Source organism: Phoca vitulina, unplaced genomic scaffold, assembly GCF_004348235.1.
Source record: "Phoca vitulina isolate PV1807 unplaced genomic scaffold, GSC_HSeal_1.0 scaffold55, whole genome shotgun sequence".
Taxonomy (NCBI): Eukaryota; Metazoa; Chordata; class Mammalia; order Carnivora; family Phocidae; genus Phoca; species Phoca vitulina.
Genome location: NW_022589758.1, coordinates 3,017,204 through 3,083,080, shown reverse-complemented (window position 1 = coordinate 3,083,080; position 65,877 = coordinate 3,017,204). Strand labels below are relative to the sequence as shown.

At 43.3% G+C, this 65,877-nt stretch overlaps 2 protein-coding genes, 1 non-coding gene and 1 pseudogene across 3 annotated transcripts in view; 1 reads left to right on the top strand and 3 right to left on the bottom strand.

The window, feature by feature from the left end:
• Positions 1-5,221: 5,221 nt before the first annotated feature.
• Positions 5,222-35,387, bottom strand: SYAP1 (synapse associated protein 1). The gene is made up of 9 exons (XM_032389620.1): positions 35,067-35,387; positions 28,508-28,626; positions 27,457-27,523; positions 22,910-22,983; positions 18,907-19,046; positions 11,055-11,203; positions 9,602-9,660; positions 9,042-9,189; positions 5,222-6,360 (listed from the first exon to the last, which is right to left on the bottom strand). The coding sequence occupies exons 1-9, from the start codon at positions 35,257-35,259 to the stop codon at positions 6,233-6,235; spliced, it is 1,077 nt and encodes a 358-aa protein (XP_032245511.1). The 5' UTR covers positions 35,260-35,387; the 3' UTR covers positions 5,222-6,232.
• A 4,617-nt stretch (positions 35,388-40,004) lies between these two features.
• CTPS2 (CTP synthase 2) overlaps positions 40,005-65,877 on the top strand; it is a 98,630-nt gene continuing 72,757 nt past the window's right edge. The window contains exons 1-6 of the mRNA XM_032389660.1: positions 40,005-40,335; positions 45,552-45,757; positions 50,482-50,652; positions 52,563-52,663; positions 64,576-64,692; positions 65,169-65,252. Of these exons, the coding sequence (XP_032245551.1) occupies positions 45,592-45,757; positions 50,482-50,652; positions 52,563-52,663; positions 64,576-64,692; positions 65,169-65,252 (639 nt within the window). The 5' untranslated portion in view covers positions 40,005-40,335; positions 45,552-45,591. The remainder of the gene's footprint in view (positions 40,336-45,551; positions 45,758-50,481; positions 50,653-52,562; positions 52,664-64,575; positions 64,693-65,168; positions 65,253-65,877) is intronic.
• On the bottom strand, positions 57,793-58,312 carry LOC116622905 (annotated as a pseudogene).
• LOC116622930 lies at positions 62,899-63,029 on the bottom strand. The gene has a single exon (XR_004297644.1). It is a non-coding gene; the product is annotated as a small nucleolar RNA SNORA63 (small nucleolar RNA).

The following is a 65,877-nucleotide window of genomic DNA, read 5'->3' as shown; positions in this document are numbered from 1 at the left end:
GCTTATACCACTCTTTCTTGATGATTTTTCAGTTGTAAATTGTGGGAGAGGCCTCTAGTCGCCTACCCTACCAATTTTCCCTGTTTTTAGGGGGGCACACCTTTGGAATTCCTGAGGTTTTCGGGGTTCTGAAACATCAAAATGTCTTCCTTACCACCTGGCTACTGTTGCCTGCTCTCTTTTTGTTACTACAAATTTATACCTTTTCTTTTTACTCCTTTACTGTCATTTAGTGGGGTTTGTGGATGGAGTAGAGCTAAACGCATATATTTAATCTGACATATTCAATCTGAAAGCCCAAGATATCATCTCAGAAAATTAAAAACCACTTTGAAAACATTATTAAAATAGTATCTATCTGGGCACCTGGGTGGCTCAGTCAGCTAAGCTTCCGACTCTTGATTTCAGCTCAGGTCATGATCTTAGGGTAGTGAGATCGAGCCCTGCATCCAATCCTGTGCTGGGCATGAAGCCTGCTTAAGATCCTCCCTCCCGCTCTAATTAAAAAAGAAAAAAAAAAGTATTTTATAAAGGCTTCTCTTAAGATAACATTTAGGACATGGGATGGACTTTAAAACCAGGAGTACCTGGCTGGCCCCGGTGGTAGAGCATGTGACTCTTGATCTCAGGGTTGTAAGTCCAAGCCCTACACTGGGTGTAGAGATTACTTAAAAATAACACCTTAAACAAAACGAAAAAAAAAAACAACCCAAAACCCAGGCAATTTCACCCTTTCATTTTTCTAAGGAAGCAACTGAGTGCTCCCTAGTTATCTCACCCAAACAAATCTTTTCCCCCCAGGGCTCTTTCCCCTAGGCCCAGAGCTTTGCAATTCCAGCTGCTCTTCAGAACGACTCAGGGAGTTTATAAAACAAAAACAAAAACAACCCTATGCCCAGGCTACATCCCCAACCAGTTAGCATCTCTGGGGGTGGGGCTTGGGCATCAGCATTTTTAAAGCTCCCAGGTGGTTCTCAAGTGCAGGGTCACTGCCTTCGGTCAAGAAATTCACTGGCTTAGTCTCATTCCTCAAAGTGTGGTACTAGGGACAGTAAGACATGCATCCCATGTTCTTGTTATGAAATTACTTTTGTGTGTTGTCCAGATTTGTGTCTATTTTCATGCCTTAATTTCACAAGCACTTGTTTTGTTAGTTCAATGAACAAAGAACGCTACACTAATCTTGCTGATGGCATTATTTTTTTTTTTAAGATTTTATTTATTTATTTGACAGAGAGAGACACAGCGAGGGAACACAAGCAGTGGGAGTGGGAGAGGGAGAAGCAGGCTTCCCGCGGAGCAGGGAGCCTGATGCGGGGCTCCATCCCAGGACCCTGGGATCATGACCTGAGCAGAAGGCAGACGCTTGACGACTGAGCCACCCAGGTGCCCCTGATGGCATTATTTTTTAATAGAGATTTTATTTATTTGACACAAAGAGAGGGAGAGAGCAAGCACAAGCGGGGGAGCGGCAGGCAGAGGGAGAGGCAGGCTCCCTGCTCAGCAGGGAGCCCCATCCAGGACCCCGGATCATGACCTGAGCGAAGGCAGACACTTAACCGACTGAGCCAACTAGGCGTCCCACATTTTTTTTTAAGTAAACTCCAGGCCCAGTGTGGAGCTTGAACTCATGATGCTGAGATCAAGTGCCACACACTCCACAACCTGAGCCAGTCTGGTGCTCCAATATCACATCTTGTACCACACTCTTTTGGTAGAGGGACACGATTTAGCTCAGTTCCCACATCACGTTTATACCCTGCAGTGTCTCCATGAGAGTTAATGTTGTTGAGTGATGTGGCCATTTTGCTGTATCTTGATTTTTGCACTAAGTGCAATATGGCAGAGAATATTATGTACTTACTATTTTCATGATCATAATGTGGATTCTTTAGTGGTAGTTACCCAGATCCTCTATTATGTTGAATTGATTATCTCTATTAGGTCAGTTGTGGGTTTTTTGTTTGTTTGTTTTTTAAGTAAGCTCTAGGCCCAACGTAGGGTTTGAACTCAACCCCAAGATCAAGTCACATGCTCTACCGACTGAGCCAGCCAGGTGCCCTATTAGATTACAGGCTTAAATTTTTTCCCCTCGGCTTTAGTGAGAACTGGTTAACCTTGGTGAGTTTGAGCTTTAGCCAGCAGAAAGCATCATCAGTGCTCATCATAGTTATCAGGAAAGAACAAGATAGATCAATATTACTATCACTACTGGAGGAGGGAAAAATCCTGCAGTAGCTTTAGAGTCAAAGACCTGCTGACTGGATTAGAATTATTTTTTATTATGAAGGACAACCCATTGCACTTGAGTAGTCGTCTACAGTGAAAGTAAAATGTGTTCTTAAAACTCAGTACCTTCTCAAGGCAGTTTTAATTCTAATAGAAGCCTACATACCAGGTAACTTTGCAATATTTATAGGTCCTTATTGGAAGACAATTTTTAGTTATTCAGGAAAAACCATTATAACGTATCTTATCACTAAAAATGAGGTTTATTCAGAACAAAGTGGAATATAGTTTTTTCATATTGGAAATAAATCAGAATGCACTGAATAAATGCTGTTAAAAACTAATCATAGTTTAACAACTGAAATCATAAACGGCTTCATCTGAACAAATCCCTAAGTGTGAAGACCAGATAAACAATTGATTTATAAGAAATATGTAACTGCATGTGATTAAAGCTTCATGAATATATATTTGTCATGTCATGACTCATTAGTTTTCTAAGCACCATCTTTTTTGGGTATTGTAACATGCATTTTGTAATTTTATTTTCCTATCAATATAGTCTGGAAATAATCATTAAAAAGGCCTGTTCCCCCCCCATAAAACTGATTATATAAACTGTATCAAAATTCCTACCACTTATATTTTTAAAAGCTGAAACATAAATTTGCGAAAATTAAATGCCCCTCATTTTTGCTGTTGAAAAAGGTTTTACTTTAAAATGGAGGGAAAAATCTATTACCAGAAAGAACCATATCAAATTATTTAAATTATAGAAGCACATTCACTGAAGTCATGGTTTTTATACCAAAGTGGTCAAGGAGGGAAATAAACTATTGCAAGTTGGATGTGATCGTAAGGTTTTTTTTTTTTTTTTTTGTAAACCTTTAAAATGTCCTAAAAATCCTATTTGTAATAATAGTTTGTGAAAAACCATCTTGCTTACTGTAGGGTAGCTGAAAGCACTCCGAGTTACAAGTATCATTCATTGCTGCCTTATCTACTAAAAGATAAGGTTCTCTAGTTTCTTTTCAAAACTTACCAACTGAGATTTCCCACTTCTTGTAAGAAGTTGCCACTTTTGCACATGAATCTGTGACACTGTAAGTGAGCTGGCGGTAGCAGAGCACGAGCTCCTGCTGAGACTGGCTGCATCCGTGGACTTGACTTGCCATAAACTGCTGGAACTGCAAATAGTTTCCGTTCTTGTAAAATAAGACTCCATGTACCTAAAATTGGCCTTAAAGACATAGCTTGGGTCCATACTCTATTACCTTTCCAAATATTTTTACTTGATTTCATGTGCATGAACGTGCCATACATGGTACATTCCATCCTTTATGGCCTTCGGGGGACATCAGCCCTCTGATGCCACTCAAGAACCTCAGAGAAAGTTTGTGAACATGTGAAACAATTCTCAGGGAGCCTTATCTCTGCACTTTGTGGTGTTGTCATTTTCCTCTGAAATGTGTGACATCAGAAAGATCTGACTTAGCAGGATCATTCATGGTCTTCCTGGGAGCTTGGTTCCTCTATTTGGCAGTGTGAAAAAGTGAATCGGCAGCAGGAACTAACTGCAACAGCAGAGGAGGCATCTGTAACACCAACTAGAAAGACCCCATCATCCAACGATGCTAGTGGAAGGATACAAAGTAAAAAGCACCAGCAACCTTGGTTGCCCTGAGGGCATTAGTGCGTTAGTCCAATTCGCCTCAAACTGTAAAGCCCATTCTAATCCCTGGGGGTCTCGGTAACGTGCAGGGTCTGGGCCAGCAGGTCTGTGGCATGGCCTGAAACCCTGCATTTCTAGCAAACTCCTAGGGCAGGCCATCGCTGGTTCCTGAGCCACACTGTGAGTAGTGAGGTATAATCCCCATAGTGTGAAGCTTATGTGTTTTTATGCTCAGCATAGCTTTTTGGCTATCCCCCAGGCATGTAATAAATACTTAGAAATTTTCCACCCAACATGGTTACAAATTATTTTTCCCTTTAAAGGAATACACTTCAGTTACCTGTATCACTTAAAAGAGCAGAACATTTTACTCCTATTTGAATCATAAAAATAGAGCATAACTATTTTTATGCTGTGTATTAAATCTTATTTTAGCCTTCTGTTTTCATAAAGCAATGCACAATTAGGTTGTTTTTAAATGCAATAAGAGTATCATGTAAAGTTCATAGTAACAACTATAATGTCTATTGTCATTTTAGTTTTTTTTACTTTCTCTGAAACCTTTGCTTTTTTGTATTTATCCAACAATGTGAATTTTAGCGCATATACCAAGAGCCAAGCACTGTCATATTCTGATCTGCTTACATCCAGGACTTTTAGCTACTTAAAAACATTTTACATGTTTCTTTCCCTCCAGAAAACTCTACTTTAAAAAAACCCAAACTTCTCCCTTCAATAGGATTATTTTAGAAGTTGCCAGTCACCATCTCTGAACCCAAACTCAGTAATCAGCAACTGTGGCACCACAAGTGGAGATCCCTTCATAATGGAGTCAGTGGTTTCACAGAATACGTGAGTTTATTGCTATAACCCAAGGGATCCTAGCTGGGACAGTCTGGCTCATTCACAAGTGTGTGCACCAAGCTACAAACAAGAGGAAAGCTTGGACGCACACCCAGTTCTCTCGTTGACTATACCTTTGCCAGAGGACCATGGACTAATTTTTATGGGGTGAAGAAAAGAAATATGTACGTTTTTCCTATAAAGGATTGTCTTAATTCTATTCCCTTTTATGAAATAAAGGTTCCTTGAAAAATATGAACGTTTTAGGAAGCAAATGCCTCGGAAGTGTTCTGACATTAAGCCACCTTGTTCTTTTAAAATACCATATCCTGGGGCGCCTGGGTGGTTCAGTCGTTAAGCCTCTGCCTTCGGCTCAGGTCATGATCCCAGGGTCCTGGGATCCAGCCCTGCATCGGGCTCCCTGCTCGGCAGGAAGCCTGCTTCTCCCTCTCCCACTCCCCCTGCTTGTGTTCCCTCTCTCGCTGTGTCTCTCTCTGTCAAATAAATAAATAAAATCTTAAAAAAAAAAAAAAAATACCATATCCTCTGAGCATGGGCCTGCTGGTGTAGCAGAATACAAGCAGGATTGAACAGTGAAGTTCCACAAGTTGTACTTAGAGGAACACAATTTTATAAGGACTGACAGTTTAACTAAGACAAACAAAACTGAAACATTTATATGTGATGACGATTTAAACAAAAACAAGAGACTGTAAGGTGAATGGGCTTATGAAGGTCATTAATATAAAAAGGACAAAAGACCCCGCTTTCTACAAAAACTGTGATGTGGAATTTAGGAAAGCAACGATACTAAACGTGGTATAGTTAAAAAAACAAAGAAACAAACAAACAACAACACAAGAAAGAAAAGGCCCCAGAGAAAAACAAATGTTTCTGCACAGTATTTCTCAATGTCAAATTGTGTGATGTTTACACTATGAAAATCAACATAATTATCTTACCTTTTGGCTTCTAGAGGGAATTTTAGAAAATACCTACCAAGAAAATAGTCTTGAAAGTGCTTCTTCTTAAGTTCTTTGGTACAATTTGGTCATTTTGATAGTTACCAATCCATTACGTAAGTACTTCAACAAATACATGTATCAGTGAAAATGCAACAAGAAGTACAAATGTTTAGGAAAAAAACAATTGAAGAATAAATTATAATTCTGACCTCATGGAAAACAGAACTCTAAAATTTTACTTGCATTTCTATGGCAAAGATATCCATAGTAACTACATGAATATCTCTAACTAGATTTATATTAAAGAAATATTACATAAAACATCCCTTTTTGATTATTAGAATAACTGTTCTATATACTTTTTATAAACGCAAAAAAGGCAAATTTCAGCTTGAAAAAAGAATAATCTTGAATTTCGTAGTTATACCAATCTTTTTTGCATTCTGATTCAGCGAGTGTCGTCATCTAGAATTTAATGTCAGTTACAGAATGTTAAGCATTATTCTTTTATTTCAGGAAAGAGCTAATTTTCCTCCTGCAGCATTTTCTCGATTTCCTTATCCCAGTTTTCATCTCGTTTCTCTGATTCTGTCACCACTTCATATTCCTGAAGTTCCTGTTGTAGTTCTTTTTCCCAATCTGCAGAATCTTCTGAAAGAAACAAATGAGAAGGAAAAGATTCTCTCTGAATTCACAATGCTGGTTTTAACAACTCGGTCAAGTATAATTCCCTGTGGAAGTCCTAGCCATGGTAATTTTTAACATCTCGAGCTTCCTCGCCATGTGTGCTCAGAAAAACTGACCAAATTTTAACAGTAACCGAAGGGAGATATGATTAGAAAGATAAATCGGTTAAGTGCTATATGTTTGGGTGTTATTTTGCTTTCTAAAACCTCTGCTTTTCCTTGTATTTAAATGGATAGTTGATAATTAATATTTGGTTGCAAATTAATTTTTACCACTATTAAGGATGACAGTGGTAGAAAAAAACAGCTAACATTTCTTGAGCAATCACTGAGCTGGGACTGTGCTAACTTCTTTCTACATATCACTCCCCCGCCCCCTTTTTTTTCCATCCTTAGAACAATCCAGGGACTAGATACACTGCTGCACATTTTTTAGGATGGAAAACAGAGGCTTAGCGAGGTTAAGTGCCTTGCCCAAGAACACCAAGCTTGATAGCACCAGGCATCCAGATGGAGCCAGATCTGCAGGCCCCACAGTCTGCGCGTAAGCACTTTAGCAGTAGTTTTCCTAGGATGGCAATGGATACCAGAACCTGAGGTCAGGAGGTCTCCTGATGAAGCCTGGCCCCTCACACTGGGCTCCATCTAAGCTCTCACGTTCCTCTTCTGTGCTGATTCAGAACTGCAACTTTCCACTTAGAACCTCAATGTGTGTGTGTGTGTGTGTGTGTGTGTGTGTGTGTGTGATGTGTATGTGTACATATATGTATGTAGACGGTAAGACAACTGTTACGTGGTGTTATGAAATAGAAAACAAACAAACCAGCTATTTAAAAAATAAAGCTAAAATTTATTTTCATCTTTTTTTTTTTAAGATTTTAAGTAATCTCTATGCCCAATGTGGGGCTCGAACTCACAACCCTGAGGTCAAGAGTCACACACTCCACTGACTGAGCCAGCGGGCACCTCCATTTTCTTCTTCTTTTTTTTTTTTTTTAAAGATTTTATTTATTTATGAGAGAGAGCACAAGCAGGGGATGCGGCAGGCAGAGGGAGAAGAGACTTCCTGCTGAGTAGGGAGCCTGACGCGGGACTCGATCCCAGGACCCTGGGATCATGACCTGAGCCAAAGACAGATGCTTAACGACTGAGCCACCCAGGCATCCTTCTATTTTCTTCTTTTAAAAACAAACCTTGGGACGCCTGGGTGGCTCAGTCATTAAGTGTCTGCCTTCGGCATAGGTCATGATCCCAGGGTCCTGGGATCGAGTCCCACGTCGGGCTCCCTGCTCAGCAGGGAGTCTGCTTCTCCCTCTGCCTGCTCTGACTGCTGCTCCCTCTGCTTGGGCTCCTTCTCTGACAAATAAATAAATAAAATCTTTAAAAATAAATAAATAAATACATACATACCTTAAACTTAGTAGTAAACTTAGACTCAAGGGAAAGGACACGGTGTGTTGCATGGCAAACCACCAATGTCACAAATATTTATTAGGGGCTGGGTGCCAGACCCCATGTCAGGTACTGTGGGGTAGCAAAAACAAGGTGTAACTGCCCTTGAGGAACTTACACTTTAGCTGGGGGGCCAAGACAATGAATATATAAAAGAATATTATGTGGTCCAAATTATAACTCGGGCAGGAATTCAATGAAAGAACAGCTTGCCCAGAGCATCCAGCCAGCACCTTATGACTCCTGCCTCAGGGCCACTTCCAGTTTCCTGTGGGGCCCGTGCTACTAGTCATCACCGGCAAAAAGGGAACCAGCGCACAGTCTGCTCTAGCTATCGCCTCCAACACCCGGGGCTCTTGCCCAGTGCCCTTCCGCAGTGGCCAGCAGCCATCTGCATGAGAAACTGGGGGTGGGAGGGGTCTCAGAAGGCTTCACGAAACACTCTTCATTTGATGATGATTAACCCGAGCCTTTGCTTTTCATCCAGTAAAAAGCCAGTCATTTGTCCTGATGTGCCAAAGAAAGCAGCCGACCCCAACCCCTTTACTTTGTCTCTAAATTATTATTTTTTTAAAGGCAGCATGCTCCTTCCCAGAAGCAATGCTCTTGTGGCACACAGCAGCAGGACAAAGAATCTTCTACATAGAAGTATAAAGCCGAGGGGCTCCTGGGTGGCTCAGTCGGTTAAGCGTCTGCCTTTGACTCAGATCATGACCTCAGGGTCCTGGGATCAAGCCCCATGTCGGGCTTCCTACTCATCAGGGAGCCTGCTTCTCCCTCTGCCCTTCTCCCTGCTCATGGGCACATGCTCGCTCTCTCTCTGAAATAATAAAATCTTAAAAAAAAAAAAGTATAAACCCAAGTAGAAGGCTGGAGGAGGGTGTCTCTAAGTGAAAGGGTGTGCACTCTTTGTCGCCTGTTGTTGGCCACATGTTCTTGGGGCTGAGGTGCCTTGGACCAATCACTTATCCTCTCTGGGCTCAGTTTCTCCTCTCTACACTCCTGTGCATGCTTAAGGCAGAGGGATGTAAGGTCTGGTCATGTGTGCTAGAATCTACCTTCTAATGGGGAACAGAGAAGCGATTCTGACACAAAAGTTACAGTATGTTTGTATGTCTGCTTCAGAATGACATTTTCTATAATCAACTTCGGAATCGGAAAAGAGCACATAGAGCTATTTTGTTTGTCTGGTACCTTCTAGAATGGCTGTCTCCTCCTCCTTTTTGTCAAGAACCAGTTGCTCCATTTCCTTCCTCAGATCCTCCTGATTTAAGTTACAGGCATCAAAGGCGTCACTGACAAACTCAGAAACCCCTGGGCTGGTCGAAATCTCCTCTTCATCCTGAAATGCAACAAAGGAGCTCTGGGAATGGTTTTCTAAGCGGCATTAGAAAAAGCGTCCCTTTCGTCTCCTTCCTCTGCTAGTCAGATGCTCACTGCTCTTCAGCCTTCTAACCTGCGCGGCTGCTTGGGAACCAGATGAGCTACCACCTGAATCCACCATGCTCTCTCACAGTTTGGGTCACTCCAGTCATTCAGTCTAATTCCCGGAAGCACATCTAAGATGACTGATACCAGGGAATCGCCTCATGTCTCCGCTACAGGTCCCTAACTGTGCAAGTGCTGGACCCCTCTTCTTCAAAACAGGTAAGACCCATATTCATAAGCAGTTTCAAATGGGATCTGAGATAGTTAACACAGAGTTACTTCATTTCCAGACATCAACTACTAGGTACAATGTAAAACTGTATTACCTCTTGAGTTTTAAGCTGAGATTTGATTACGACAGGTGGTGTTTTGGGCCGTACTGCCTCTAAGAAGTGAGAATAAAAGAGACAAAAATTGCTTGATTCAATTCTGAATACACATTATAGTAACAACTAAAATATCCACAAGTACGATGATACTAAATAATTTTCAGAAATGAGCTTTTATGTTATGCTTTCAAGAAATAGCTAGGTGAGACCATTTCAACTTCTTCTGGGAATTTTTTTTTTTTTATGTCATCATATTTGATGCCCTTCATATAAGATTTCCAAGCAGGAAATAAATTTTGACCTCAGTGTTAGCTGAAATCAAATTCAGGAATAGATCTGCTCCTTCTTTTAGGATACTGAGAATTCAGTTATTTATCAAATTTTCCATTTGTCATGAATGCTAGGAAGCACAAAGCAAAGTGCAACGCTCAGTCACAGCTTCCCCTCTTTCTCCTGGGCTGCATTTTCTTTCTTATGAACCTTACTAGGTGTGTAGTCTTTACTGAATCCTGTCTTAAGCCCATTTTGTAATACAGGCAGTATTTGGTAAAACGGCATTTTCTAATAAAATCAATGAAAACAAATAGTAAAGAATAATAAACAATTGGGATTCTTTTTAACATCTAGATGCAAAATGCCAATTTTTACTGTGTAGAGCACCTTCTTTACATTTCCCTGACCCTAAATGCAGTGTCAGGTTCTCTCCTGGTGGTCTGTACACCCTGTGCCTTAGGCTACATGATGCATAATTACTTAAAATTCCACGAACAGGTTAAGTCTCTAGTTGTAATCAGTACCTGCACACAGGTGTTCGTGAAACGTTAAAAATATGACACAAAATACCTTTCTTCTTATTTTTTTAATACCTTTCTGATTTTAATTACTATTACAGATCTTAAATTGTTGCTGGTATTATAAAACACTTCCCCAACAACCAGGGGTCAACTGTCACAGTAAGAGTCCAACGTGCACCATAATGGTGCCTAGGTCTGGGCTAAACACTGGTAACTTGGAGTGGAATGGAGCTCAGTTCTGCTCTACAGAGTACAGTACTAGGGGAGCATCGGCTTGAATGGAAGGCAGAGAAACAAAGAAAAGCGGTAGACTGAATTGGTAGAGAAAAGAAGGTATAAAATTGTAAAGGGCAAGGAAAGAGATGGGAAAATGACTAGTGACCGAGGGAGAAATAAAAAGGAAGTAAAAACCCTGAAGAACGAGAAAAAGAAAGCAAAGGAGAGCAAAGCTTGGGGAAGATGTGTGAGCAGGGTCAGAGAGAGGGCAATGAGAATGAATATTCTTCTGGAAAGGAAAGAGTTTTCCAGAAGATGACAGTGACATTTTTGGTACATAAAAGATGACAAGCTCATGAGAGTCTATAAGAATATTTTTAAAGTAACTCTTTTCTTTTCTTTTTTTTTTTTACACACAGTGAAATCTTCTCTGAACATACCTGCCAGTGGCAGGTCCTCCTCAGTGCCATGGCTCTTCTCCTCCTTCCCGGAGGCCTGCTGCTGGGCGGCCAGGGCTGTGAGCTGGGCTGACTGCTTAATCAGGGAGACGCGGTAAAAGTAGTTCCTCCAAAACACGTCTTCCTTCACGCTTTTCAGGACAGACAACAACACACTTGAGAATGCATGCAACACACACCCATGCATGCGGGGGGTTATTTGTTTTAGTGGAGGCGGGAAGAGATGATTTTTTTAGGGGCATTTTCAAATCTGAGTGAGGCTCAAAGGAGACTCTCACTTGCTTTTGAACTGGAAGCTGCGGGACAGGATAAAAATAATAGCTATTTTCTCCATAGCAGCAAAAGACAACTTACAGAACACCAATGAAACCTCTGCATTTCTTGGTATTTTAATGACACCAACACTGCCCTCAGCAGAGGAAAGAGGCACTGTTGTGAGACCGGCACACCAACCCGGGAGGCTGCAAACGCAGCCAGGACTGCACTGTATTTGCTGTTTACCGAATAATTAAGAGCTTTCAAGCAGTGACAAGAAAAGGACTGTGGGTGTTGTTCGTTACGAAAGGAAATGCCTGGCAGCATGCAAATAACTAGCAATCAGTAAGAGTTAGCAGGGAGGTGGGAGATGACTGATAAGAAGACTAAAGTGCAGTCCAAGCCAAGAACCCTCAGTGGTCCTCAAACTTGTCTGCATATGAGAATCACCTAGCAGGGGGTGCTGGTGACCAAGCTGGGTAAGGTGAGTGTCCACATGGGGGTGGCCTGGAATGGGGAATGACAGCCTGAGCTGGGAGAGGAGGGTGTCTGAGCAGGGGAGGGGGTGCTGGCGAAAATGGAAGACTGGTTACACGCAGGGGGTTGATCAATTAAATAGAAATATTAAGGACAGTGCAAACCCAAGTTTCTCATGGTCAGAGAAGGGAGTTACAAACATTGAAAGGGAAAATTCTAGAATGATCCGTGTGGTGAGGTAGCACCATGAATACATGGTTTTCATCCAATACAGATGCAAATGAGTGTATGTGTGAGAGCACACAAATATTCCCTAGCTCTGTCTGCTGAGCGGACCAAGGAGTAGTGATACCCCAATAGCAATGAACATGACTAGTGCTCAGATCTTGGTGTCTGTACACCATTTTCCACCAAAATGAACCAGATCTCTTTGGGTAAGTAGCCAATTCCAGGGTTACAAAGGAGAGAACAAGATGAGCCTGGACTACCCCATACCAGAAAGCAAGGAAGCACTTAAAGAATGATGAGAATGAGTCAAAAAGACACAGAAGCCAACTTAGAATGGGCTCCCACTGGCCAAGTTGGTGATATTTTGAGCATCAAAGTACATAACGATAGCAATGGATTATAACCATTGCATAAAACAGAACCATGAGTCTATACCGATACAAATAAATACATGAATACGTTCAAAGTCTGATAAGGAATGGAATATTTTTACAGAGTTCAAAGTACCTCTCCAGAAAATACTTACTAATCTCAAAGAGGAAAGAAGTAACTTTACAGTCAAGAAGTCTGGCAGAAACCATCTTCATCAAGTGAAGTGACCAAAGTGTGGACAGTAACGGGACAAAATGGCAGTGTGTACCACCTGACAGGATGCAACAGACTGAAGGAGACTGACGAGACATGAAAACTAAATGCAACATGTGAGTCTGTACTGGATCCTTTTGCTAAAGAGGACATTGGGACAAATGATAAAACTTGAATGGGGTCTGAGAATCAGACGGCAATAACGCATAAATGACCGTTTCCTGATTTGGATGGTTATGTAGGAAAAGCCTTGTTTGTAGGAAATACACACTAAAGCAGTCATGACTGATGGAGCATCAGGTCTCAAATGAGTGGAAAGGGAAGTTTTTATGCGATACCTCCAACCTTTCTATATGAAGGTGTGATTGTTTAAAAGTAAAAAACAACATTGATGACTATGCTTACCTCAGAGCAATTAAATAAAATCTTGAGGGTGGAAGGCAAAACAAAACTTAAAAAACATAAAATGTTCACCCCTGGGGTGCCTGGGTGGCTCAGTTGTTAAGCGTCTGCCTTTGGCTCGGGTCATGGTCCCAGGGTCCTGGGATCGAGCCCCGCATCAGGCTCCCTGCTCCCCGGGAAGCCTGCTTCTCCCTCTCCCCCTGCTTGTGTTCCCTCTCTCTCTGCGTCTCTCTCTGTCAAATAAATAAATAAAATCTTTAAATAAAAAAAGTTCATCCCTATCACCTAACTAGCAATGGCTTTGGTGACCTGTGCAGTATGCGCAGGGCTTTTTTTTTTTTGCCTGCAGGAGTCACTCATTTTGTGTTCCCAAAACATTTTGCTAGTAGAAGTAACAAAAGGGTAGCAGAATGCCTCTCTACCCCCTGGTTTACTTGAAGGGATGCAGGGTCTTAGAATGGTGAGAAACTTGAGGAAGAAAGCATGACTGAAAAAGATTTTGAAGGAGTAGAAGAAAATCAATGAGAACTAAAAGAAAATTCTGAGATGCAGGCTTATGGATGAAGACGGTACTTGCCTTAGGTAAGACATAAGAACACACAGTTGTCACATCTGTGAATGGTGAAGCTGGGCCAGCAGACTAGCTTTTTAAGTGACAGAGGCTAGCCTTTTTCTTCTTTTTTAAGAGAGGAAGTGGGGGAGGGAGAGAGAATCTTAAGCAGGTGTCACACCCACCGTGGAGCCCAACGTGGGACTCGATCTTACAGCCCTGAGATCATGACCCTGAGATCATGACCTGAGCCAAAATCAAGAGACGGACGCTTAACCAACTGAACCACCTAAGTGCCCCAACAGAGGCTGGCTTTTTTAAGCAACAGAGGCAAAATACAAGATTATCTACACAGGCTAGGCTAGGTAACAAGATGACATGCTGCTAGATGCAGCCTATCTTTTCTTTCATTAATTCCACCAATATTTACCGAGTGCCACATGCATCAGGACCTATCCAGGTGATTCAGGGACGAATAAACCAAGTTATCTGCCAACACAGATGGTCACAGGAATAATGACCTCTTACTTGTTAAATTCTTACTATGCCAAGTAAATGACAAGTAGCATTTCCCAAACTCATGTGGTCTCACGATTCTCTTTTCTTTGTAACATCTCTTGGAAATAGTTCAGCAGGAGGGAGGCCTGGCTTAACAGCAGTTCCTGACGTATTACAGTCAACCACAAGTTTACCTGAGCAAACAAGAGTATGCTGCGGCCACTAGAAAAGCTAACAAAATCTTAGGCAGCATTAAAAAGCAACACAAGGAGCACCTGGGTGGCTCAGTCGGTTAAGTGGCTGACTTTTGGTTTCAGCTCAGGTCATGATCTAGGGGTCGCGGGAGCGAGCCCTGTGTCAGGCTCCCCGCTCAGCAGGGAGGCTGCTTCAGGATTCTCCACCCCCCAACCCTGTCAATAAGTAAAATAAATAAATCTTTAAAAAGCAATACAATAAATACCTGTAGTGTGCTCTTCTGTAATTAGACAACACTTTATATTCACTTCGGAGAACTCACTTTTGGAGGTTAAGCACCTGGATGGTGAGGGGGTATAGAGATGAAGATACCCCAGGGAACAAAAAAAAAGAACTGGGGCTCTTTACCTGGATAAGTTCAAGAATCTTACACTGTTAACATCACAGTTAGAAGTGAGCTTAACTTCCTATGAGGTAGTGAGCTGCCTGAATGTTTTCAAGGTCACTTAATTCTGAGCTCTATGAAATATCCAAAATGAAACAGGTGTACCACCAATCTACAGCAGATTATGGGCAATGTTTGCTCTCTTAATAGAAACAAACATCTGTACTATTTCCTTTCCCAGAGTCTCTCCCTCTTGATGTAAGAGAAAGTGGTCACAGAGGCACACTAGAGAAATATTCTGTTACACTCTGGACAGAGTCACAATGTGCATGACATAATAAAGATTCTGAGAGGGGCACCTGGGTGGCTCAGTCAGCTTAAGTGCCTGCCTTTGGCTCAGGTCATGATCTCAGGGTCCTGGGATGGAGCCCCGTATCGCGCTCCCTGCTCAGTGGGGAGTCTGCTTCTCCCTCTCCCTCTGCCCCTCTCCCCTGCTTGTGCACACTCTCTCTAATAAATAAAATCTCAAAAAAAAAAAAAAAGATTCTGAGAAGCCCTATGATAAAGAAAACCATGAAACATAGCAACTCCCAAATGTCTATCTTACCACTTATGCTTTCATGGACTATTTTAAGGCATTAGAATGCTGTAAACACCCTCTGAGAAACAATGGGCATAGGTCAGTCCCAGGCTGGAAGGGACTTGCAATTTTTCTACTGTCATCAGAGTGAAGGCCTCAGAGGGTGTTTGTGATGCAAGAGTCCTGGCTCATGCCAGCACTGCTGTTGCAGGGAAGTGTTCACCACTAGAAGGTATTTTGAAATACAGAGCAAGTGTTTGTTTTGATTGATTTTCTAAATTGTTCCTGGCTAATGATGGCTTCTGTTTACAAAAAGTGTCTCAAATGATCAAAGTTGCACTTCTGCATGCCAGAAAGGAAAGTCCAGAAGTCCTGGATTTGTGTGTGATGATGGCTCATTTGGTTTTATTATGGAAGTTTCAACAAAAACAAAAGTGGAGCGACTAGGACAAAGAAGCCCCGATGTACCTGGGACCTAGCCAACAATCACCAGTATTTTGCCAATCATGTTTTATCTATGCTCCTCTCCCCTGCACGCATGCCTTTCTCTGGGTGTGGGATGGAATATTTTACGGCAATGCCAGATATTACAGCCTTTCATCCACAAATATTTCAGGATGCATTTCTAACAGATAAAGACTTATAAAAAGTGATAACCCTAATTTCTAAAATCATCCCTAACAGAATTAACAATAGGAAACTGGAATTATATTACTCAATAGACCATTTACCTAGCCAGCAACAAACTAGAAATACTCTTTATCAAATACCAACTCTCCAAATCTTTTAAAAACTCTAAAATTACTCTCAGCAGTAAGAGGGAGTCCAGAATTGTCAACAAGCAAAGCTATGGAACCAAAGCTGGCTACATGCCTGCCGTGAGTACCCCAGGCCACACACTCCAGCAGCCCCGGGCCTCTGGACAGTCCCCCAGAGTGCTGACAGGGAGCCCACTGTGTGGCCCGTGGTGATCCAAATGGTCTCCAAGTTGATGGAGACTTTAGGTGCAAAGTCCACCTGAATTCCAGAGCTTTGCTACTTTTCTCTCAGGAGGAGGCAGTTATTCAGAATAGGTATAACCTCAGATTCTGAGATGAAAGAGTGCCCAACAGATATATATACACATGAACTGTTCAAAAGGCAACTCTCAGGGTTTTGTGAGCAAAATAGTAAAGAAAAGATCAGATAATAATTTTTTTATATCCTTCACTAATAACAGCTACTTTATTTATTTAGTTTAATCTCTACCCCCAATGTGGGGCTCGAACTCATGACTCTGAGATCAAAAGTCATGCCAGCCAGGTGCCCCAAAGCTAGCTACTTTAAACACAATCTAAGAATTAGATTTGTAATGAGATTTTAGCCATATAACACATACTCTTCTTTTTAGAAAGGGAGGGGAAGGCTACAAAAATTCACCACCAACACACTGATAATTATGAAGAGTTTCACTACAAAGTAAACGTTAAGTGAAAGGTTCGATGTAACTGCTGTTCCAAGTCCACAAGAACACTTGTTCTTCTCTCACAAACAGAAGAACTTGGCTTCCATGTGAACCAAAGGGCTAGCAAATATTTGTTAAAACTCCTGTTTGGGGGCGCCTGGGTGGCTCAGTCGGTTAAGCGTCTGCCTTCGGCTCAGGTCATGGTCCCAGGGTCCTGGGATCGAGCCCCGCATCGGGCTCCCTGCTCAGTGGGGAGTCTGCTTCTCCCTCTGCCTCTGCCTGCCGCTTTGCCTACTTGTGTTCTCTCTCTCTCTGTCAAATAAATAAATAAAATCTTAACAACAAAACAAAACCCTCTTTGGCCAGCTAAACATAGCACAATGAACACGTATTTATTTGTGCTCCCTCTGAAAACACTTGTAAACTAACAGAAAAGGCATTCAGTAGATAAAATCCACATGACAAAGAGAGCTGGCGAGAAAACCACAGTAGAAGCTGGAAAGGTGACGGGCAAAGCACAATCTACCCTGCAGACCAGCGAGCGATGCATCGAGCCACACGCAGGAGGGGACAGGCCGTGAGAACAGGCCTGTCCGCCGGGCGTCTGCTCGCAAAGACCCGGGGACACGAGGCAGCAGGCGTCTCTGAAGGCTGGTGCAGGCTGGGCTCAGGACAGGAGCAGTGGTGGCAAGGCCCCCCCAGGAGCGGCCCGCTGCCGTGACTCCCGCGCTGCCCCTGCCAGCCAGGGCCTGCGCTCCCACGCAGCGGGAAGTGACAGTCCACTCCAAGCCAAGCCACTCCACACTCAGGCTTAGGCGAGAGGGGAGTCCTCCTCTCGGGAAGCCACCCAGCCCTCGGCCGCTGAGCTTCCCTGTCCAAAAGGCCCGCACGGACACACAGCTCGAAGCGCTCCTTCAGCGTGGTGCCTTCAGATTCGAAGGATGGGCAAGGAAAACCCGCACCATGAATGACAGTGCCCAAGACAAACACAAAGGTTCAGAGAAAAGCACTGGGACCAAAGAGTATTTCAAGAAAACTATAGTTCATGTTCTCAAGAACAGGAAGATACTGCACCCATCTAAAAAGAAGAGGGTGCTGGGGCACCAGGGTGGCTCAGTCGGTTGAGCAGCGGAGTCTTGATTTGGGCTCAGGTTGTGATCTCAGGGTCATGGGATCGAGCCCTGTGTCGGACTCCCTGCTCAGCATGGAGTCGGCTTGGGATTTTCTCTCTTCCTCCTCACTGAGCCCCACCCCCTGCTCGTGCTTGCTAAATAAATAAATAAATAAAATCTTTTTAAAAATTAAAAAAATAAAAAGAATAGAGTACTATAAAAAAGGAACACTCAGAGAGGACTTGTGGACCAAAAATGCAGCAGATTAAAAACAAGGAATTGGAATTTAAAAGGTGAGTAAGAGGGGTGCCTGGGTGGCTCAGTCGCTAAGCGTCTGCCTTCGGCTCAGGTCATGATCCCAGGGTCCTGGGATCAAGCCCCGCATCAGGCTCCCTGCTCGGTGGGAGGCTTGCTTCTCCCTCTCCCACTCCCCCTGCTTGTGTTCCCTCTCTAGCTGTCTCTCTCTCTGTCAAAAAAATAAATAAAATCTTTAAAAAAAAATAAAAATAAAAAAAATAAAAGGTAAGAGCCCATGGTGGCAGAGGGGAAGGGAAGGGGATCCTCGGGGGGGGGGGGAGGCCTGATGATACCTGTCAGGGTTGTATCCCTGAAGACATTATGCTTGCACTGGAGCTCAAAGGACAAGCAGGGACTTTCGGAGGAAAAGAGGGCCTTTGGGCAGAGGAAAAACCTCGGGTGGGAAAGAGAACGAGAACACTGCTGCCAGGGAGCAGAGCCTGAGTGGAAAAAGGCAGTGGGCCAGGTCCTGATGAGCCCTGGAGACCTTAATTTTATTTGGAAGACATGAGCACTTTGGTTGTTTCCGTAGGAAACTATGTTCTAGCTTCTAACTGGGGACTGGGGATAAAAGAGCGTATCTTATCTCCCCCTAAATTTCCTGTGAAGTCCACTCTCAGTTTTGATTCTATGGCTCTGTGTGTGTGTGTGTGTGAGAGAGAGAGAGAGAGAGAGAGACAGAGAGACAGCAAGAGAGCAAGTGAGCGAGTGAGCGAGCTAAAGGGCCACAGAACCTGTTCTCATGGAGAGAGAGTAGGAAACCATTCCACAACTTTTCCCTGATACTGTGCACAGCGCTACTCCGGCTCAGGAACACACTGCTTACAGTTTAGGAACAAGGGCGAATCTCATCCTGCTCAGCAGCTCGTCCTCTTGAAGCATGACCAGGGCGATGGGATACATCTGGTCAAAGTCAAAATTAAACTGCACTCCAGCTGGAGGGTCACGAAGGAAATTCCTCTTGTCCTTCGATGAAAAGGGGAAAAACATGGGGGAAACCATAGGATGCAATTAATATATAACAATGCATCACTGATTTGACAGATACTGAATTCTCCTAAAGATTTCAGCCACAAAGTCCATTGAGGTATCTACTAACCTGTCTACTTAAGAGAGTGGAGAATGACCGATCCTGTCATATATTTAACAGTCTCAACTGAAGAGAGCCTCATGGGAGGCCAGGAAATTCAGTCGTGCAATTAGTTGAAATTAGAGTTTGAAATTGTATGAACACGTTTGTTTCCGTGAGCACCTTTAGGTATATGAAAACTAGTGTAGAATAATCTTAGAAAATTGGCTACTTAAATCTTAGAAGCTGGCTACTAACGGCACCGGTCAGTTTCACCTCATCTTGCCCATGTTAGATTTTAACAGTATTTTTGGTTTTGGAGAATTCCTACATTAAGGCAAGAACAAATCTGAGCCTAAATGGATTTTAGTTATTTTACCTTCTAGCCTAAAAATTGCAAAGCCTAAAATTGCCCCATCAAGTTTCACCTGGATTGCTATAGCAGCCGCTGAAGGGGTAGCTGTCTCCAGTCCCATTTTTCTTACCCAGAGCAACCCACTTTCTACCCTGCCCAAGTGACTCCTTTGTTGCCTTTAAGATGAAACCCAAACTTATCAGAAAGGTATAAAAAGGTCTTCATGACCTGGCTTCCTATCCACACCTCCACCTGCACCCTACAGTCCAGTCATACCCAAATGCTTACAACACTCCCTATCTGAACCTCAAACCCTGCCCTGCATCCGCCAAACATCCACACACCCTCCTCCCAAGATTCAGTAACAGTTCCAATGTCATCAGTTCTGGGAAGTTTCCCTGAGATCATTCCCTCCCCTCTCCAAAACCAGTGAGATGCCCCTCTCCTCAGTGCTTCGTTACCATCCTGCATTACAGTGCTAATCACAGGGAGTGACGCTGTGTGTACTCATCTAGCAGATGTCCAGTAAGCCTTCAGGCTCTTGGAGGGCATGTCTCATCTACTTCCAGTCCTAGGACAAGGTTGGCCCAGAGGAGGTTCTAAACACAATTTGCTGAATTGAGTTCTCATAACTACTTAATGACAGCATTATGCCATAAGGGGTGCCCCAACATAAGGAGCTTAAAGGGTTACTCTGCTGTAGGCTCTGAATTGTCCCAACTAGTGCTTGGCAAGTCAGAGAATGTAAGGCAACTCTGGCAGAGACTGCTAATTATCTCCCAGTATCCCTTCCTTCCTTTTAGGATCACAACTCTTGGGGGGCACCTGGGTGGCTCAGTTGTTAAGCATCTGCCTTCGGCTCAGGTCATGACCCCAGGGTCCTGGGATCGAGCCCCGCATCGGGCTCTCTGCTCCGTGGGAAGCCTGCTTCTCCCTCTCCCACTCCCCCTGCTGTGTTCCCTCTCTCACTGTGTTTCTCTCTGTCAAATACATAAATAAAATCTTTAAAAAAAAAAAAAAGGATCTCAAAACTCTTGAGCTCCTGCTGGGCATGTGGCCACCCAGCCAGAGACTGGATTTCCCAGGCTCCCTGGCATCTAGGAGTGACCATGCATCTAGGTTGCCGAAGGGATGTAGGCCTGAGCGATAGGTACAATTTCTGAGTCTCATCTTTCAAACAGTCTGGCATGCCCACCCACCTCTTCCCCAATTCCCATGGGCTGGAACACAGCCATGGTCACAGGAGCTGCCTTCCCCACAGAGAAGGCAGATAACACCCTAGAGGGTGGCATAGGAAAGGATTAAGACAGGAAATACTTGGGTCTGTAGATGACTTCATGGGCAAAGCACACCTACGTGGACCATCTACCTCTGGAGTCTCATGTGAGGGAGGAGGGAGGGAGACAGAGTCACAGCTTATTTAACCTTCTGTATTTTTGGATTTCTCTATTAGAGCAATTTAGTCTGTCTTAACAAATTCAGGAGCCACTATAAAGGATGTACTGAAGTTCATTCAAAGCCTCTGTGCCACGCTACAATCAGCGGTGCTCTCTTGTAGGCGTGTGTGTGCATCACCCAGTCAGCACCTGTTGTGCTCCAGGCACTGTGTCACCTGCCCAGCAGGGCACAGCACAGATGGGGTCCCAGCCTTCACGGCGTTTCTATTCCAGTTATGGGGTGGGAGTGTGGGAAGAGACAGACACAGGCTTAGATTGCTAAGGCTATGAGATGGGGTAACTGGTGGAGGGCTGAAAGGATGGTTAGGGAGGAGGTGACATTTGAGATGCGATCTTATGGAATGGTGTAGGCTGGGGTTCCAGGAAGAGGGGACAGCAATCACAAGGCACTAAAGCAGGACAAAGCTCAGCTTGCTTGTACATCAGAAAGAAACAGTGGCTGGAGTGCTGGGAGGCAGGGCAGTGGGGCCCAAGGGAAGAGAGCCAAGCCAAGGGCCTTAGAAGCCAGGAGAGGGAGTTTAGATCTTTGCCTGCAGGAGATGAGATGCCATTAGAAGGCTCTATGTAGGAAAGTGACACGAAGGGATTTATACCATAAGTGGACCCCTGCGGCTACTGATGTGAGCTTGTAGGGAAAGGGCCAAGGATGGGACAGCAGCTGGGATGCTGGAGGCAGACGAGGGCATCAGGACCACGGTGGTGGCAGTGGAGAAGTGGAGTAGAGGTGTATTTTGAACACAGCATTGTCAGGATGTGGGTGGGCCCAGGTGGGGGCGGGTGTGACTGAAGGAAGACTCCTAGGCTGGTGACTAGAAAAAAACTGGTGGATAACTGGAATCTGATTTTGAGATGGAGAAGATGAGGACAGGAACAGGTCTGGGGGACAGAGGAGCTGTGGGGACTTGACTGGTGAGTATCTGATATTTGCCCTCAAACGATAGTCTCACTGTCCCACTTTGCTTCCGGAGAAAAGCATTCTGTGACAGCAGCATCAAGTGTGGCCACAACACAGTCAACAAAATACGTGGGGTTCACGCTGAACTCATAATGGGTGCTCAGGCCTTTGAAGGATTTACTAATGGAAAAGAAAAAACCTTAAAACGTCCTGAGGGAGGGCAATGGAAGGGAAGTAAAGAGCCCAGTTCTCTGTCTGTTTCCTAGGCTGAAGTTCCATTTATGACTTTGGCTAAAAAAAAGAGTGGATTAAAAACAAAGCTTGAAAGCCACTGATACAGTAAAAGCCCTACTTGCTGAGTCCTATGCCAGGCAGGCTCCTGGGTGCTAAGGACAGAGATCAAAGCCAGCTTCTGCCCGCTAAGAATGCACAGCCCAGTGGAAACACATGTTAAGTAGTGAGGGTCACATCTGGGAGTCACATCCTCATGCCTGTATATGGCGATAAAAGCTCCTATCTACCTCACAGATGTGCGTGAAGCTCAAAGGAGATAATGCGTAAGAAAGTTCTTTCTGAAACTGTCAGGTGCTATACAATTGTTAACTGGTATCACTGCGTTCCCTCTGAAGTCTTGAGAGAAATTTTTGTGGGCCAGCACAGAAAATTTTATTTTCTTTTAAATTTCAGTTTCAAATATATATAACAGTTAAAGAGAAAATTTAGAATACCATCTTTTCATTCAGACAAACTAGAATGCTATCTACAAAATTTATATGATAGCATATCTCAAAGATTATCTTAATAACAAAAGAATCCTTTTAAGGCTGAAAGAATTATTTTGTGTAATAGATTATACTTTACCATTAATAAAAAAGAACTTAAAGAGAAGCAGGTTGAAACGGGAGGGGGGAGACTTAGGGGGAAAAAACAGTGAAAGTTGATGTGTACAGTCCTAACATCTCAAAACATTTAAAAAACTGTATAGAAGAAAAACTAAGGATAAAATCACAATAGGAAGAAAGTATTTCTACACAGGGAATCACAGATACTTACAGCTGATAAGGCCAAGATTTGTTGTTGAATTGTTTCTTCATCATTACTATCAACCCATGGGGGTACTGCTGCTTCTAAAGGTTTTTAATAACAAAGAAAAGAGAAAAACAGCTTACAAGGGTTACACTGCAATCCGTGGTTTGAAAGAATGAGAAAGTTTCCACATAATCATTTTAGCAATTTACTAACAAGTTCCAAACATGAACATTCATCATAATTCCCACACGTGATGTATGACTAAAGCATGTAAGCATTTGGTAAAAAAAAATTACTTAAGTTATATGGTGGAGAAATGGACAACACCTTGACCAGGTGACCCAAATCATCATCACTAATGAGAAAGAGATGGCCACTGTAGGCCTCCAGATGTGATATCCTGAGGAGGTCACATCATCTATGTAGTATTCTGGCCAAGAATGCATAATCTGAATCTAATCATGAGGAAATATCAGCCAAAGCCCAACTGAGGAATGGTTTATTTAAAAAAAGGAGTGGGGGAGGGGCGCCTGGGTGGCTTAGTCGGTTAAGTGTCTGCCTTTGGCTCAAGTCATGATCCCAGGGTCCTGGGATAGAGCCCCACATCGGGCTCCCTGCTCGGCGGGAAGCCTCCTTCTCCCTCTCCCACTCCCCCCTGCTGGTGCTCTCTCTCTCTAATAAACAAAGTCTTAAAAAAAAAAAGGGGGGGGGAGTATCCTTCCAAAACATTAATGTCCTGGGGCGCCTGGGTGGCTCAGTTGGTTAAGCGACTGCCTTCGGCTCAGGTCATGATCCTGGAGTCCCTGGATCGAGTCCCGCATCGGGCTCCCTGCTCGGCAGGGAGTCTGCTTCTCCCTCTGACCCTCCCCCCTCTCATGTGCTTGCTCTCTCATTCTCTCTCTCTCAAATAAATAAATAAATAAATCTTTAAAAAAAAAAAAAAAAAAAAACATTAATGTCCTAAAAGACAAAGACCACGGAAATGTTGCAGATTAAAGGAGGCTAAGACACATGACAAAAGCTACAATACTGTACCCTAGACTGCATGCTGTATTGAGGGGGAAAACGTACAAAGGACATTACTGGGTCAATTGACAAAATTAGAATATGCACATTATATCAATGTTATATTTCCTAAAGCTGATAACTGGATTGTGTAAGATAATATACCTAATTCTTAGGAAACACACACTGAGTGGAACAGAAAAGACAAGACACACAGAGTGAGAAAGAGTAAAGGATAAGGCAGATGGAATAAAACCAACAATCTAGGTAGAGGGTGTCGGGGGTGTTCTCAGTACTCCTTTTATACTTGCAAATTTCTGTAAATTGAAATAAAAAGTTCTTTTTAAAACGTCACTGTACTTAATTCATGACAAAAGGTGATAAGCAATTAGGAACTGAGAAAAGGGTTGTCAGGACTGAAAGCAAATGAAGAAAGAAATGGCAAATCAGCAACAATAAACAATAGGGCCAGGATCTACAAAAGACACATTGTCTTTGGGGCTCACAAGAAAAAGGAGTACAACTCAAGCAGGCTTATAATGCCAGAAAACAAATGGCAACCACTGAGAGGTGAGTCCCAGGGGTTTTCTGCGGAGACCTGGGAGCTGATCTTGGTCTAGGAGGAATTCAGTGGTGGATGTGTGTAGGGGGTATTCAGAGGGAGCAGCAAGTGTGAAAGAGTGGAGACAAAGCCCGTGAGTATTTTGCTCATCTGAGCAGCTCTACCATCTGAACCAGGGCAGGGCAAGAGGGCAGAGCCAAGGCTGTGGAGGTGGGAGGTCAGCACGGAAGATAGACATGCAGGGGGGTCCTAATATTTTCGCCAAAACAATCTCCCTTTCTATCATGTTGCAAAAGTCCAATGGAAGAGACATCCTATTGTGTACCAGCTGATAGAAAAGTTATGTGCATGTGTGGATGGACATGTGGACAGACAGACACCTGGCTCATTCTTTGGCTCATCCTAGGCAAGCAAATGTGGCAATTATAATCCAAATTCTGTTAACTATAAGATAAAATAAACATATTTTCTTTTTTTTTTTTTTTTAAAGAATTTATTTATTTATTTGACAGAGAGAGACACAGCGAGAGAGGGAACACAAGCAGGGGGAGTGGGAGAGGGAGAAGCAGGCTTCCCGCGGAGCAGGGAGCCCGATGCCGGGCTCGATCCCAGGACCCTGGGATCATGACCTGAGCCAAAGGCAGACGCTTAATGACTGAGCCACCCAGGCACCCCTAAACATATTTTCATACTTAAAAAAAATCGGGTAAAGCCCTTTCAAAACTTTTTTTCCAGGGTGCCTCATGGCTCAGTTGGTTAAGCATCCGCCTTCGGCTCGGGTCATGATCCCGGGGTTCTGGGGTCGAGCCCCACGTTGGGCTCCCTGCTCAGCAGGGAGTCTGCTTCTCCCTCTACCTGCCACTCCCCCTGCTTGTGCTCTTGCTCTCTCTCTCTCTCCCTCCCTCCCTCTCTGGCAAATAAGTAAATGAAATCTTAAAAACAACAACTTTTTTTTCCCCTCACACTATTTACTTTAATATTCTGGCCTCCATTTTAAGTCTATTCACCTTGAACAGCCTCTCCTGGTGTTTCTTACCCTCAGGTGAGGTCCTTTCAAGGCCCAATCTACTGTTACGGATGAGACATCCCCCACCTCCCTGCTCCTCTGAAACTGCTCTTTTTAGGGTAACCAATAGCCTCCTGGTTGTCCAACCCATGGACACTTCCTAGTTCTTTTCTCTCTAGGCCGAGTTTCCTTCTCTGCAAAATGGAGAGAAAAGTACTTCAGAGAGTTACTGTGAGTGTTAAATTAACAAATGCACGTGGGATACTCACACAGTGCCTCTCGTCACGGTCCTTGTAAATGGACCTCTCAGCTGACCTCACTCTCCTTGAAATTCTCCCCTCTCTGGGCTTCCATTGCTTCTCTCTCCTAGCTGTTCTATCTCAGGTAAATGGGCAGTTTTGTGTGTGTTTGTTTGTTTTTTAAATGGCAGGTTTGTTTCATCACTTAACAGCTGAGCAACCTTCAGCAAATCACTTAACCTTGCTAATCCATCCTTTTACTAAAGAAGATACTGTATATAAAGTACCTGCCACTTAAGATACTGTATATAAAGTACCCGCCACTTAGCAGGTGTTCAGGAACTGTCAATTTCTCCCATTCCTCCCTTCCCCTCAACACTAGATCTCTGCTCAGCTCTCTTCATGTTTGACACACTTTTCACTGAGGTCACCTACTCTCATGGTTTTTACATGACTTGACTAACAATCTCTACTGGCAGATGGAATTCTCCATGCTTCAAATAGGAATCAACTGCTGCTGCTGGACCCCATTCAGTTAATTTAGAGCAGTGGTGACCAAAAGAACTTTCTGCAATGATGGAAATGTTCCAGGTGTGCATTGTCCAATATGGAAGCCGCTAGCTCCCATGCGGCTGTTGGGCCCTTGAAATGTGACTAGTGCAACTGAGCAAGGGCATTTTCCTGATATGCCACCTGCATTCCCTTCCCTGCTTCTGTACATGTTCCTCTCACCTGGGCACCTCAAAACTGAGAGTACCTTCAATCCTTTCACCCTACTCCCTCCAATTTTCTATCTCAGAGACTGCAACCAACTCCTACCCCAAGTCTCTAAGCCAGGATCACTTGCACTGCTTCCCACACTGCTTCCCATGAATCACGAAGGTATGCTAATTTGTACAGAGTATTTGTCCCAAAGATCTGCTTTATACTTTGAGTTTACCTAGGCATGACAATGCCTGACTCACCACACGACTAACTAGCTCTTTTTGAATTTGTGGCACTGCTCAAACTGATCGAATTATTTTACCCTTTTGCCAAATTCAAAGACATGAGGCCAGTTTTGTGTTTGAGTACATCCAAACAGCAAAAGTAGACATTCTGAGACCCGATAACTACCAAACATTTAAACGAGCACTTGTCAGTAAAGAAATGTATTGAGGGGCGCCTGGGTGGCTCAGTATGTTAAGCGCCTGCCTTCGGCTCAGGTCATGATGTCAGGGTCCTGGGATCGAGCCCCACGTCGGGCTCCCTGCTCTCTCTTTCTCTAAATAAATAAATAAAATCTTTTTTTAAAAAAGGAAGAAAGAAATATATTGAGTAATTTCCCACAACACGTCATGACTTTTCACAGCGCCCTGTCACTCCACTGGAAAGCTCTTTCATTTTTTCCTCCTGAAGAGAACGGGAAGGAAGCCAACTTTTGCTAAGTGCCTATTATGTGTACATCACACATTGTGCTGGACATGTTCTAAACTGAGAAATGAAAGCTCACTCTCTTTCAGAGCCAGCTCCCCAGAGGGGTTTTCATCCGCTGGTCTCACCCTCCATCCCAGCCACAGGGAACAATATCCTTCCTTCCTTTAAAGCACAAAGGTTTATGAGCTTGTCTCCCCGACTAGTCTTTGTGCTACCGAAGGATGGGGCTGTTACTTACACAGTTTTGCATTGTCAGAGCCTTAGTGTGGTGTCTGGCACATTAACAGGTGCTCAATAAAATCTGGCAGGTAAGTACGTCGTGTACAAAAAACATGTATCATACCTGACTTTTTGGTAAGCTGTTCCTCAACAAATTTCTTCTGTTCCTTCTGAAAATCTCCTATAATTGTCTGTTAAAAAATATATAAAGAGTCAAGTTACTTTGAGAACTTTATTATTAGATAAGAATTACATTTAAGATTTGTGAAGTCAGGAGACATTTTATTAATTTTCTTCATATAAAACAGTTAAAAAAGTAATACTTCCCCCTTTCGCCAACAAACAGAAATTCAACATTTCTGAATTTCAAGTATACAACTCTTTTATGATGGATTATCTTTTCAAATGCAAAGGTAAAATGAGTTAAAAACTGAATTTTTGCTTTATTCCAAAAAAACAATAAAAGCCAAGTCAAATCTCATTCTAACAAATAGTACACATAACAAAGCATCTAAATAACAAGCTATCTAAAGTTTAATTGATGACCTCCTTAGTTCAAATAATTCCCAACATAAATGAAATTCCCTGGGTCTGGACCCTACCACTGTAGGAAATGAACAAACTTACTTAAAAGTGTAATTCCTGGGGCGCCTGGGTGGCTCAGTCGTTAAGCGTCTGCCTTTGGCTCAGGCCATGATCCCAGGGTCCTGGAATCGAGTCCCACATTGGGCTCCCTGCTCAGCAGGAAACCTGCTTCTCCCTCTCCCACTCCCCCTGCTTGTGTTCCCTCTCTTGCTATCTCTCTCTCTGTCAAATAAATAAATAAAATCTTTAAAAAAAAAAAAAAGTGTAATTCCTAATGGGCTAGGACTTTAAACACTTAAATGAATGACTCAAAGGCATAAATGTTTGGAAACAGTTATAGTTTAAAATTAAATTCACAATATAAAAAGTTTAGTGTTACCCAAAAGTATCAGTGTATTTTAGAATATATTAAAATTAAAACCAAGGTTATTTAAATCATAGCTACTTCTTACACAAAAAGAAAAAAAAAACCCAAGAATCTCAAAACAATATTTTTATCAGAATATGATATCCTACTTGGGTTGATAAAGTTCATAAAAAGGGATAATTATATTAGCTGCTAATCAATTTCAAAAGATGTTTAAATGTACCTTATCAATGATGTCATCTATCTTTCCTTCTTCTACTGATTTCTTTATTGTTTGTGCGGTTTCAGCAACTGATTCAGTTATCTTTTTTGTAGCAGCAGTTGCAAAGCTAAACAGATAGTCTGTAAAGAATAAAAGACAGTCTATGCTCCATTCAAGTACAATGGTTATTATATTTGTGATTGTCCCTTAAAGAGCTCTCACGGGAATCTTAAACCACAGGGCACGATTCTTGTTAACTAGGACTTCAAACACTGACAGCACTGACAGTACTTCACTTTCTGGGGTGGACTAGCCATCCATACCAGGCCTTTAATTAATCTCTTTCAAAGAGTGCTAGCATTCTCCCACCCCTTATCCCCCAGTAGCTGTTTCAGACTTGTCTTGCCCTTCTCCAGTCTCTCATTTTAATTTATCTCAGTAGATAATCTCCCTTCCAACTTCACAAATAAGATCAAGGCTCCCTTTCACTTTCCTTCCTTTCCAGACCCTAAATATCCTATTTTATTTTCTCCTTCCCTCTTGTTCAAAGAAAACATGCCCTTCTTTCCCTAGATTAAGCTATCCCATAATAAATCTGGAGGAATTTTTAATAAATAGGAATCTTGGCAAGCCCTAATATAAACATAAATCCTTAACCTAATAATAATGAGCAAATATGCAGAATAAGATTAAAACTGGAACACATAGGGGCACCTGGGAGGCTCAGTCGTTAAGTGCCTGCCTTTCAGCTCAGGTCATGATCCCAGGGTCCTGGGATCAAGCCCTGCATCAGGTTCCCTGCTCAGCGGAAAGCCTGCTTCTCCCTCTGCTCCCCCTGCTTGTGCTCTTTCTGTGTCAAATAAATAAATAAAATCTTTAAAAATAAATAAATAAAAATAAAAACAAAACTGGAACACGCGAACTTTCATCTTTACAAAACAAAGCAAAAGCACAAATTTAACTTTCCTGAAAACTTGAAAAGACACAAGTATCACGGCTCTATTGCAACTATAACATAAAGGTCTGTACATAGACAAATACTGTTTCTAAGTCCACACTGTATACAATGTAGGCTGCAGGAAGCAACCTCAGGCAGGTTCTGAAGCTGGACTTGCTAGGGGATGCTCCTGGGCAACTGGCCTTCCAATCTCATCTAGTGGGAAATACTCTCTAAGTTAGGACAGTCTTGCCTCTGCTACTTGCACCTGCTGAGGGGCAGGTAGGTTGACTCTCTCAACACTCAGGCGGGGGAAAACCCAGATAAGAATGGCAAAGGGAGCTTGGCACACCAGATTAAACCCTCACTGGTGGCTGGTATCTCTTCCAGAGAATCAGGCAACTTGTACTGCTATCTGGAAGCAGCAGTACTATCTGCCAATCTGAATGACCCTCTCTCCCACTTTCTGTAGCCTTTACCATAAACAGTCTACTTTCTCCCATTGTGTTTGGTGGCGTTTACCTGTCGGTGATGTCAACAGCCCATTGTGACTATACCACAGGATACTACTTGCCTCTGGTTTCATTCTCACCATTCTTCCCCCTCCTATTCTACATTCATATGACCCCAAGAAATTCTTGAGTACCTCCAAGGAGGTCTCAGATACATTATTCCTTGGTTTGAAACACTTTTATCTGGCCAACTCTACATATACTGTGGGTCTCCACTTACACAGATAGCACTTCTCAGGCAATGTTCCCTGGCTCCTTGACTAGAGCAGGAGCTCCTGAGATGTGTTCCCTCAGCACCTGTGTTGCCAGACCAACAATATTCATGACACTCTACTGATTACTTGGTGGCTCAGTCTTCTCAGTTAAACTGAAGGCCCATCCTAAGTCCCACTGGGGCAGGGACCAAGGTTGTGTGATTCACCACTGTATCCGCAATGAGTGACCAGTAAGTACTTGCTAGATGGATGAATGGGGAGCAACATAATAGTGCTGAGTTTTAGGGCGGTCCCTCATTTCTCTTTGGTTATGACTAGTCTATTTACAAAGTGGTATGATAAATTGGGTAGACAGCCAGATTATTTTGTAAAAATATTCTTTGCTGACAGTCTAAGAAATCTAAAGTTTTAAAAAGAGCAGGGTTCCTTTTAAGATTTTCTCAGGAGAATGTTTTTAATTAGAATCATCATTTTTATTCTAAGGAGGACTGTCATTTAAAAACTGGTATTTTGGGGTGCCTGGCTTAGTCTGAAGAGCGTGTGACTGTGGATCTTGGGGTCATGAGTTCGAGCCCCACACTGGGTGTAGGGATTACTTAAATAAATAAATAAATAAATAAACTTTAAAAAATAAAAACTGGTTATTTTAGCATAATAATCTCAATTCTCAGATTTTAATGACTCCAAGAGTGGAGTACACTGAACACAGAGAACACTGGAGGAAATATAGTTCTTGCCCTCAAGGAATGTCCATTTCTAAACAAACAAGCCAATAAAAGGCTCAAAGACAAGAGAAGCAAGAATAATCATTCAACAGAGGCACTCAGAGAAGGGAGGGAGAAGGTCTCCCAAGAGTAATTAGAGAGTGCGATGGATTCCGAGGTCAGAGGGAGTGGGGTGTGGGAAAGCATGATAGGAGATTTTCAGGTAAGAAGCTCATAAAGATGAGAAGTGGTTTATTAATTTTGCAAATTAATATATTGGATGACACCAAGTTAAAGACAGTTTTCATTAAGTGGTTAGAAAAAATTGAGACTAAGATAAGAGTTAACAGGAAGTAATAGGAGTACAATGTCCACTTCAGGAACATAGGCACAAAGAGGTCTGAACTAAAGCAGCAACCAAAGAAGAAAGGAAGACTAAGTAAAATGGCTCTCGGTGAGTATGACGACGCAGCCTTATGGAAGGAGAGGGCAAACTGCTAACAATGAAAGTAGTCATTTTAATCTCACAATCATCCTGGGAAGAATAGGTATAATCTGCCCAGTTTACAGATAGGTAAGCCAAGGCTCACAGAGGATAAATGATTTGCCCATTAAGATAGCGGCAGACTCTGCTGACTGCCTATCCAATGCCTAGCCCCTTCCTTCTTGCCAAAACAACCCCCATTTTGGTGGGTGCTCATCAAACCTAGGGGTGGTCTTGGGAACTTCCGACATAATCAAGGTCTTCTCATTATGCCTCTGTTGGATTCTCTGTAACTTGCAGCTGAATTTTCTATAATTTGCAAATGGTATCACAATAAAGACAACAATGCAGGAAACTCAAACATAAGCTATCTGCTTCTAACTGGCAAGCTTGTGCCCCAATTCCATACTGCCTCATCTCATATGAGCAAGTGACAAGGGCTTACCGAACTGAATGGAATGATAAGGATAAAGGAAAGTGGGAAGGTTCTCAAAGGTCAGAAAAAGCATACATTTGTCAGAGTAAAAAGAATAAAGAGATTAAGGCTTGCTGCTAGAATAAGAAAATAAGGAGCAGATAGTGGTTTCTAAGGCAAAGCCTTAGAAAACCAATATTCTTAAGCCATTGCTGGCTAATTTTTCAAAAATACTGTATTTCATACAATTTGAGAATCTTCATGTTGGAAGGGGCTTTAGAGGTTACCTAATTGAACCTCTTATCCAGGTAGCCCTACTTCCAGGGATGGGGAGCACATGATTTCAAAGTGTAGCCAATTATTACTGTTATCCCCCTCTAATTAGAAAATCCTTTTCATTTTCCTTGTCATTCCTACCTCTCAGACTTAGATCTGTCCTCTTAAGTAACATAGAATGACTTTTCTACAAAAAAGCTTTCAGAATTTTGAGCAATGCCCCAAGTTTCTTCTTCAAGCTAAAATCCCCAGTTCTCTTTATTATTGTTTATAAGATGTGGGATCCAAGCTCTTGACCATTTGCACTGCCCTCCCTCATGGTAAACCTGGGTTTGTCATCAGAACTGAATCAGTTATTTTACTTCTGTATTGAAGCAGACATATATTTTCCTACATACACACTAACTTTTGGGGCCTTCTTAGTTGTAAACTAAGCAAGTTAGGCACCTAGAACTTGAAATGCACTTTCCTTACAGAAAAAGAGGATGGCCTAATTAATACAGTTCCACTGCAAATACTAAGAGCACTTTTCAAAGAAGAGGAGGTTGTCCTTCCTCCATTTCTGGGCATGGACTGGCCTTAGAGACGGTTTTGAAAAAACCAAAGCTCATTTTTGGCCATCCTCCCACTTATTTAAACTGTGCAAATGACTCGTGTATTTAACACTCTCAGAGGTATGGATTTTTTTTTTTTTAAAGGAAGAGTACAGAAAAAGCTTCAATTTGGCCGACTTTAACAAAAATCAAGCAACCAATCTGTGCTGAATTAGAAGTTACTTTGGGGCATGACGCCTTCAGGGAGGTAGGGAGGAGCTCTTCTGTGAGTTCCCTTATAAACTGCCCTCCTTCTGAAGCAGGTAATCCTAGGAGGCCAGAGTTTATCAGGAAGAAGGACCAAGGATGGGAAGGTTCGGTTTTGGGTGAGGGAGTGGAATCTAGGCCTGGGTGTCCACCATTTGTAACTGGTGAGTTGCCTAAATTTACAAATAGATCACCATGAACCAGAAGTATTTAGGTAGTATTGAGTGTAAGAGCCCACGTAGATTTTAAAAGGCTAAAGAAATGAATCTACGTAGTGGGAGTCGGGCTCAGAGGCACTTAATTTCAGTTTTTAAGAGAGGAGTCTTTTCGGGCATCTGGGTGGCTCAGTTGATTAAGCCTCTGCCTTGGGCTCAGGTCATGATCTCAGGGAGGTCCTGGGATCAAGCCCCGGGGCTTCCTGCTCAGCAGGGAGTCTGCTTCTCTCTCTCTCTGCCCCTTCCCACTGCTCGTTCTCTCTCTCTCAAATAAATAAAAACAATCTTTAAAAAAAGAGAGAGGGGAGTCTTTTTAGATAACATATAGGGCGCCTGGATGGCTCAGCTGGTTAAGCGTCTGCCTTTGGCTCAGGTCATGATCCCGGGGTCCTGGGATCGGGCCCCACGTCTCTGCTCAGCGGGGAGTCTGCTTCTCCCTCTCCCTCTGCCCCTCCCCCTGCTCTCTCAAATAAATAAATAAAATCTTTAAAAAAATAAGTAAATACAAATGTGAGGTTTCAAGTTGACGATAAAGCCCTCGCTGTTTTAATAACTGACTTCTGGGGTGCCTGGCGGGCTCAGTCACTAGAGCATGTGACTCTTGATCTCAGGGTTGTGAGTTCAAGCCCCATGTTAGGCATAGGAAATTAGTTTAAAAAAAAAAAAAGCGACTTTTGATAGTCCCCTGAAGATCAACGAAAATAGTTCTCTATGTTCTATGAAATGAAGTAAACACCCATACCCTGCTTTTCCTAACATATATCTTGTATCTATCTCAAATACCTAACATAGCCTTTCTGCTCTAGTCCAATTCATCTCACATCTTTTGAGTATTGCAAGCTCATTTCTTCTCAGTTTTCTACACACAAAACACTTGTTCGCTCTTTAGAGCTTTTGTTGCACAGCACTTAAGTTTTATTTCTCTTGTGCACTGTTTGGGGACCTTGAGCTGAGATTCTGTACTGCCATATCTTGAGATTATGTCTGTTTTCCCTGCCCCCTCCCCAAACTTCTTGAAATGTTAGAGCCTTTCTCATTCAAATATGTGTTTCTCCACTCTCAGGCTCCAGCCTCCCCTATGATCTGGCCTTTTAGTAGATTCTTAAAAAACACTTGCTAAATTTAGTATCTACCTTTGGTGCAGGTCTCTCACTTGTAGTGCAATCTGCTTTAGGCCCCACCTTCTCAAAGACGTTTTCTTTTATTATTTAAGCCCGCCAAGGTCTCCAGAATCAGAATTACCAGAGCTCTGTGTTTATTCTTCAAACCTACTACTTTTACTCTCCTCCCTAACTAGACTGTGGCTTTCAAATTAGACAGACCTAGGTTCAAATTCCACGTCTACTGCTTACTATCAGTGTAACTTTGAGCCAGTAACTCTGCGCTTGTTCTCCCAACTCACTGGGAGGTTTAACAGATTAAATGAGATATCGTTCATCAAACATCTAGTACCGAAACCTGCATCACAGACAAAAATGGACTGCTACTTTCCCGCCTTAAAAAAAAGATTCCACTGCACCTAAAAAGGAGACCAGCCTGAGGGCGGCCTTCGGTAACTCTTGCCCGCAATTTTACTACAGACAACACACTGTGCCCTAAGGGCACAAAGGGCACTTTTCCAACCAACTAAAGTTCCCCAACGTCCCCCGTCATGGGGGTGGGCGTGTGGAGGTGAAAGCTGGAGAACTAAACAAAAAAGATTCCTTGTCAAACCTAAAGACGTCGAACCACACCGTTTTACGGAAGCCCTGGCTCCCAATGTTTACACACCTCGTAAAGACTGACCTGTCACCAGGAACTTCAGGCACAGGATTGACTGCTAGATGAAACTTCGGCCTTGCCCAGATCCTCATCAACCTCCCCTGTCCCAAGACGACCAAGTGACAGACACACCTTCCTCCCCTTCCACCCACCCCACACCCCCCAACCAGTCGGGTCCGCGCCCTCGGGCGTCAAGAGAAGGGAGCGGGCACCCCCCCACACACACACACACTCTGGTCCCGAGGGCCGGAGGAGACTCACTGCCGAGGCCTTTTGCCTGATGAAGCAGTTCCTGGTCCCCCGCTTGCCGCGGCTCCTCCTCCGCCGACTCTGACACCTCTTCGGAGCACTGCTGGGGTGGAGCGTCTTCCTCGACCTGCCCGTCTCCCTCAGGTTGCCGGCCACTCGCCGCCGGCTGCTCGAAGCCAAGCCAACTGCTCAAACCCCGGAACATCCCGCCCGCGGGGCCGCTACAGCGGTCCCGGCCACCGGAGACCCTAACAGGCACGGCCTGCTCCCGGCTCCACAATGCACGTCTCCCAGGGAGATGGCCGGAAGTGCGGCCCTGGAGCAGCCTCTCTATCCGTCTCCCCGTCTCTATGGCCGCTCTGCCGCCGGCCGCACGTATGTCATTTCCGCCAAAGGCCCCTCCCCCATTGGCTGTTTATTTCAGTAACTTTATGACGTGCGTGGAAAGCAGACAAAGGGTTTTCCCAGCGTAGTCCCGCCCGGTCCTCTCTCGTCCTTCCCCAGCTTTTCTAGGTGACTGACTCTGACGTGTAAACGGCGTTTCTGTCTCTCTAAGCAGCTTGGCTGCTGGCTTAGCCTCGCCTTTTCAGGTCCAGCTGGGCCGTCGCCGCAGAAATGGAGGTCTTTAGCCGCTTTCTGAGTCCCAATCAAAATTGGCCCAGGGCCTCTAGGTCCAACGACTAATTTACAGAGAATACAGAGGACTAAGGAAAGTGTTAAAGGACACCATGGGATGCGGGCAGCAGAATTTAAGCTGTGAGAAACCACAGGACAAACGACCTTGTTTCTTTAAATAAATTGTAAGGAAGAGAGGGGAAGGGAAACCTATAGGTCAGAAATGTTTTAAGAGCCATAATCCGTGGCAATCTGTGGATTTTATTTGGATCCTAATTCAAACAAACATTGGGGGGAAAAGTATGACGTTTATAAAAATTGGAAATTTGAGTACTGGATAGTTCATAAAATTAAGAAATTATTAAAATTTTAATTCTGGTAGAATACCCATAAAATTTAACATCTTAACCATTTTTAAGTGTACAGTTTAGTAGCGTTAAGTACATTCACATTGTGCAACCAATCTCCAGAAGTCTTTTCAAGTTGCAAAAATGAAACATAAACAACTCCCCATTCTCTCCTCCCACCAGCCCCTGGCACTCACCATTTTACTTTATGTCTCTATGAGTGTGACTACTCCAGGAACCTCATATAAGTGGAATCATACCATATTTGTCTTTTTGTGATTGGCTCATTTCACTTAGCAAATGTCCTTGATGTTCATCCGTTTGTAGCATGTGTCAGAATTTTCTTAAAATTCTGCCTTTAAAAGGCTGTTAAAAAAGGCTGAATGATACTCTGTTGCATGTATATACCACTTTTTGTTTATTCATTTATGTGTTGATGGACATAGGGATTGTTAATTTTTAAATTGTGGTGATGGTGTTGTGTGTACTTAAAGGAGTTCTTCTCTTTTAGAGAGTCGTGCTGTTTACCAAAGAAATGATAGGATGTCTATCATTTGCTTCAAATTAATACAGGAAGGGGGGCAGAAATGGGTAGGGATATAGATGAAACAAGCTTGGCCATGGTTTGACAGTTGTCCAAGCTGGTGGTTATACTTTTATGTCTGCTGCTCTGTACCTTTAATTTTTTCAGTAATAACATGTAAATGAAAAAAAAAAAAACTGGTCAAGTGAACAACTACCCCTCCAGAGCAGGGAGTGCATGAACGGATTTCACAAGCACAGTCTTAAGCAATCTGTTGGCGAAGGACACCCATTATTCCTCCTCCTCTCACCTAGTTCCAGTGTCCTGTGGGAGTATGTGGGGACAGATTATGACAGATTCTGATTCTGATTTCCCTGCTCTCCAGTTTTCCAGCCTGAGGTATATTCACAATTCAGGTCCAGGATTTTGGCTTAATAAGGCCAAACAACTTTATTGAGATATGATTCACATACCATATAATTAACCTATTTAAAGTGTACAATTCAATGGTTTTTGGTATATTACACTATTAATCTTTTAAATTGTGGTAAAATATATATAACATAAATCTGTTCTTTTAACTTTTTTTTTTTTTTTAAAGCAGGCTGCACGTCTAGTGTGGACTCCAGTGCGGGGCTTGAATTCACGACCCTGAGATCAAGACCTGAGCTCAGCTAAGAGTTGGACGCTTAACCAACTGAGCCATCCAGATGCCCCCCATTTTAACTATTTTTAAGTGTACAGTTCAGTGGCATCAATGATATTCCAACCTGTTTTTAGAGTCTGGGTATTGATTCAGCTTTGAAAGTCAGGAGACATCTTAGGACCAGTATTTTCTGGGATTTATGTCAGTAAGAACCTAAAAGTGGTCAACACTACTGAAAAGGGATATTTGTTTCAAGTATGATTGGATTGAGCCCAGAATTTCAGTCAGAAGCCTAGAGGAATGAAGGTTCTAATGTCACCATCTAATAGATGAATAACCTTGACCTGTTATTTGTCCTTTCTGCCCTTGAAGTTTCTTCACCTGCATAAATATAGTGCAGAGGTGGGGCCCAGCCCATTCAGCTCTACTTTTGCCTTATCTCCAGGAACACCCAAAACCACAGTAAAGGCTGTGTTCCCCAGGGAACAGACAGTTTTACAATGGTTCTGAAAGGTAGAATTCTTCAAAATAAAAGATTATAAGAGAGCACGAGCAATCAACTTAATGACAGACTTTGTTTTCATCTCTTTTTTTATTCTTATTGCTATGCTGGTAGTGGGCCATGAAGAGGATATTCTTGTCCCACCCCAAATCAGTCAATCTGAATCCTGTTATCAAATTTGTTTTTCTGTTCAATTTTTTCCCCATTTTGGATTAATAATACAATAGTTATCATAATAATCCCTTTGTATTCACAAAATATCTTCCATCTGTTAGCTACATAGAGGAATAGAATAAGATAAGGATAAGGCCCCACATCCTGTGGTGAAGAATCTGGCTTTGGGGACAAACAATTTACATTGATGTCCTGGCTTTCCCACTCGTAATGTACCTTTGGTCAGGACACCTCACATCTCTAAGCCTCAGGTTCTTCATTATAGAAAGGGGATCGTAGTAATTGTCCTGGCTGTGAAAAGGGAATGAAGTATTGAAATGTGGAAGGAAACCTTACATATGTGGCAGGGGAATATCACCATTGATGTCAGCCCATTTCATGAGTGTCCTTTCCATAGGATGCTCTGGAAGACTTGTTTCATAACAAACCTCTCCATGCCTCCAGGCTTCAAAGGTGTTTCCTTTTTTTTTAATTTTTAAAGATTTTATTTATTTATTTGAGAGAGATAGAGAGAGCACGAGCAGGGGGAGGGGCAGAGGGAGAGGGAGAAGCGGACTCCCCGCTGAGCAGGGAATCCGATGTGGGACTTGATCCCAGGACTCCGAGATCATGACCTGAGCTGAAGTCACATGCTTAAACTGACTGAGCCATCCAGGCACCCCAAAGTTGTTTCCTCCTTTTCAAAAAATTTATTTATTGGCCTCCATGAAGACCTGGGGCTTCCATACACTTCCTGCTGAGTGGAGCCTCTGTTTATTTTTCCAGAAGTTGACATCACTGACCCTAGTGCCTTCCTTCTTCTTCCATGACATTACTCTTGGTGGGGAGAAACTCCCCTTTGCTTTGAAACTCACTGAATTTTTGCCGTACAACCTCCACCCATCCTTGTTGCCGTCATCTATTAGCTTCAGGGTCACTCCTCCACATTCCCTGAAGATTTGGTTCCTTGGCCTCAAGATTTGGTTCCTTGGACTCCTCCAAATTCCAGGGACCTCAGTGTCCCACACACTGGCCTGGTGGATGCTCAACCCACTCATTTGACTCTGTTTCAGATGTCAGACCCTAAACTGAATCATCTCCTGGAATTACTTCCCCTTTGAAGTCTCCAGTGCTAACGCCACAGCTGGTAACAGTGTGCCAGCTCCCTTATTCCCATAGGCCTTTGTCTTTAGTTCTGTCTCTTTTCTTCCTAGTCTATCAGCTCCACACTGCTCTCGGTCCTTTCCTGTGTGGACTAGACGCCCAGTTCAATACCACAATCACATTCTCCCGGACCCTCAACTGCCTCACTCACCTCCCTCTACTCAGCCCACAAACTGCTTTTATCATAAATATCCATATTTATATATCAACCTATAGATAGCTGGCAAAATCATAGCTGGGCATCATTACACACTATGGTTTCTAAACTCCCCTAGGTCTTCAATGACACTTGTCTAACTTGGTTCTCTAGTGACTCACATTGGTTATTCAAAATTTTCACCACTTTCTTAACTCTTCCATCTCAACTTCAAACCCTTCTATTGTCCAGTTAGAGCCTTTCTCCTTCAGTGGTTTGTGGATGTTCTTCCCTTCCCCTGAATAACCTGTGTCCTCTCCCAGCACCAGCCATCCTCCAAATACTCTTAAAAATTCAGTGGGTGAAGCCCTGATTGCCCTCCACCCCACTTTTTTTGTTGTTCTTGTTACACTAGTACTGTTTGAGGAACTGTACTAATTTTTTCTTTTAAGATTTTAAGTAATCTCTACACCCAACACAGGGCTTGAACCTACAATCCCTGAGATCGAACTCCACCAACTGACCCAGCCAGGCGCCTCAGGGAACTTTACTGATTTCAATAGACGTGTAGACCTGCCTCTGGACTGTGAGCCCCTCAAAGGCAGGAGTCGAGTTCTATTTGAGTCCTCTTAGCGTTTCTGCAGTTCCTGGAGCGCAGTAAGGGATCCACAAACGTTTGTGGACAGTGTGAAGCTCTTTACAGTGGTGAGAACTGGACGGGAGGACCCGAGTGAGGATCTCGCCTTGCCAAGAGGCAGGGGCTCGCCGGGAACGTGGCGTTCACCCGCGCCCCCGAAGTGCCTCTGCTAAGTGAGCCACGGAGGGGAGGAGCAGTCCCCGGGCTGACCGAGGCCTGGGGCCAAGTGCATCAAGGGCGGAGGGTGGCGGGAAGCTGTCTGTGCCTGAGGAGTGACTTTTTAGACGCTTGTTTTGGAGCACTGCACAAACGCGGGTGCAAACCCCAAGCTCACCAGCGTGAGTCAGCGGGGCCCGCCGCAGCAGGAGAGGGAAAGGTGGGCGAGGAGGGCGCCGCGCACCCCGAGGCCCGCGCGGGCGGCGGGAAGGACCCGGTGGCGACAAGGGACACCCCTAGCGGCGGCCCCTTCCCCAGCCCTACAGGTGAGCGCGGGCCCGCCGCGGGGCGGAGCGCGCTGTCCCCACCGGCCACTCTCCCGGCGCCACCACCACCGCGCAGGTAACCTCCCGCCCGGACCTTCCCCGGACCCCCAGGGCCTCCGCGCTGTGGCCACCCCGCGTCCCCAGGGCCTCCGCGCCCCCAGTCCAGGCGCGCACGTGGGGCCGGGCGCCTTTGTCCCCTCGCCGATGGCGCCCGCGCCGGGTCGGAGAGGAGCAGGCAACCGGCGCGTCCCCGCACCCGGCGCACGCAAACCGCCGGCGGACGGCAGACGGGCGGGGGCCGGGGCTGCCCTGCCGGCGCCCAGTGCCGTCGGAGCCCGCCCTGCGGCGGCCCACGACCGGGGCTCCGGAGCGTCGCGTTCCCGGGGTGCGCTTCTCCCCGCACGGGCCTCGGAAGGGGGCGCAAGGGCCGGCTGCACCCCGGTTCCCATTTCTCCCTGGCCTCGGGAGCCCAGAGAGCCCCGAGATGGCGTTGGCGGAAGTGAAGCCCCGCGCGGAGTGAAATGGCCTTTCTGTCCCCTCCCCCGCCCAGTGCACTGGTTGAACAACGACCCTAGCATTTTCCCCAGAATAGCTGCTTAGGGCGCACTGGGGCTAAGTACGCTGCTGCTACAAAACAGCTTTCTTTCGTCAACAGTTTTTACAGATTCGATGTATAATTTACATACAACAAAATGCCCCCATTTTAAGGGTGCAGATCAGAGAGTTGACAAATTATACACCCGTGTAACCACTACTCCAACGTGGACGTACACCATCTGGTTTCCAGCGTCCCCAGGAAGTTCCCTCGTGCCCCTTTCCAGTCAGTCCACAACCCCCCCGACCTGCCTGCTTTCTATCATAGCTTAGTTTTGCCTGCTTTAGAACTTAGTAAAATGGGATCATTCAGTAAGTACTCTTGTTTTTGACTAATATTATTTTTTAAACGGCCGTCATTTGAGAAAGTGTCTCTTGGTGCTTCTGATGTTTTCAGTTGCTCTTGGGCCTGCGCTGTCCAGTGTGGTAGCCACTGGCCACATGTGGCTCTTGAGCATTGGAAATGTGGTGAGTCTGAATTGAGATGTGCTGAAGTAGACACACCGAATTTTGAAGACCTAGTACAAAAAAAGGGGGGGGGGGACGTAAAATACCTCACTAATGAATTCTTATATTGATTGTGTGTTAAAATGATGGTATTTTGGATACATTGGGTTGAATAAGATATTATTAAAATTAACTTCCTGTTTCTCTTTACTTTTTAAATATGGCTACTAGAAAATTTAAAATTACACAGGTAGTTCCTGTAATGTTTTTATTGGACAGCAGACAGAAGCCCCTCTGCACATTGCTGTTTTACAGTCGGTTCTGCTCACTGCATATAGGAGTAAATGAAAAACTTCCGTCTTCACAGGGGGAAAAACAACTCAATTCAAGGAAGTAGCTTTTTCCTGCAGTTTTAAAACTTGCTTCAAACTTACTTGTTTGCTTACAAGAGGTAGAAAGGAGTAGGTGTCTCCTTGGTATTAAGTTACATTTTTTTTTTTTTTTTGAAGATTTTATTTATTTGTCAGAGAGAAAGAGAGAGCACGCAAGCAGGGGGAGCTGCAGGCAGAGGGAGAAGCAGGCTCCCTGCCAAGCAAGGAGCCTGATGTGGGACTCGATTTGAGGACCCTGGGATCACGACCTGAGCTGAAGGCAGACACCTAACCGGCTGAGCCACCCAGGCATCCCTTAAGTTACATTTTTTTTTTTTAGTATTTTATTTATTTATTGGAGAGAGAGAGAGAACGAGCAGGGGAGGGGCAGAAGGAGAAGCCGACTTCCCTGCGGAGCAGGGAACCCATGCGGGGCTCGATCCCAGGACTCTGAGATCATGGCCTGAGCCGAAGGCAGACGCTTAACGACTGAGCCACCCAGGCGCCCCTTAAGTTACATTTTGAAGAAGGACATTGTAAAATACCTGATGTGCTTAAAAAGGCATCTTGTGCTTTTTAAAAATATAGAAAAGTAGTAATTCCCTACAGCCCAACCACCTAAGTATTAAAATTTAGCTTTTTTTTTTTTTTTTAGATTTTATTTATTTATTTGAGAGACAGAGAATGAGAGACAGAGAGCATGAGAGGGAGGAGGGTCAGAGGGAGAAGCAGACTCCCCGCTGAGCAGGGAGCCCGATGCGGGACTCGATCCTGGGACTCCAGGATCATGACCTGAGCCGAAGGCAGTCGCTTAACCAACTGAGCCACCCAGGCGCCCCTTAAAATTTAGCTTTTTGATGTATTTTTGATTAGTCTTAATTTAAAAACATAGTTGAGATAATATTATATTCAATTTTATATCCTTCTATATAGGGGAATTTTTTCTGAAAAATTCTTAGGCTTTTTGACAACCACATACTGTGACTTCACATGAATGCACTCCAGTTTTCAATGACGTTTTTCAATTTTGCTAATTTTTACAAATAAGAAGTCATTTTAATAGTGTGACAATGACAGTAGTGCTCATTTTGTAACCAAACCAAAGTAGAGTTTGTCCATCCGATGCTCAGCAAGCCAATAAAAGCTGACACTGAGTTTTTGCAGTGAAGGAAGATAGGCTATTTATTGGTGTGGTGCTACCTAGGAGAACGGGGAGGTAATGCTCTAAAGTCCCAAACTACCCAATGGCTTGCAAGTAGGGGTTTTTAAGGGCAAGATTTGGGGCAGGGTCTCCTGAGAAGGTGGACGCCATTAATTGGAGGCTCATGAGATCATGCTAGCTAGCAGGTGCTCTGGTGGAGCTTCGTCTGGTCCCCTGGAGGTCTTTTCTATCTCAAGAGACTTGGAATCTGAAAAATATCTTTGTTCTTTATGTTGGAGATTTCATTAGGTACCTCTGGTAATTATATCTTTAAAAATTTTTTTAAAAAGATTTTATTTATTTATTTGAGAGAGAGAGAAAGAGAGAACACGAGGGGGGTGAGGGGCAAGGGGAGAAGCAGGCTCTCTGCTGAGAGAGGCTGATGCGGGACTTGATCTTGGGACTCCGGGATCATGACCTGAGCTGAAGGTGGACACCTAACCGATTGAGCCACCCAGGCACGCTGGTAATTTTATCTTTACTTGTAAGTGAATGGAGTTGCATTCCTACAGGTTCCTTGGCCATTCCAGCTGTGCCTGGGGGCGATATGACCTCTAGAATTCATTCTTTCATCTCAGCTAACAAAATGGATGCTGGCTTCAAATTGCCTCTTAATTCCACAGGGAAGGTGAAGTCCAAGAGGGCAGGGACCTTGACTTTTTGTCTACCCCTGTGTCCCCAGGACCTGGGAACATGTTAAGCATAATAGACCTATAATAAACATTTGTGAGCTGATTGAATGATGAGTAGATCGCTGTGAAAAATGATAACGGCTTTCACTAAGCACTTGGGCACTCTCTTTGTAAATGCCCACATGCCTCTATAAGGCAGGCACTGTTATGATCTCTGTTTACTGCACAGGTAGAGAAATTTGAGGTTTAGAAAAGTTGAAGATGTTGCCCAGGGTCATAGCTGTAAATAACAGAATCAGCATTTGCACCCAGGCTGTCTGACTCTAGAGGAGGGGCACTTACTAAAATAGAAGAAATCAGCAGGGGGGTGGGTAAGGGAGAGCTGTGAAGAGATTACCCCTATAATGACCAACTGGGCCAGTAGGAGCGGAAAGAGGTGAATATTCAGATACATTTTAGATCTACAGGAGGAGCATTCTGGGTTTGGATTGGTGGTTAATCTTTTGGGCTAAATCTAGCTGGAGTGAATGGAATGCCAGGTGGCTAGGGAAGAGGAACAATGGCATTGAATGTGATCAACTGGAGCGTGTAAAGAAAGGTAGGTCCAGGGACTTAGGGAAGCCATTTGGGATGGGACATGTATGTTTTGGATGGCTACAGTTTACTCGCCTTGACCATGGTCGACTAGTTTAAGTTGAACTCAGAGCTCTGCAGTAAGATAACCTTATACACCTTCAAGTCCTGATCGTTTGTTTTGAAAGTGGAGGAGACTGCAAAATCAGAATGGGCATCAGCTGACCTCTCCTCTATTCCTTAGTTCATTTAATCCTCACAGCCACCTATGAGATTTTTTAAATGTTGGCATATTTGAAGACTGATTTAAAAAGAAAAGATTTTATTTTTTGGAGGAATTTTAGGTTCACAGCAAAAATGAGCAGAAAGCACCGAGTTCTCATACACTCCCTGCCCCTACATGCACAGCCTTCCCCACTATCAACATCTGGAACCATTTGTTACAAATGATGAACCTACACTGATACATCATTATCATCCAAGCTCCATAGGTTACATTGGAGTTTGCTCTTGGCCTTGTACATTCTGTGGCTTTGGACAAATGCATAATGACATGTATCCACCATTATAGTATCATACAGAATAGTTTCACTGCCCTAAAAATCCTCTGTGCTCTGCATATTCATCCCTCCCTCCCCCCAACCCCAGGCACCCACTGATCCTTTTATTGTCTCCATAGTTTTGCCTTTTCCAGAATGTCAAATAGTTGGAATCATACAGTATGTATGTAGCCTTTTCAGATTGACTTCTTTCACTTAGTAATATGCACTGCAGTTTCCCGCATGTCTTTTCATGGCTTGATAGCTCATTTCTTTTTAAAAGCATTTTTTTTTTTAAAGATTTTATGTATTTATTTGACAGGGAGAGACACAGCGAGAGAGGGAACACAAGCAGGGGGAGTGGGAGAGGGAGAGGCAGACCTCCTGCAGAGCAGGGAGCCCAATGTGGGGCTCGATCCCAGGACCCTGGGATCATGACCTGAGCCGAAGGCAGACGCTTAACGACTGAGCCACCCAGACACCCCAGCTCATTTCTTTTTAGTGCTGAGTAATATTCCAAGGGACTGGTATTTTTTATTCCATTTCACAGATGAAGAAACAGGCACAGAAAGGATTAGTAACTTGCCCAGGTACAGCTTGTATAGATCAGTCTGATTCCAGATCATTTTCTCTTAAAAATTTTACCATGCTTCTGAATCCCAGGGAAATTTGGTTTCTCATGATGAAGTTTGTCACATGATAGAGTTGGGGTAAATGGAAAATCAGGGCAATGGAGCCAGCCACTTTGCTTGCAGATAGTGTCCACCGATTTCTGCATAGAGCCAAAAACGGAAAACCTAGAAAATAAGACTTTGTTTCAAAAATTTATATGGAAAAATGCTGTGTGCTTTTGAAATTCTGGTTTAACTCACTCTTGCTTTACTGCTTTGAGAATATGATTCTCTTCCCTGACTCTTAATTTTATTACCTTTCAGAATATTTCTGGGTGCTGGCACCCAGCCACCTCCTCCACCAATGAAGTACATTCTGGTCACTGGAGGGGTCATCTCAGGCATTGGTAAAGGGATCATTGCAAGCAGCATTGGGACGATTCTAAAATCATGTGGACTCCGAGTTACTGCCATCAAAATTGACCCCTATATTAACATCGATGCAGGCACTTTTTCACCTTACGAGCACGGTATGAAAGAGAATAACTTCCCCCTCTTATAAGGCACTAGGTTAAATTGCAGTTCTTTCTCGTATTTGGGGTAATTTCTTTAAGACAGAGTTCCAGAAGTAGAGTTGCTGGATCATTCATTATGACCATGTGAATGTTCTCGTGGTTGTTGATACATTTTTCAGATTGCTGATGGCATTCCAAATTAGTCCACCCTTTTGGAAAACAGTGTATAAGGATACCATTTTCATTGTACTTTGTACAGTACAAATTATGTTTTGTTTTATTTTATCATAAAGGTAATATAGTTCTCTTAACACTTCATTGTTAAGAGAAAAAGTCAGACAATATGGTATATATTGACAGTTATACTGACGATATAGAATGGCATGAAGAAAATAAAGGTCCTCCATTTCCCAACACTTTGAGTAACTATTATTAATGTTGACATTTTAATGTACATGCTCATTATTTTTAAAAAGGCATTAGCACTTACATACTTTCTTTTTAAACTTTTTACATACAAGCAGGAAAGTGCACAGATCATAAGTGTACCACTTGATAAAGTGAGCATACTGTGTAACCAGCCCCCAGATCAAGAAACAGAACCCTCCCCCTTATGCCCCTTCTAGTTTTTCCCCACCGAAACCACCAAGGTAACTGCTATCCTGTCTCCTAACACTGTAAGTTACTTCTGCTTATTTTTTTACTTATTATTTTTTTACTTTTTCGTTTTGTTTTTATTATGCACGACATAATACACTGCTTAACCTACTAGCAGGGACAGATGAGCATAACTGAGTTGTTTTTCAGCAATCAGGAAAATGCTTCCTTAATTAATGTTCTCTAAACTCTTTGACATATAGTAACCATTAACTCCAGAGATTACTTTTGCTTATTTTTGGACTTTAAATGAATTGAATCTTTTTTTTTTTTAAAGATTTTATTTATTTACTTGACAGAGAGAGAGAGAGAGCCCATGCAGGGGGAACAGCAGAGGGAGAGGGAGAAGCAGGCTCCCTGCTAAGCAGGGAGCCTGATGTGAGGGTTGATCCCAGGACCTGGGATCGTGGCCTGAGCTAAAGGCAGACGCCCAACTGACTGAGCCACCCAGGCGCCCCATGAATTGAATCTTATAGTCACGTCAGTTTTTAATCTAATTTTTTAAAGATTTTATTTATTTTTAATCTAATTTTTAAAACAATGTACTGTGGACATTTATATATTTTTATACTCTTTTTGTTTGTTTTAATTTTTTTAAAGATTTTATTCATTCATTTGAGAGAGCGAAAGCATGAGCAGGGGGGAGGGAGAAGCAGGCTCCCCGCTGAGCAAAGAGCCGGATGCAGGGCTCGATCCCAGGACCCTGGGATCATGACCTGAGCTGAAGGTAGATGCCCAACTGCCTGAGCCACCCAGGCACCCCTATATTTTATACTCTTAAAGGCTGCACAGAATCTATACAATAATGGGAAATAATTTCCAATGTATTGATATTATAAATTTGAAAATTGAAAAATCTTCATAAAGCCGTGACTATTTCTAGTCTTTATTCCATTTGGAAAGTGTTTGCATTTGGGGTGTTTTCTAATATATGGCAAGTGTTCTGTATTACCTTTTCCATAATCTGAAAAACTTCAAATTTCAACATCCATCTTTTTTCCCAAGAATTCTCTGATAAGGGCTGTGAATTTGCACCAATTTATATACAAATCAACAGTGTATAAGAAGGCCTGTTTTTTTTTATACCCCTGCTGAATATTATTCTTTTTTTTAAAATTTTATTATGTTATGTTAATCACCATACATTACATCATTAGTTTTTTTTTTTTGATGTAGTGTTCCATGATTCATTGTTTGCGTATAACACCCAGTGCTCCATGCAGTACGTGCCCTCTTTAATACCCATCACTGGGCTAACCCATCCCCCCACCCCCCTCCCCGAATATTATTCTTTTTAAACTTTACTAACCTGAGAGAAAACCAAAAAACAACAAAAAAGGGTATCTCATTGTTCTAATTTAGATTTCTTTGGTTTTCATTTTGTCTGTGGAATGACTTATTCAAGTCGATGGGTAGATTGTATTTTTGTTTGAAACTGTTACCCAACTTCCTTCTGTGGAGTAAATTTCCTTGTCCCATTGACTTTGGACTTTGGTCATGTACGATGGTTAACGCGTCCTGGTTTGTTTGGAATTTTCCGGTTTTGAAACTGAAAGTCCAAATCCTGGGAATCCTATTAGTCCTGGGCAAACCCAAGAGGTTGGTGACCTTATTTGGTCATGTGGTTTGTTTTTCCCTAGGAGACATTAGTGAATGTGACATCTGTCTTGTTGAAGCAGAAATTTTCAGTGCAGTGGCATGATTTGGCTCTGTCTCTTTGGTGCTTCTGCTCTCTGCCATGAGAACGGCTTGCCCTATAAAGGGATTTCTCCTTCAGTCTGGGTCCTGGAATGAGACCAAGTAGACTCACAATTGACCCACAGCCCCCACATAACACGTAACCTGAGGGAGAAATCAATAAACGTTTTGTAAATTGCTAAGATTTTAGGGTGGTTTGGTATGCATTATAGTTGACTAATCCCATGTGTTATGCCAGTTTTCCTTTGGATATTTTTTTAAACATTTTTTGAAGATTTATTTATTTATTTGAGAGAGAGAGAGAGAGAGAGAGCCAGTGTGCAAGCGGGGGGGAGGGGCAGAAGGAGAGAGAATCTCAACCAGACTCCCCACTGAGTGCAGAGCCCAAGGCCTCCCAAAGATTTCATCCTTTACCTCCTGATTTGAAATGCCACCTTTCATTATATACTACATTTCTGTCTATACTCAGGTCTGTCTTTGTACTCTGTTCTCTTCTGGATTTCTATGTTTATTCCTGCCTATTATTTTAAAAGCTGCAGCTTTTTATTATTAAATAGGTCAGAGCTTTCCACATTCCTTTTCTTCTTCCTTTGTTTTCTCTCTCTCTCTCTCTTTTTTTTTTTTTGGTGCAGAAAGGTGTTTTTATTATCCCTCTAGCAAAGCATTAACCTTTTTTTGTTGTTCCTTTGTTTTTTCTTAACCTCAAAGTGTTTGTTGTCTTCAGAATTAGGAATAATTTTGTCCAACTTTACAAGAAATTGCATTGGAGTTTTTGACAAAAATTTCTTTAAATTTATTAATTAATTTGGGGAAGAATTAAACACTGGAAAATATTGACTGGCCCATTCAGGAACTTTAGAAGTGATTTTCCTTTTATTCATACCTTCTTTTATGTCTCTGAAGTAAGCTTTTTAAGTTTTGTAAATATAGGTCCTACATTTCTTTGAAGTTTATTTCTGAGTGTTTTATGTACTTTGATTTGTGATGATACCCTTGGGTTTTTGTTTTTTTTCAAGTGATATATTAAATTCTTTTATGTAATAGGGATCTTTTTTTTTTTTTCGTTTTTTGTTTTTTTAAAGATTTTGTTTTTTATTTTTTTTAAGATTTTATTTATTTATTTGACAGAGAGAGACACAGCGAGAGAGGGAACACAAGCTGGGGGCGTGGGAGAGGGAGAGGCAGACCTCCCGCAGAGCAAGGAGCCCAATGTGGGGCTTGATCCCAGGACCCCGGGATCATGACCTGAGCGAAGGCAGATGCTTAATGACTGAGCCACTCAGGCGCAACAACATTTTTTTAAAGTAATCTCTACACCCAATGTGGGGCTCAAACTCACAACCCCAAGATCAAGAGTCACATGCTTCACCTACTGAGCCAGCCAGGAGCCCCAATAGGGATCTTTTTGGATATTTTGGTTTTGTGTATTTGTTGATGCTATTTTTTTTTTAAAGATTTTTATTTATTGATTATTCATTTGAGAGAGTGAGAGAGCACAAGCAGGAGCAGCAGAGGCAGAGGGAGAAGCAGGCTCCCCGATGTGCAGGGAGCCCGATGCGGGACTCGATCCCAGGACCCTGAGATCATGACCCGAGCCGAAGGCAGACGTTGAACCGACTGAGCCACCCAGGCGCCCCTTGTTGATACTATCTTATTCCATCTTTATATATATTGAAATATATGTATGCATATGTATTTCAAGCTTCCTTTACTCACTCTTATTTGTTATAAGGGCTTTTTAATTTATTTTTTGTGTGTTTGTTTTGGTAATCACACCTGTTTTTCTAACAAATCAACCTTAGTGTCATCCTCAAGTTGAAAAACATCTGTTGGAATTTTTATTAAAACTACATTAAATCTAAGAACCTGTTTAAAGACTTGTCATCTACAGTTTTTCTTTCTCTTCGAGGAATATAATGCATACGTACTTTTTTTTTTTTAAGATTTTATTTATTGGGGCACCTGGGTGGCTCAGTTAGGGAAGCATCTGCCTTTGGCTCAGGTCATGGGATGGAGCCCCATGTCTGGCTCCCTGTTCAGCGGGGAGTCGGCTTCTCCCTCTGCCTCTCCCACTACCCTCCCCCTGCTCCCGCTCTTTCTCTCTCTCAAATAAATAAATAAATAAAAATTTTTAAAAAATAAAGATTTTATTTATTTATTTTTAGAGAGAGTGTACGTGCTTGCAGCGGGGAGGGGCAGAGGGAGAGGAAGTGGGAGAGAAGCAGACTCCCCGCTGAGTGCGGGGAGCCTGTCTCCGGCGCTCGATCTCAGGATCCTGAGATCATGGCCTGATCCGAAATTAAGAGTTGGACGCTCCACCGTCTGAGCCAGCCAGGTGCCCCTGAAAGCAAATTTTTAATATTTACATTGCCTTTTTACCTCAGGTGAAGTGTTTGTCTTAAATGATGGTGGAGAAGTTGATTTAGACCTTGGAAATTATGAACGGTTCTTGGATATTAACCTTTTTAAAGACAACAACATCACCACTGGGAAGATATATCAGCATGTGATCAATAAAGAGAGGCGTGGCGATTACCTGGGGAAAACAGTACAAGGTAATGTATTCCACAAAGGTTAACGAGTCCTGTGTGTTGAGCACCCATACCCTGCTCAAAATAGACGTGAAGTGAGGGGCTCCCTGAGCTCTACAAGTTCTAATCCTTTTCAAATCCTTGCTTTCTTTCCCTTTTCATTTTCTTTAGAGGTGTCCACTTCACCCTCCATGTTCTTGATTGTATTTTCTTCAGTCTTTTTCTTTATTACTAATGTTACTGTTTTCTCTAGTCCCTATATCTGTTTGTCTTTAGCTTTTATTTATAAAATCCATGCAGAACCATTCATTCATCATTTTTACCTGATTGAGGTGCAGACTTTTTTGGTTTGTTTTTTGTCTGTCTTTTATTTTGTCTGTCTCCTTTCTTCTTGTATCTTTGCATGGATGTGGATCACTCCCCTTCGAAGGACAGTGTCGGGAGGGACTAGGGGATTGAATTGCAGTGGCTGGTAGTACGGTCAGACCCTTTTTCATCAACTCTTTTCCTGAGTGGTATGATTCTCTTTTGTCTTAGGAGAGACCCCTGCCCTCCCATGTCTCTCCCCTACCCCCAGCAAGTCTTATATTCATGTGTTCCCGCCTGGTAGGGTAAAGGTGATAATCCCCATCTCCTTTATTTTTTTTTTTTTAATTTTATTTATTTGATAGAGAAAGACACAGCGAGAGAGGGAACACAAGCAGGGGGAGCGGGAGAGGGAGAAGCAGGCTTCCCGCGGAGCGGGGAGCCTGATGTGGGGCTCGATCCCAGGACCCTGGGATCATGACCCGAGCCGAAGGCAGACCCTTATCGACTGAGCCACCCAGGTGCCCCTCCCCATCTCCTTTAAATTGCATGTTGGATCCCGCTGAGAGGTAGACATGGGGGTGGAACAGATGGAGATCAAAAGATCAGCTGTGTAATTACTGAAACTGGATGTGTGGCTTAGATCTCAGCTACAGCTGTGCTTTCTAATAGTTTCCCCCTGAGTGTAGATCTAGGGAAGACCCACAGGAGGGAGAATTGCTGCCTCACACCTGCCATGTCCCTATGATGGAGAGAGGACAGGGCCCCATGCCTGGGCTCTGACTCCTGATCCCTGGGCTGCCCACGTGGAGGCAGAGCCCGGCCAACCTCCCCCCACCCCCACCCCACCCCTGCCGCCGAAAGGGGCCAAACAGCGCGTGTAATGTGGGTTGCTCTAAATGCACCAGTGGGTGACCACTTCCTCCCACTTTGAGGGAGCAGCAGGTGCGAGGTAGAGCAGACAGCAGATGTTCCTTCGCCTCAGCTTCCCAGAGGGCCACGTTCCTGCTTCGTGTAGCACATTAGGTTAGTTGACTGCACTGTGAGGATGTCCCCGTGCACCCGCAAGGATGTCACCTTTCTGTCCCTTCAGCAGAGATCTGTAGCTGCAGCCCTGCTCACCACCAAGGGGCCTCCGGGCCTCAAATGCTTGTGGAGGGTTGTCACCTTTTGGCTTCTTCAGCTGACATTAGCAGCCACAGGCCCCTGGTCAGCATGCAGGGCTCAGCTACACCCTCTGAGGGGACCCCTCTCCGCTGGCTGGTGGGCTGCACAGAGTCTGCAGCACTGGGCCACTCTGCGTCTTTCTTCCCCCAAGGAATCCAGCACGCAGCACGCCTGACAGCCCTCCTTGTGGTTTTTAGTTGGCATTATAGGTGTTTCTAGATGCCTCCAAGATGGCGTTTCTGCTGTTTCTTGTTCTCTGTGGTCGGCCAGGTTCAAAAGAAATGGTATACCATTTAAATGATTAAACCTATATTGTGCCTATATGAATTTCAGTAAAATGCATAATAACATGAGCACTGTAGTTTGTCTCATTTGCCAAGTGGCTTTCAGGTTATTTGGGAGGTCCAAAGACCTGAACACATTCCTTTCTCATGACCGTGACCATGGACTTCTTTCCACAGTTGTGCCGCACATTACTGACGCTGTCCAGGAATGGGTCATGACTCAAGCTATGGTGCCCGTGGACGGTCATAAGGAAGAGCCCCACATATGCGTTATTGAGGCAAGCATGGCATTTTTCTGTATAAACTTATATCCTTCTGGGTTTTTATAATTTTCTTTTTTTTTTTCTTTTTTTTTTAAAGATTTTATTTATTTATTTGAGAGAGAGAATGAGATAGAGAGAGAGAGCATGAGAGGGGGGAGGGTCAGAGGGAGAAGCAGACTCCCTGCTGAGCAGGGAGCCCGATGTGGGACTCGATCCAGGGACTCCAGGATCATGACCTGAGCCGAAGGCAGTCGCTTAACCAACTGAGCCACCCAGGCGCCCTCCTTCTGGGTTTTTAAGCATCTACTCTTCATTCATTCAACGCATATGTATAGATGGCTTCCTATGTACTAGACACTGGGCTAGGAGGTGGGATTATAGCAGGGAAGGACATAGACGGTCCCTGCCCTTGGGGGTCACAAGTCAGTGGGCCAGACTGGCATTAAACAGGGCGAGTACTCCTGGGACTGTGTGCAGCAACCCGCACGTAGGGACAGATCAGTTGCAGAATGCTTTCTAGTGAGTGCTGTTCGAGGGTTAAGGACGCTGACTTCTCTCTCACCCCCCAGTCAAAAATCCACGTAACTACTAACAGCCTGCTGTTGACCAGAAGCCTTACCAATAACATAGAGAGTGAATTAATACATACTTTGTATGTTATGGCTGTTACAGACTGTATTCTTACAATAAAACCAGCTAGAGAAAAGAAAATGTTGTTAAGAAAATCATAAGAAAGAGAAAATACATTTACGGTACTGTACTGTGTTTATAAAAAAAAATCCACATATAAGTGGACCCACACAGTCCAAACCCATGTTGTTCAAGGGTCAACTGTATTTGCAAAGTGCTTTGGAAGTAGAGAGAGACTGAGTTAGGGAAATCTGATGGTGGAGGCGATTTGGAGGTGAGAAGTGAGTATTAGCTGCTTAAAGAAAGAACATAGTATTTGAACTTGTGACTTATTTACTGTTTCCCTTCCTCTCAATGAATGAGAATAATGTGCATGTACTCCTTGTCTAAATGTCAGTTGACCTAATTGCTGGGCAGGACAGCAGAATAATGAACAATTTAGTTCCTACATACTGCCTGCCCAAGTTCAGGTTTCTGCTGTGACCTCTGAGTGGTGTAGAGCTCCGTGGTTAAGAATCTGGAGCCAGGCGGCTTGGGTTCTTAGCCAAGCTGTGTTACTTACCAGCTGGGTGACCTTAGCCCAGTGTGCCTCAGTTTACTCATCTGCTAAATGGGGATAATGTTTTGAGGAGTAAATAAGTCAGTACACTTAGTGCTTAGAATGGTGTCAGATATATAGTAAGTACTCAAAATTTATTAGCCTTTATTAAGATGCCTGTGTGACTTTTGGCAAATTACTTCTCAAAGCTTCAATGTACTCAACTATAACAATATGATAACAATGTAATATCGTAATAAAAGCCAGATGATATTAACAGGGTTGCTGGGAGGAATAAGTGCAATTATATAAAGCACTTGGCATGTCTGGTATTCAGGAAGTGTTCAAAAACATGTGAGCTGTTCTTATAGTCATCATTGTCAGGGTCAGCAGACAGACGTTAGGCTATCTGCAAGATCCATTTTGTTAACAGAGCTGATAAACTTAACGTAAATGTGCTGTGCTATCATATATTAACTATATATTGTACTACTATAATAGTATGGTTGATAATATAAATGCGTAAATGTGCTATGCAAAACTTTCTCTCCCTTGCTATTTTTTTTTTTTTAAGATTTTATTTATTTATTTGACAGAGAGAGAGAGAGCACAAGCAGAGGCAGATGGAGAGGGAGAAGCAGGCTTCCCACAGAGCAGGGAGCCCGATGCAGGACTCGATCCCAGGACCCTGAGATCATGACCTGAGCCAAAGGCTGACGCTTAACCGACTGAGCCACCCAGGCGCCCCTCCCTTGCTATTTCTTCTTTCACAATTTACAAGGAAAAGAGAGGGTGCTTCCTTTAGAATTTTTTAAAAATTGGAGTATAACATAAACACAGGAAAGTGTACATATCACAGGTATACAGCTTAATGAAGTTTTATAAACTGAACACACCTGCATAACTAAGCTGGTTTCCTTTGACACATATCTATATCTAATACAGTGAATAGTTTGCAAACAGATTGAGGCAAGGATAAAGACAAATAATTTAAGAAAAGAGAAAGGCAGGTAAAAGCTCCAGGAAGAATAACATCTGATATGAGAACCAGGGCATAGCATGCCTCTACAGTGAGGGAGACGTACGTGGTCACTCTCTTTATTGATTTTCGAGTTTTAGAATCAATCCCCAAGATGCATCAGAGAAGGCTTCAAAGCAGGGTTGTAAATGTCAGCTTTGAGGTGGAGGTGTGGAGGGGTGCTGGAGAGGGAGGGAGGGAGATAAGAACTTCATTTTCCACTGTGAGGCAGCTACAGATATCAGTAGTAGTTGGCAGAAAAAGAGGTAAAAATATCTCAGGTTAGTAAAGTAACCAATACAACTAACAACTGAGATTGGGATCTGGGGATGGGGCAGCAGAGAGCTCCAGCCTCATCTGTTACAGTAGGAAGTCAACTTTTGTGTTATTGTAGAAGGTGTCTGAAATGGGCAAGTCAAGAAAGAGTTGAGAGAGATGGTGTTTAGAGATGTGATAGAAACCAGCAGAAGACATCATGAACAGAGGAGTTAAAACGCTTACCTTGAGGAATCTGGATTTGGAAGCGAAGAGGTGGGGTACAGGACTCCTGCTTTTTACTTTTTTGTTGGGGAGCGAGAATTCCTGTCCCTTTCAAGGTCCTTCTAGCCAGACTAAGAATCAAACTGACAGGAGAGGGATTAATTGAAATGTGCTGTGAATTTTTTTTTTTAAAGATTTTATTTATTTATTTAATTGACAGAGAGAGAGAGAGAGACAGCGAGAGAGGGAACACAAGCAGGGGGGAGTGGGAGAGGGAGAAGCAGGCTTCCCGCTGAGCATCATGACCTGAGCCAAAGGCAGTCACTTAACCGACTGAGCCACCCAGGAGCCCCAAGATTTGCTGTGAAATTTAAATACACACTGAGCTTCAAAAATAGCATGAAAAAAAACCAGAATGTGAAATACCTAATACTTTTTAAAAAATTGGTGATATGTCAAAATAACATTTTGGATATATTGGGCTATATAAAATATAATGTTAAAATTAATTTCTCCTGTTTACTTTTGTTCTTTTAGATGTGGCAACTAAAAACATTAAGATTATATTTTTATTTTTATTGGACAGTGCTGGTCTAGCACTTTCACTGGTTTTTGCTGTTCTAGCAATAGAAAAGGTAAGGGATCCAAAATGTGTCCATTTTCCCTGAAGAAGAACCAGTCTCTGGCCCAAAAGTAATGACCAATTTTCTAAACCTGAACATTTGTATGACTTTTCCAGTAATTTATTTTCTTTCTTTTAGTTTTTGTAGGTGAAAGAATAGCCCCCCCCTTTTTTAAGACTATTAACCTTAATCACAGGAAAATTTCCAAATGCTCATGTGTATGGATGTTTTTGCCTCTGCTCTTCTTTTTAAAAAACATTAAAAAAATAATTACAAAAAAGGAGAAGGGGGAAATCTATTTTTTGTTTCATCATTTTTATTTTTCAGATATCCAGGATTCAGTATATAAATCTTTCGAAATAACGGGATATTACAAGAATAGTTTACAATTCAGCTTTGATTGCACAAATACTTGACACACGAAACCATGTTTTCTTATAGGAATACTTTAATAAAGAAAATAAGTCTCTATACATCTTACACCAAATCCTATGCAGTTTTTTCCCCATTCAACCATCATTTTGGGTTTTCCATCCCAGCACGTTCATCACATCCAATAAACCAAATTACAATTTGCAGCTGCTTCTCATTTTCAACCTTTATTGAGATTTGCACTGTTAAGCGTTTTAGGCTTCTTTTTCTAATTTTTCTTGATCTGAAAGAATTCATGTATTTAAGGTAGAAGAGGTCATTTAAACACCATCCCTTCTGAATATAGCTTGCCGCAGTTGGTGCTTGGTGATCTCACTCCTCACTTAGGCAAGACCAGCTCGTAGCTTTACCCGCCATGGCACCAAGCAGGAGGAATACAGTCCTTGCATTCCTAGTGGTTTCTCAACCGCAAAAACAAACCCTAGAAACAAGGGTTAAATTTACAAGTATCAAGAAAGCTAAAACATTTGCTAATGATAAGAACAAAGAACACTTTCAAATTCAAGGTCTCTCCTAAATTGAAGAAGACATAAAAGAAAGGATGAGGCAGTAGTTCTATAAAATATTGAAACACTAAAAAATGGGGGCGCCTGGGTGGCTCAGTTGGTTAGGCGACTGCCTTCGGCTCGGGTTGTGATCTCAGGGTCCTGGGATCGAGCCCCGCATTGGGCTCCCTGCTCAGTGGGAAGCCTGCTTCTCCCTCTCCCACTCCCCCTGCTTGTGTTCCCTCTCTTGCTATGTTTCTCTGTCAAATAAATAAATAAAATCTTAAAAAAAAAAAAAGAAACACTAAAAAATGTTAATCACTTAGGTCAATGGTGTATCGTTTCCAAAGTGCCAGAAGATACAGAATCTTAGACTCTAAGGTTAGCTGAACTCAAGATTTCGCAGCCTTCTTATGCAGTGGCTTTGAAATAGCCTAATATTCCCCTGCCCAAGGGCACGTCATCATTCAGGCCGGGGGAACTTTGCGGAATACTGATCGTGTTTACCTGAAGAGACAGGATCCACCAGGGGAAACATTTGACATTTATGCTACTCCTTCCCTGTTACTGAAAAGTGTGTCCACTTGGCAAAGCTTGTGTTACTTTTCAGGTAGCATGAATGAAAACCTAGAGACTAGCGATGTTCTACAGTCAAGTTCCTGAGTACTTGATGCTCCAATTATCCAATATTCTTAAAAGGATTCTTTAATCAAGCCCTTGTCCAGTAAGAGATTGAACAGTACTTGGGGACTACAGTATGTCCCATTTCTCTTATATTTCTCTTGATTTCTCTTTCTCACCCCAGCGTAATAAACTGCTGCAGGTTTTTACCAAAAATACTATCCCAGTAGTTGGAAATGAGTTATTCTGCATTACCCAAAGTGTTCGATCCCATTATAACGGTCACATTTACGTATAACTAGATGGCCAAACAATGTCTACTGCAGTGATTTGGCAAATTTCAGCACAGGCAATGTATCCATCATTGTTCTTGTCATCGGCTCTGAGAACACCATCTATTAAGTTGATCAGTTCAGCTTCACTCGTTGGTGGGGCCTGTTCATTCCCTTCCTCCTTATGGATGTGAGTGATGGCTGTGGAGAGTTCTAGGCCATCAAGGAAATTACTGCCGTCATAATCATGCATTTTGAAATAATGGAGCTGCAGTTCTTGTGGGGACATCTCTGCTTCTGGTATGTTGATGACACCTTCTAGATGCTCCATGATATGCTCTTGGTTGTGCACTGTATTCTTATCCAGGCCCACGCCGCCAGGATGGGAGAAGCTGGCCCCAGGTTCCTCAGCCCCGGCACCTGGAGCGCAAAAGGCCCGGAGCAGGCCACACAGGAAGGGGGTTCTGAGCAGCCGCAGAGATCTCATGGTCGCCGGTACCCTCACTGCCCTGTTTCCAAGCTGTTTTCCTCAAACGCAAAGCCTTCCAGCATGAGCCTCGCCAGCATCCCCCCGCCCCCAGAATGCTTCTCCTTGGCTCCGTCCCCCCACTTGAGGGAAATCTATTTTTTTAGTGTAATTGAGCTGCCTCTGAATGACATTAAAATATAAGCCCAATTTGGCCTTAGGATGAGCCTTCTTAACACTTCTTTTTCATGTTCTCAGTTTTTTAGCTATTATTTTTTTTTTAAGATTTTATTTATTTATTTGACAGAGAGAGACAGCAAGAGAGGGAACACAAGCAGGGGGAGTGGGAGAGGGAGAAGCAGGCTTCCCGCGGAGCAGGGAGCCCGACGCGGGGCTCGATCCCAGGACCCTGGGATCATGACCTGAGCCGAAGGCAGAAGCTTAACGACTGAGCCACCCAGGTGCCCCTTAGCTATTATTTTTTGAGAATCATCCTTGAAGAAAGCTTTTATGTTTCTTTCTGGGGTCAGCGCATCTGATTCTCTTTGTCATCATTTTACAAAGATGTATACTATAGATTGAGACCCAAGATTCCACTTGTACAATAAAATCAAGAATTCTCAATGACGGGTGCCTGGGTGGCTCAGTTGGTTAAGCGACTGCCTTCGGCTCAGGTCATGATCCTGGAGTCCCTGGATCGAGTCCCGCATCGGGCTCCCTGCTCGGCGGGGAGCCTGCTTCTCCCTCTGACCCTCCCCCCCCTCATGTGCTCTCTCTCTCTCTCATTCTCTCTGTCTCAAATAAATAAATAAAATCTTTAAAAAAAAAAAAAAAAGAATTCTCAATGACATCTCAAAAATTTTTTTAAAGATTTTATTTATTTATTTGAGAGAGAGAGCGCACACAAGCAGGGGGAGTGGCAGGCAGAGGGAGAGGGAGAAGCAGGCTCCCTCCTGAGCAGGGAGCCCCATGTGGGACTCCATCCCAGGACCCTGGGATCATGACCTGAGCTGAAGGCAGATGCTTAACCGACTGAGCCACCCAGGCACCCCAAGGACATCTCAAATTAAACTGAAATTTCCATCCCAAGAAACAACAGGCAAACATTTTAGGTCTGTACTTGCATATTATTCTTTCATGTCTATGGTCTTTATTATTATTTTTCCATCCTGCTCTTAAATTGACTTTTTTGGCTTAAAAAACATTAATTTAGTACTTAATATGCACTAGCCCTGTTGATAGCTGCTAGGCGTATAAAGGCAAATGTGATATGACTCCTGTTCTCGGGAACTCATGGTCTTCATTTTTAATTTCATGGAAACAGAAACTGACAAGTTGTCCCCAGCATAACTCCTTCTTCATATAACCCTAATGTTTATATTGGCTTATTGGACACTAAGTCAGGTATCCTTTTGGGTTCGTTTTAAGTTCTGCTCAACATATGTGTTCGTGCATGATTTAAGCTTTTGAAGAAGGACCACCAAGCTACTTTTCAGTTTTACCACGTAGAAGTGGTTGAAATGTCTCCAAAGCCTTTTTGTGAGGCTCTTACTTTTCAGACTAGTGGAGCTAACAGGCTTTATTTGTTAATAAGTCCAGGTCATCTCCACATAAACCTGAAATGATTTATGCCTGGCTTAAAGAAATAAATTCTTTCTTTTTCTGTCTCTCTTTTCATTTCATAAAAGAATCCTTTCCTTAAAGGCAAAGCAGACATTGCACATCTCATAAATTTGCTGTTGCTTCGATTTCAACTTTGGATAAATCTTAAAATATTGTTATAGGTGTTATTTTCTTTGTTGTGTGGGGGAATAATTAACTTAGGTGTATTCTAGTAATAATACTGAAGTTTTCTGATCCCAGTAATACGACCTTCCAAATTGGCCGAGAGAGTACAGTACCACTATAAGCCATGTGAGGGCAGAAGTGGATAATGTTTAAAGTTTTTTGCCTCCCTTTTTTTCAGATTGCCTGTTGATTACCAGAGTACACCTATGAAAAAACAGGTGTCCCCATATGGTTTAGTTTAAGTGCAGACCTTTTTTTTCCTAAAAATTTTTCTCATTAGATTCTGGTACATTGTAGTTGGTGAGCACTTCAGCCCCTCACCCTCTGCCAATTTCCTGATTGCATGTGATATTTCTAGGATTTTCATAATTAAGTTTGTCATTCTCCTATAGAAAGGTCACATATTTCTATCTGTTCCATACCCAGGAAGCTTGAATTTTATTTTATTTTATTTTATTTTATTTTATTTTATTTTTTTTAAGATTTTATTTATTTATTTGACAGAGAGAGACACAGCGAAAGAGGGAACACAAGCAGGGGGAGTGGGAGAGGGAGAAGCAGGTTCCCCACCGAGCAGGGAGCCCGATGCGGGGCTCAATCCCAGGACCCTGGGATCATGACCTGAGCCGAAGGCAGACACTTAACGACTGAGCCACCCAGGCACCCCAGGAAGCTTGAATTTTAATTATGTTTTGTTATCTGACTTAAAATTAATGAAGAATAATTTTTTTTCTGTAGCAATGTAGTCCCGAGATTTCTTAGTTTGATTCCATTGTAATTATGGTAACAGGTACTAGAATGCTGTTACCTAGGGCTTATAATTGAATTTTGAGACCCTTCTGTCTTGGGATGAGCACTAAGCTAAACCCTGTTGGAGAGGGAAAATTTTACTTTTACCCTTCAAGGTTCTTCTGGCTGGTCTAAGAATCAAACTAACATGAAAGAGATTAATAGGAGAAAATCGAACAAAGGTTTAATTACATATGTACAGAAAGTCCGTATAAACATGAGAGATTCCAAAGCAGCCAGGCAAAATGAGGCTTATATGATATCCTGAACCAAGGAGAGGGGTAGAGGCCTAGAGGATACAAAGGGGAGGAAGGCCATTTGCAGAGAGGCAGAGGAGATGTTTGGAAAACGAAGACTTCCCTGTTATGCAGCTAAGTTTCTTAGGTAAAGAGGAGCCTCTGGCCATGGCTCTCTTCCTGGTACGGGATTCCCCACTTTCCAATGTAAATATAGGCAGCTGAATCTGCTGGGTTTTGATTGCCTTTAACTCAAAATAATCTTCATGGCAAAGTGGCATATTTCTGTGAGACCTGTCCTGAATCCCTTCAACTCCAGTGCCACATACAGGGAGCTGGGCTTGTGCCAGCGATAGGGTGGGGAGCAGGGCAGGCATGTTCCTACTCTCATGGGGCTTATCGCTTCTTGGGGTGAGACGCAGGAAATGAGAACACACAGGAAATAATGGCACCTGGTGCTGAGTTAGTAGGAAGGGCACAGACATAGGGCTGTGATAGGGAGCGGTCGGAGGGAGGCTGCTTTAGGGGGGTGGTCAAGGTCTGGCTTTCTGAGAAAGACCTAGCTTTTCAGGCTGAAGGATAAGGAGGAGATAGATATACGTAAAGGAGGGTAGGAGGGCTTAAGGGGTAGGAAAGAAGAGAGCGGCCCATCTGAGGCCCTGCAAAGCCAGTGGGGCTGAAGTGCAGGGAGTGTGTGTGGGGAGTAGGGGGGCAAGTGTGTGGCGAGCAGGGGCATGAGATGACATTAGAGACGTATGCAAGGGCCAGATCCTCAAGGAATTTCCATTTCATTTTTAGTGAAGCAGTGAGCCACTGAGGGTAGAAACACAGGAGAGATATATTCTGAGGTTTTTGTTTTTTAATATTCTGAGTTTTCATAAGATCACTCTGCTGGTGTGTGGCAAATGATTTGATGGTAGGACAGGAGAGGGTAGAAGCTCGGAGGCCATTTACATGGGGGGGTCAGCCAACTTTTTCTATAAAGGGCCAGATAGTAGATATGTTTAGCTTTGCGGGTCAGAGAGTCAACTCTGCCATTGCAGTGTGAAAGCAGCCGTGGGCAATATGTAAGTGAATGCCATAGCTCTGTGCCTATCAGTACAACTTTATATAGAAAAACAAGCAGCAGGCCATAGTCACCACCCCCTGCTTTAGATTGCTTTAGATTGGTGTTGGCGTGGGTGTCTACAGTGGTAACCCTGGATATAGAGAGCAGTGGAGAGATTTTCAAGAGGTTTTGCAGGTATGACCCACAGACTGGATCAGGTGACGAAAAGGGAGGGATCAAGGATGGTTTCCAGACTGCCAGCTTGAACTAGTTAGTGGGAAGAGATGCTTTTGCTAAGATGAGGGGCTACTCAGAGAAATGGGCCCAGGGAGAGTTCAGTTTGGGCTGTGCGAAGTTTGAGTAATTGTTGAGCCATCCAGGATGTCAAGGACATGTTGGCTCCAAAATCCAGTTGTGCTGGGAAGAGAGGTTAGGGCTCGTAGTAGATTTTGGACCTACTTAGGTAGCTGAAGCCAAAGAAGACGGTGGATTCTGGGACTGGTCCCGCCATGATCTTTTCCTTCTCAGCATCCAGATCATTTCAATTAGTGCTTAAGTTTTACTCTTTTTTTTTTTTAAGTTTTATTTATTTTATTTTTATTTTTTTTTAAAGATTTTATTTATTTATTTGACAGAGAGAGACACAGCGATAGAGGGAACACAAGCAGGGGGAGTGGGAGAGGGAAAAGCAGGCTTCCCGCTGAGCAGGGAGCCCGATGCGGGGCTCGATCCCAGGACCCTGGGACCATGACCTGAGCTGAAGGCAGACGCTTAACGACTGAGCCACCCAGGTGCCCCTCAACTCAGTGTTTTACTTGGTAAACATGTCTGAGACCATGCATCCCTGGCTGCTAAGCACCATGGCGGACAGGGCTAGAAAGGTAACAGCTTTATTTTGAGCAGGGGGCGAAGACAAGGCAGCACTTTACAGCTACATTGTAACTAGATCCTGCATTAAGTTTTATTTATTTAAATACTGTCTACACCCAATGTAGGGCTTGAGCCCATGACCCCAACATCAAGAGTCTCACACTTTTCTGACTGAGCCAGCCGGGTGCCCCAAGTTTTACTCTTGATTATTGTTCTTTACCTCTGCCTAATTTTCCTAGATAAATTCTGAGCTCCTTAGGAGCACTGCTGTCTTAAATTCTTCTCAGCACCTCATTTATAGTGCTGAGCATGCAGTAGATCCTCAAATGCTAGAGAATTAATTTTAAAATCCATGTGATAGCCTTTAAGTATTTAAATATAGTGAGGATGAGTAGGTTAAGGCAAATTTTATCCTAAAGTAAATGCTTACTTTAAAATGCCTTACTTGTTGGAAGCACACTGTAAATTAAGTTAACATTTATCAAAGGATTACGCTGTCAGGAATATTATAGGAGCTTTTGGTAGGACTCGTTTCAGAAAGCCAGCATGTTTTAATAGTAGTTAATCCTAGTAATACCACCATCGCAAAGAGACTGTTGAGAGCATGCAGGAGTGTGTGTGTGTGTGTGTGTGTCTGTGTGTGTGTGTCTGTGTGTGTACATGGAGAGGGGGAGAGAGAGAGAAAGAAAGAGAGAGTGAGAGAGCACTGTTGCACGTCAGGCAGAGCCAGATGGCTCCCACCTTTCTCATCTAGTCACTGCATTTGTGTTCTACCTTCCAAGTGGACCACTGGTGGAAACTACCTGATCTCACTCCTCAGTGGCCTATACTCTGGATCTTTTTGTCTGCTTATGAATTCCCTTCTATTAAAGCCTTCCTTTTGGGGCGCCTGGGTAGCTCAGTCAGTTAAGTGTCTGCCTTCGGCTTAGGTCACGATCCTGGGGTCTTGGGATGGAGCCCCGCATTGGGCTCCCTGCTCAGTGGGGAGCCTGCTTCTCCCTCTCCCACTCCCCCTGCATGTGCTCTCTCACTCTCTGTCAAATAAATAAAATCTTTAAAAAAATAAAGATCGATTTATTTTTGGGGGGAGGGGCAGAGGGAGAGGGAGAGAGAATCTCAAGCAGACTCCCCGCTGAGCATGGAGACTGACGTGGGGATCGATCCCACGACCCTGAGATCATGACCTGAGACAAAACCAGGAGTCGGATGCTTAACGGACTGAGCCACCCAGACACCCCTTAACAACTGAGCCACCCAGGCTCCCCTAGGCACCCCTTAAAGCCCTCCTTGATCTCTCTTTCTTTTCCCTTCTTGATGTTCCGCCTATTCTCTTACCTGCTTACCTGGCTATGTTATCCTGCATCCTTTCTTCTTAGTTTCCTTTCTAGTCTCCCGTCTCTCTTTCCTTTGCTTCCTGCTGTTCTTAAATGTACAGTGCTTTTCTGTTTCATGTCAAACAGCTTCGGAGGTTTAATGAATCTATCATAAATTTCACCTGCTTTAAGTATACAATTCCATGATTTTTAGTATATTTGTAAACTTCTGTTCTTGTGCTCTGTTTATTAATAATGTTTCTATTAGTCTGTATACTGTGGAAGGTCACTTGTGTCTTTTTTTTTTCCCGTTCCCAGCTGGGTGGCACCATTGGAGACATTGAAGGGATGCCGTTCGTGGAAGCATTCAGACAATTCCAGTTTAAAGCAAAAAAAGAGAATTTCTGTAATATCCATGTTAGCCTTGTGCCACAGGTGAGCTTTCCAGATAAGTATGTAGACAGCAACTCCTATAAATCTTCCTGTGATACTCTGTTTATTCCACATTTTTTAATTTTTTTATTTTTATTTTTTTACTTTTTTTTTTTTTAAAGATTTTATTTATTTATTTGAGAGAGAGAATGAGAGACAGCACAAGAGGGAAGAGGGTCAGAGGGAGAAGCAGACCCCCCGCTGAGCAGGGAGCCCGATGCGGGACTCGATCCCGGGACTCCAGGATCATGACCTGAGCCGAAGGCAGTCGCTTAACCAACTGAGCCACCTAGGCGCCCTATTCCACATTTTTTTAAAAGGAGATAGAAGTTTATTGAATACACTGCAAGGGCACAGCGGACAGGACAGCAGAGGAGAGACTGTCTGCCTGTTCTTTTCCACATTTTAAACTAGGGAGCCCTTCATTATCCAGAAGAGCTAAATATCCAATCTACTGACAGTGACCCATTTCTTTTCAGCCCAGTGCTACCGGAGAACAAAAAACCAAGCCCACACAAAACAGCGTCCGTGCGCTGAGGGGCTTAGGCCTGTCTCCTGATCTGGTGAGTTACGGAGAATGGGGAAATTGCTTGGAAGAGGACCTCCGTTTCTTGATCTATAACATCATCTAAGTCCTTTCTATCTCTCAAGTGGTTCCTATGACATTGAGCTCTTTGTATCCAGGGGCCAGGGAAGGCTTATTCCCATATCCTCAAGGGCAGCTTCACACATTTCTAAATTGACCATCTGTTCTCCTCCAGGTCCTCATGTGATTGCCACATTGACAGCTGGGCAAGTGCAATGTCCTATCATTTTTATGGTCCCTGGGTCTTTTAGTGTGAGGTGGGACCTTGGGGATTTTCCTGATACCCACTAGGGTGGGCTGTCACTGCTCTTATTTATAACAGGTAATCCAGTTATCACCAACAGTCTAGATCAGAGGTTGGCGAATAAGGGCCTGCAGGCCTGCTGCCTGTAAATAAAGTTTTATTAGAACATGGTACTGTCTATTGCTTACATTTGTCCACAGTTGCCTTTGTACTGCCGCGATACAATTGAGTAATCGGGACAGTAGCTTCTTGACTTGCAAAACCTACAATGTTTACTGTCTGGCCCTTTAGAGAAAAAGTGTGCCAAGCCTCTAAAGAGGCAACATTTGTGAGCCTTCACTCTTGTTTACTAGAGATG

Bases quoted from the DNA above. Each gene is read 5' to 3' on its own strand.
- SYAP1 (XM_032389620.1), bottom strand. From the start codon at position 35,259: ATGTTCCGGGGTTTGAGCAGTTGGCTTGGCTTCGAGCAGCCGGCGGCG. The intron at 19,047-22,909 runs GTAAGTATCTGT...TTTTCATCGAAG, and splicing joins AAATCTTGGCCTTATCAGCT to GACAAGAGGAATTTCCTTCG. The intron at 11,204-18,906 runs GTAAGCAGTGTG...TGTCCTGAAAAG, and splicing joins TTCGCCCTTGTTCCTAAACT to CGTGAAGGAAGACGTGTTTT.